Source organism: Salvelinus fontinalis, chromosome 13 (assembly GCF_029448725.1).
Source record: "Salvelinus fontinalis isolate EN_2023a chromosome 13, ASM2944872v1, whole genome shotgun sequence".
NCBI classification, from domain to species: domain Eukaryota; kingdom Metazoa; phylum Chordata; class Actinopteri; order Salmoniformes; family Salmonidae; genus Salvelinus; species Salvelinus fontinalis.
The window spans coordinates 43,633,783-43,705,148 of record NC_074677.1 but is presented as its reverse complement, the minus strand read 5'-3'; the positions used below and the strand labels follow the sequence as shown (position 1 = coordinate 43,705,148).

The 71,366-nt window shown below is 42.0% G+C and overlaps 4 protein-coding genes and 1 long non-coding RNA gene across 7 annotated transcripts; 2 read left to right on the top strand and 3 right to left on the bottom strand.

The window, feature by feature from the left end:
- Positions 1 to 15,952: 15,952 nt before the first annotated feature.
- On the bottom strand, positions 15,953 to 28,369 carry ftr83 (finTRIM family, member 83). The gene is made up of 7 exons (XM_055942971.1): positions 27,128 to 28,369; positions 26,435 to 26,530; positions 25,921 to 26,154; positions 24,888 to 25,047; positions 24,638 to 24,694; positions 23,965 to 24,033; positions 15,953 to 19,276 (listed from the first exon to the last, which is right to left on the bottom strand). The coding sequence occupies exons 1-7, from the start codon at positions 27,716 to 27,718 to the stop codon at positions 18,747 to 18,749; spliced, it is 1,737 nt and encodes a 578-aa protein (XP_055798946.1). The 5' UTR covers positions 27,719 to 28,369; the 3' UTR covers positions 15,953 to 18,746.
- Positions 28,370 to 35,692: 7,323 nt separating this feature from the next.
- Positions 35,693 to 42,825, top strand: ftr82 (finTRIM family, member 82). Its single transcript, XM_055942966.1, has 7 exons — positions 35,693 to 36,544; positions 38,731 to 38,826; positions 39,111 to 39,344; positions 39,634 to 39,793; positions 40,005 to 40,055; positions 40,230 to 40,298; positions 40,537 to 42,825. Exons 1-7 carry the CDS (start codon positions 35,951 to 35,953, stop codon positions 41,055 to 41,057), a joined length of 1,725 nt encoding a protein of 574 aa, XP_055798941.1. The 5' UTR covers positions 35,693 to 35,950; the 3' UTR covers positions 41,058 to 42,825.
- Positions 42,826 to 43,210: 385 nt separating this feature from the next.
- LOC129868751 (uncharacterized) lies at positions 43,211 to 44,714 on the bottom strand. The gene is made up of 4 exons (XR_008761805.1): positions 44,378 to 44,714; positions 44,183 to 44,283; positions 43,887 to 43,930; positions 43,211 to 43,714 (listed from the first exon to the last, which is right to left on the bottom strand). It is a non-coding gene; the product is annotated as an uncharacterized LOC129868751 (long non-coding RNA).
- A 5,426-nt stretch (positions 44,715 to 50,140) lies between these two features.
- ift22 (intraflagellar transport 22 homolog (Chlamydomonas)) lies at positions 50,141 to 52,899 on the top strand. Of its 3 annotated transcripts, none has more exons than XM_055942968.1 (5): positions 50,141 to 50,161; positions 51,065 to 51,147; positions 51,273 to 51,362; positions 51,572 to 51,774; positions 52,384 to 52,899. In XM_055942968.1, the coding sequence occupies exons 4-5, from the start codon at positions 51,597 to 51,599 to the stop codon at positions 52,530 to 52,532; spliced, it is 327 nt and encodes a 108-aa protein (XP_055798943.1). In that variant the 5' UTR covers positions 50,141 to 50,161; positions 51,065 to 51,147; positions 51,273 to 51,362; positions 51,572 to 51,596; the 3' UTR covers positions 52,533 to 52,899. The 3 variants fall into 3 exon arrangements, with proteins under 3 accessions (XP_055798943.1, XP_055798944.1, XP_055798942.1); XM_055942967.1 differs by lacking the exon at positions 50,141 to 50,161 and adding an exon at positions 50,417 to 50,760; XM_055942969.1 differs by lacking the exon at positions 50,141 to 50,161 and adding an exon at positions 50,416 to 50,789 and having other exon boundaries at positions 51,065 to 51,362.
- Positions 52,900 to 53,995: 1,096 nt separating this feature from the next.
- On the bottom strand, positions 53,996 to 56,736 carry atp5l (ATP synthase, H+ transporting, mitochondrial F0 complex, subunit g). Its single transcript, XM_055942970.1, has 3 exons — positions 56,586 to 56,736; positions 54,450 to 54,610; positions 53,996 to 54,175 (listed from the first exon to the last, which is right to left on the bottom strand). The coding sequence occupies exons 1-3, from the start codon at positions 56,635 to 56,637 to the stop codon at positions 54,077 to 54,079; spliced, it is 312 nt and encodes a 103-aa protein (XP_055798945.1). The 5' UTR covers positions 56,638 to 56,736; the 3' UTR covers positions 53,996 to 54,076.
- Between the last annotated feature and the right edge of the window lie 14,630 nt (positions 56,737 to 71,366).

Below are 71,366 nucleotides of genomic sequence, written 5' to 3'. Positions count from 1 at the left end.
AGTTCTCATTTACAATTGATACAGGACTGATGGTAGCGCTCACCTTGTCTTCTCCGGACAAGCTTTTTTCAGGATGCCCCAAACAATCGGAAAGGGGATTCATCAGAGAAAATTACTTTACCCCAGTCCTCAGCAGTCCAATCCCATGTACCTTTTGCAGAATATCAGTCTGTTCATGATGTTTTTCCTGGAGAGAATTGGCTTCTTTGCTGCCCTTCTTGACACCAGGCCATCCTCCAAAAGTCTTCGCCTCACTGTGCATGCAGATGCACTCACACCTGCCTGCTGTCATTCCTGAGCAAGCTCTGTACTGGTGGTGCCCCGAGCCCGCAGCTGAATCAACTTTAGGAGACGGTCCTGGCGCTTGCTGGACTTTCTTGGGCGCCCTGAAGCCTTCTTCACAACAATTGAACCGCTCTCCTTGAAGTTCTTGATGATCCGATAAATGGTTTATTTAGGTGCAATCTTACTGGCAGCAATATCCCTACCTGTGAAGCCCTTTTTGTGCAAAGCAATGATGACGGCACGTGTTTGACCATGTTTGACAGAGGAAGAACAATGATTCCAAGCACCACCCTCCTTTTGAAGCTTCCAGTCGGTTATTCGAACTCAATGACAGAGTGATCTCCAGCCTTGTCCTCGTCAACACTCACACCTGTGTTAACGAGAGAATCACTGACATGATGTCAGCTGGTCCTTTTGTGGCAGGGCTGAAATGCAGTGGAAATGTTTTTTGGGGATTCAGTTCACTTGCATGGCAAAGAGGGATTTTGCAATTAATTGCAATTCATCTGATCCCTCTTCATAACATTCTGGAGTCTATGCAAATTGCCATCATACAAACTGAGGCAGCAGACTTTGTGAAAATTAATATTTGTGTCATTCTCAAAACTTTTGGCCACGACTGTACTTGGGCACGTGATTAAAACTTGAAACTGAAACATAGACCATTTGGTACAGATTCCACTACAGGCTGAAGTTGATTTATTCAAATGATTTATATATACACTAGATGACTCATCGGGCGCTGTTTTGATGCCCCCGTGCCTTCCACTTGGCGCTCCCCCACCGTTGTAAAAAATATTTTAGAAACAATAGAAATGCATCTGTTAATCTCCACACTTTGTTTTTGCCACATGTATTCCACTACAGACAGCTTAATGCATATGTTTTAATTATATTATGTGAGCTGCACAAAAATAAAAATAAAAACATTTTCCTTTCATTTTTTTATTTCACCTATATTTTACCACGGAAGACTTCTGATTTAAATTCAATTTTCACAGAACTGCTTGTTGCAATTTCGATGAGGCTCTCTTTTTCATATATCGGTAAGTGGACTTGAGGCAGGGCATGAAAAGGATAACAAATCCAGTTGTTTGTGTCATCCGTTTTGGAAAAGTATCTGCGTAATTGCGCACCCAACTCATTCAGGTGCTTCACTATAACACATTTGACATTGTCCGTAAGCTTGTGTTAATTTACACACAAACAATTATACAATGATGGAAAGACCTGTGTGTTGTCCTTGTTAACTTCTACTGCCTCAGAAACCCGGATCCGGGAGCACCCCCCACCCCCCACACACTGTTTAGCATAGCTAGCATAGCTTCACAAGTAGATAGTAGCATCTAAATATCATTAAATCACAAGTCCAAGACACCAGATGAAAGATACAGATCTTGTGAATAAAGCCACCATTTCCGATTTTTAAAATGTTTTACAGGGAAGACACAATATGTAAAGATGTACATCTATTACCTAAAAACACATTAGCATAATCCACCATCTTTTATTTGTCCACCAACACCAGTAGCCATCACCAATTCGGCTAAACTAAGATATTTATAGCCCCTAACCAACAAAAAAACTCATTAGATGACAGTCTGATAACATATTTATGGTATGGGATAGGTTTTGTTAGAAAAAAGTGCATATTTCAGGTAGCTGCCATAGGTTACAATTGCACCCACCGTCACAAATGGACTAGAATAATTACAATGAGCAACGTGTTTACCTAACTACTAATCATCAAACATTTCGTAAAAATACACAGCATACACGAATCGAAAGACACAGATCCTGTGAATACAGACAATATTTCAGATTTTCTAAGTGTCTTACAGCGAAAACACAATAAATCGTTATATTAGCGTAGCACATAGCACATAGCAGCCCAGCATTGATTCTAGCCAAAGTGAGCGATAAAAGTCAACATCGCCAAAAGATATTAATTTTTTCACTAACCTTCTCAGAATTCTTCCGATGACACTCCTGTAACATCATTTTACAATATACATATACAGTTTGTTCGAAAAGGTGCATATTTAGCCATACAAAACCGTGGTTACACAATGAAAATAGTAGCAAAACAAGCCTGAAAATGTCGGTCGCCATCTTTCAGAGTGATCTGGTTTAATTAATAGCTAATCATATACTTGACTAAAAAATACAGGGTTTACAGGAATCGAAAGACAAATTAGTTCTTAATGCAACCGCTGATTTACATTTTTAAAATTATCCTTACTTTTCAATACAGGGTTCGCCAAGTGAAGCTATACCAAACAAAATGGCGAAATGTGCGTTTAAAATATTTCGACAGAAACACGATTTATCATATTAAATATTGCTTACTTTGAGGTGTTCTTCCATCAGATTCTTGGGCAATGTATCCTTTCTATGTTATAAACGTCTTTTGGTCGATAGATGTCCTCTGTCCTTCGAAATGTCCACCACCAACGACCGACACCCCAAAACGTGTCCAAAGTTTCAGAGTGCACAACAAATAAATTCCTCTAAAATCGCACTAAACGGATATAAATTGCTATAAAACGGTTCAAATTAACTACATTTTGATGTTTTTAACACCTAAAACGAGTGAAAACATGACCGGAGAAATATTGCTGGTTAGAAAACGATTTGGAACGAGGCAGGTCCGATGCCCTTCACGCTTCAGGCGCACGACGAGAAAGGGCGGTCTCTATACATTTTGGTCTTTTATACTGGCTGTGAATATCCCATCGATTCCATTGAAAGCGTGATGACGTACAGACACCCAGAGGAAGACGTAGGCAGTGTCGGTTTCTTCATAGCATTCACTGTCGCCTTAAAAACAGACCCCAGATCAGAGGTAAAAAAAATTGAAATCTGAACCCTGTCATGAAAAGTGCTGTAGAAATTGTTCTGTACAACTCAGAGACAAAATTTCAACTTCTATAGAAACTAGAAGGTGTTTTCTATCCAATAATAACAATAATATGCATATTGTACGATCAAGAATTTAGCACGAGGCAGTTTAATTTGGAGACACAAATATGCTAATGCGGAACAGCACCCCCTATAGTTCCAAGAGGTTAATGCAGACAGAGAAGAGCTCCAACTTCTTAACCTCTCTATGGTATGTGGGACGGTAGCGTCTCACCTCGTCAACAGCCAGTGAAACTGCAGGGTGCCAAATTCAAAACAACAGAAATCCCATAATTAAATTTCCTCAAACATACATGTATTTTACACCATTTTAAAGATACACTTGTTGTAAATCCAGCCACAGTGTCCGAATTCAAAAAGTCACAGAAAAACACAGCCATTTTTCCAGCCAAAGAGAGGAGTCACAAAAAACAGAAATATAGATAAAATGAATCTGAATCTTCATCAGATGACACTCCTAGGACTTCATGTTACACAATACATGTATGTTTTGTTCAGTAAAGTTCATATTTATATCCAAAAATCTGAGTTTCCATTGGCGCGTTATGTTCAGTAGTTCCAAAACATCCGGTGATTTTGCAGAGAGCCACAACAATTTACAGAAATACTCATCATAAATGTTGATGAAAATACAAGTGTTATACATGGAATTTTAGATCCACTTCTCCTTAATGCAACCGCTGTGTCAGATTTAAAAAAAACTTTACGGAAAAAGCAAACCATGCAATAATCTGAGTACGACGCTCAGACAACAAATCAACCCAAAGAGATATCCGTCATGTTGGAGTCAACAGAAGTCAGAAATAGCATTATAAATATTCACTTACCTTTGATGATCTTCATCAGAATGCACTCCCAGGAATCCCAGTTCCACAATAAATGTTTGTTTTGTTCGATAATGTCCATCATTTATGTCCAAATTCCTCCTTGTTGATCGCGCGTTCAGTACACAATCTAAACTCACAACGCGCGGGCAGGTCCAGGCAAAAGTTCAGACGAAAATCATGTTACAGTCCGTAGAAACATGTCAAACGAAGTATAGAATCAATCTTCAGGATGTTTTTAACATCAATCTTCAAAAATGTTCCAACCGGAGAGTTCCTTTTTCTTCAGAAATGCAATGGAACTCAAGCTAACTTGCACATGAACGCGCATGATCAGCGCATGGTCAGCTCATGGCAGACCTTACTCAATCCCCTCTCATTCGCCCCCACTTCACAGTAGAAGCGTCATACAAGGTTCTAAAGAATGTTGACATCTAGTGGAAGCCTTAGGAAGTGCAACATGACCTCATTTCCACTGTATCTTGGATAAGCAAAGAGTTGAAAAACTAAAAACCTCAGATTTCACACTTCCTGGTTGGATTTTTTCTCACGTTTTTGCCTGCCATATGAGTTCTGTTATACTCACAGACATCATTCAAACAGTTTTAGAAACTTCAGAGTGTTTTCTATCCAAATCAAACTCATAATATGCATACCTTAGCTTCTGGGCCTGAGTAGCAGGCAGTTTACACTGGGCACACTTTTCATCCGGACGTGAAAATACTGCCCCCTACCCCAAAGAAGTTAATCATAGCCTCAATTTTGTCCAGCACATTGAATTGCGGAGAGTCCCTGTAATCCTAGATTCAGATCATTCAGACGAGAAAAAACATCACCCATATAGGCCAGTCGTGTGAGAAACTCGTCATCATGCAAGCAGTCAGACAAGTGAAAATGATGGTCAGTAAAGAAAACTTTTAGCTCGTCTCTCAATTTAAAAATACGTGTCAATAGTTTGCCCCTTGATAACCGGGCGCACTTCTGTATGTTGTAAAAGCGTTACATGGTCACTGCCCATATCATTGCATTGTGCAGAAAATACACGAGAGTTCAGGGGCCTTGTTTTAACAAAGTTAACCATTTTCACTGTAGTGTCCAAAACATCTTTCAAGTCAGGCATTCCCTTGGCAGCAAGAGCCTCACGGTGGATGCTGCAGTGTACCTAAGTGGCGTCGGGAGCAACTGTTTGCATGCACGTTACCACTCCACTATGTCTCCCTGTCATGGTTTTTGCGCCATCAGTACAGATACAAACATGAGCAGCAGCTACGTTTGGCTACATTACGGCCCATTAGTGGAATTCCCACGAGAGAGTAATGGTTAATGTGATTGGATGTTAATTATTTGACTACGCTACCTGTATTTGACATTGTGTTGTTATTTCGCTGAATATTAGATGGTTTAATTTTATTTTTGGCAGTGAAACGAGGCTACTCAGGCGAGAAAAAAACCTCATCCAAAATTATAGCCCTGTTGTAAAATGTGAAGAAAAAATGTGAATCACATTATTTTTTGCCGTACCCCCGATGGCATTGCGCGTACCCCAGTTGGGAATACCTGGCTTAGATCATTGGAATGACTGTGCTGACATATTTATAGACCTATCCAAGGCCTTTGATACTGTTGACTATTCCCTTACTCATTCAAAGGTTGTCTGAAATGGGCCTCGCCCAGCGGTGTAAAGTACTTAAGTAAAAATACTTTCAAGTACTACTTAAGTATATTTTTGGGGTATCTGTACTTTACTATTTCTATTTTTGACAACTTTTACTTTTACTCCAATACATTCCTAAAAGATAATGTACTTTTTACTCCATACATTTTCCCTTTCCCCAAAAGTACTTATTACATTTCGAATGCTTAGCAGGACAGATTTTTTTTCTATCCAATTCACACACTTATCAAGAGAACATCCCTTGTAACGGTCCTGACCTGTTTTATGTTGTTTTTGTATGTGTTTAGGTCAGGGCATGTGTTTTGGGTGGGCAGTCTATGTTTTCTGTTTCTATGTTGGTTTTGGTTGCCTGGTATGGCTCTTAATTAGAGGCAGGTGTTTTGCGTTCTTTTGTTTTTCGTGTTGCCATCGTCGTATTGAAATAAAAGATGGCTTATTTCCCAAATGCTGCATTTTGGTCTGATGATCCTTCTCTCCTCTCCTCGTCCGAGGATGAGGAGGAAGACAGCCGTTACAGAATCACCCACCACGCTAAGACCAAGCGGCAAGGGAATGCTCAACAGAGCAACAAGGACTCCTGGACTTGGGAGGAGATCCTGGATGGTAGAGGACCTTGGGCTCAGCCAGGGGAATATCGCTGTCCCAAGGAGGAGTTGGAAGCAGCGAAGGCTGAGAGGCGCTGGTATGAGGAGGCAGCGCGGCGACGCGGTTGGGAGCCCGTGAGTCAGACCCAAAAATTTCTTGGGGGGGGGGGCACACGAGGAGTGTGGCAAAGCCGGGTAGGATACCCGAGCCAACTCCCCGTGCTTACCGTGGAGGTAGAAGGCGTCGTACTGGTAAGACACCGTGTTATGCGGTAAAGCGCACGGTGTCCCCAGTACGCGTGCTTAGCCCAGTGCGGGCTATTCCACCTTGCCGCACTGGGAGGGCTAGGTTGGGCATCGAGCCGGATGTCATGAAGCCGGCCCAACGTATCTGGCCTCCAGTACGTCTCCTCGGGCCGGCGTACATGGCACCAGCCTTACAGGTGGTGTCCCCGGTTCGCCTGCATAGCCCAGTGCGGGCTATTCCACCTCGCCGCACTGGCAGGGCTACGGGGACCATTCAACCTGGTAGGGTTGGGGAGGCTCGGTGCTCAAGAGCACGTGTCCTCCTTCACGGTCCGGTAGACCCGGTGCCACCTCCATGTACCAGTCCTCCGGTGGCAGCCCCCCGTACCAGGCTGTCTCTCCGGGTTCTCTCTCCTGCTGTTTCCTCCTCTCCAGCGCAGCCAGTGCCTAGACCACGCACCAGGCTGTCTCTCCTTCTCCTCCCTACAGAGCCGTCCTGCCGTGACCAGCCAGAGCCGTCCTGCCATGACCAGCCAGAGCCGTCCTGCCATGACCAGCCAGAGCCGTCCTGCCATGACCAGCCAGAGCCGTCCTGCCATGACCAGCCAGAGCCGTCCTGCCATGACCAGCCAGAGCCGTCCTGCCATGACCAGCCAGAGCCGTCCTGCCATGACCAGCCAGAGCCATCCTGCTATGACCTGCCAGAGCCGTCCTGCTATGGACCTGCCAGAGCCCCTCAGCCGGGACATGCCAGAGCCCCTCAGCCGGGACCTGCCAGAGCCCCTCAGCCGGGACCTGCCAGAGCCCCTCAGCCGGGACCTGCCAGAGCCCCTCAGCCGGGACCTGCCAGAGCCCCTCAGCCGGGATCTGCCAGAGCCCCTCAGCCGGGATCTGCCAGAGCCCCTCAGCCGGGATCTGCCAGAGCCCCTCAGCCGGGATCTGCCAGAGCCCCTCAGCCGGGATCTGCCAGAGTCCCTCAGCCGGGACCTGCCCCTTATCCCGGTGCTGCCCCTTGTCCCGGTGCTGCCCCTTATCCCGGTGCTGCCCCTTATCCCGGTGCTGCCCCTTATCCCGGTGCTGCCCCTTATCCCGGTGCTGCCCCTTGTCCCGGTGCTGCCCCTTGTCCCGGTGCTGCCCCTTGTCCCGGTGCTGCCCCTTGTCCCGGTGCTGCCCCTTGTCCCGGTGCTGCCCCTTGTCCCGGTGCTGCCCCTTGTCCCGGTGCTGCCCCTTGTCCCGGTGCTGCCCCTTGTCCCGGTGCTGCCCCTTGTCCCGGTGCTGCCCCTTCTCCCGGTGCTGCCCCTTCTCCCGGTGCTGGCCGTTTATTTAGGGGATGTTAGTTTTAGGGTGGTCATTGGGAGGGGAAGACAGAAACGGGGAGTGACTATGGTGGTGTGGGGACAGCGTCCAGAGCCGGAGCCACCACCGTGGTCAACTGCCCACCCAGACCCTCCCCTGGACTTTGTGCTGGTGCGCCCGGCGTTCGCACCTTGAGGGGGGGGGGGGTTCTGTAACGGTCCTGACCTGTTTTATGTTGTTTTTGTATGTGTTTAGGTCAGGGCATGTGTTTTGGGTGGGCAGTCTATGTTTTCTGTTTCTATGTTGGTTTTGGTTGCCTGGTATGGCTCTTAATTAGAGGCAGGTGTTTTGCGTTCTCCTCTAATTAAGAGTCATATTTAGGTAGGGTGTTCTCACTGTTTGTTTGTGGGTGATTGTCTCCTGTTTCGTCGAATGTATGTACCATACGGTTTGGCTGTTCGTTTATTTTGATGTCGTCTGTTTCCTGTCCGTGAGTTTACGTGTAGTTATGTAAGTTTATGTTCAGGTTTCGTCGACGTCGTTTTCTTGTTTTGTAAATTTTGAAAGTGTTTTGTTTTTCGTGTTGCCATCGTCGTATTGAAATAAAAGATGGCTTATTTCCCAAATGCTGCATTTTGGTCTGATGATCCTTCTCTCCTCTCCTCGTCCGAGGATGAGGAGGAAGACAGCCCTTACATCCCTGGTCATCCCTACTGCCACAAATGCTTTATTTGTCAATTATGTCATCAATGTGTCCTTGGCTATCCATAAAATAATAAAACAAGAAAATCATGCCGTCTGGTTTGCTTAATATAAGGAATGTTAAATGATTTATACATTTAACTTTTGATACTTAAGTATATTGTATTTAATCAATTACATTTGTTTTGATACTTAACTATATTTAACACCAAATACTTTTAGACTTTTACTCAAGTAATATTTTACAGGTTGACTAACTTTTATTTTATTCATTTTCTATTAAGGTATCTTTACTTTTACTCAAGTATGACAATTGGGTACTTTTTCCACCACTGGCCTCGACCAGGCGTCTTGCAACTGGTTTGGGAACTATCTGTGAGACAGGACACAATGTGTGCTTTCTGATGGTGTCAAGTTACTACAATATTACTAAAAGTGTAGGGGTCAATTTTGGGACCTGTCCTCTTTACCATTTCTATAAGTTATATTGGTCTATCTGCAAAAACCTTATGTACACTATTGCCCCTATCGCTGACCATGCTATGTTGGAGCTGCAATCAGATTGTGTTGCCTTGCAGAAAGTCCTTGTTGATGTAAAATTGGTACTTAATGCAGGAATAACTAAATGTATGCTATTTTCTAATTCTCTTCGAGCAGGTTACCAGCTATAAATATCGGGGCTTTTGTATTGACAATAGTTTGACATTTAAAAAACATATGGTTGAGCTAGTTAAGAAGCTGATATTTAAAGTAGGCTTATTTTATAGAAATAGATCATGCCTCTCCTTTAGCAGCAGGAAGCAGATTGCAAAGTCAATCAACTTTCCTGCCAGTTCTTGACTATGGTGACACCATTTATCGGAATGCAGCAGCCATTGCTCTTAAACCTTTGGATGCTGTCTACCATAGCGCCCTTCGCTTTATCAAAGTGACAGTTTTAATATGCATCATTGCATCCTATATTGCCTGGTCCTCATTAATCCCGTAGGTCACTTCATTACTCCGTTTTTGTTTACAAAGCTTTATTACACAAGCTTCTGACCTACCTCACTTCACTGTTAAACATTTTAAATATGAGACAACAAACCTGTTCACAGGGATGGTTAACTCTTGAGGTTCCACTAGTACATTCCAATCTAGGTAAACCTGCCTTTCGTTTTAGTGCCCCCATTTTTGGAATAGCCTACAAAACTCCCTACATCTTGAAGTTTAGGACTTTCTTGTTGAATGAATTTAATGAGAATTGCAACTGTTTGGATTGAATAATAATTGTATTTGTGATGTTTGAAGCTGTAGTGTTGATTCTGTTATTTGTAGTTTATTTTATTTTTATTGATCATTTTGATTTTGTTGTTGTAAAGGCTGTTGTCCTCCTCTTCCTCGGACGAGGAGAGGAGAGAAGGATCAGTGGACCAATACGCAGCAGTAGGGAAATATGCCATCTCTTTATTTGAAACGACGGCACACGAAAACAAAACACTTACAAAATTACAAAACAAGAAAACGACGTAGACGAAACCTGAACATGAACTTAACTAACTAAACGTAGAACTCACGGACAGGAAACAGACTACATCAAAACGAACGAACAGCCAAACAGTCCCGTATGGTACATACATCGACGAAACAGGAGACAATCACCCACAAACAAACAGTGAGAACACCCTACCTAAATATGACTCTCAATTAGAGGAAAACGCAAAACACCTGCCTCTAATTAAGAGCCATACCAGGCAACCCAAAACCAACATAGAAACAGAAAACATAGACTGCCCACCCAAAACACACGCCCTGACCATAAACACATACAAAAACAACATAAAACAGGTCAGGAACGTTACAGAACCCCCCCCCCCCTCAAGGTGCGAACGCCGGGCGCACCAGCACAAAGTCCAGGGGAGGGTCTGGGTGGGCAGTTGACCACGGTGGTGGCTCAGGCTCCGGACGCTGTCCCCACACCACCATAGTCACTCCCCGCTTCTGTCTACCCCTACCAATGACCACCCTCCAACTAAAACCCCCTAAATGAACGGCCAGCACCGGGAGAAGGGGCAGCACCGGGAGAAGGGGCAGCACCGGGACAAGGGGCAGCACCGGGACAAGGGGCAGCACCGGGACAAGGGGCAGCACCGGGACAAGGGACAGCACCGGGACAAGGGGCAGCACCGGGACAAGGGGCAGCACCGGGACAAGGGGCAGGTCCCGGCTGAGATACTCTGGCAGATCCTGGCTGAGGGACTCTGGCAGGTCCTGGCTGGACGGCTCTCGACGCTCATGGCTGGCTGACGGCTCTCGACGCTCATGGCTGGCTGACGGCTCTCGACGCTCATGGCTGGCTGACGGCTCTCGACGCTCATGGCTGGCTGACGGCTCTCGACGCTCATGGCTGGCTGACGGCTCTCGACGCTCATGGCTGGCTGACGGCTCTCGACGCTCATGGCTGGCTGACGGCTCTCGACGCTCATGGCAGGCTGACGGCTCTCGACGCTCATGGCAGGCTGACGGCTCGACGCTCATGGCAGGCTGACGGCTCTCGACGCTCATGGCTGGCTGACGGCTCTGGCAGATCCTGTCTGGTTGGCGGCTCTGGCAGATCCTGTCTGGTTGGCGGCTCTGGCAGATCCTGTCTGGTTGGCGGCTCTGGCAGATCCTGTCTGGTTGGCGGCTCTGGCAGATCCTGTCTGACGGGCGGCTCTAGCGGCTCCTGTCTGGCGGGCGGCTCTGGCGGATCCTGTCTGGTTGGCGGCTCTGGCAGATCCTGTCTGGTTGGCGGCTCTGGCAGATCCTGTCTGGTTGGCGGCTCTGGCAGATCCTGTCTGGTTGGCGGCTCTGGCAGATCCTGTCTGGTTGGCGGCTCTGGCAGATCCTGTCTGACGAACGGCTCTAGCGGCTCCTGCCTGACGAACGGCTCTGACGGCTCGGGACAGACGGGCGGATCTAATGGCTCGGGGCAGACGGATGGCTCAGATGGCGCTGGGTAGACGGATTGCTCAGATGGCGCTGGGTAGACGGATGGCTCAGATGGCGCTGGGTAGACGGATGGCTCAGATGGCGCTTGGCAGACGGGCAGTTCAGGCATCGCTGTGCAGACGACAGACTCTTGCCGGCTGAGGCGCACTGTAGGCCTGGTGCGTGGTGCCGGAACTGGTGGTACCGGGCTGGGGACACGCATCTCAGGGCTAGTGCGGGGAGCAGGAACAGGGCATACTGGACCCTGGGAGCGCACATTAGGCCTAGTGCGTGGTGCCGGAACTGGTGGTACCGGACTGGGGACACGCATCTCAGGGCTAGTGCGGGGAGCAGCAACAGGACGCACAGGACTCTGGGGACACACAGGAGGCTTGGTGCGTGGTTTATGCACTGGTGGTAAAGGGCTGGAGACACGCACCATAGGGCTAGTGGGTGGAGGAGGCACTGGTGGTACTGGGTAGGGGCGGGGAGGTGGCGCCGGAAATACCGGACCGTGCATGCGTACTGGCTCCCTTGAGCGCCGAGCCTGCCCAACCTTACCTGGTTGTATGCTCCCCGTCGCCTGACCAGTGCGGGGAGGTGGAATAACCCGCACCGGCCTATGTAGGCGAACCGGGGACACCATGCGCAAGGCTGGTGTCATGTACGCCGGCCCGAGGAGACGCACTGGTGACCAGATGCGTTGGGCCGGCTTCATGACATACGGCTCAACGCTCAGTCTAGCCCGGCCGATACGTGGAGCTGGAATGTACCGAACCGGGCTATGCACGCGTACAGGAGACACCGTGCGCTCTACTGCGTAACACGATGTCTGCCCGTACTCTCGCTCTCCACGGTAAGTACAGGGAGTAGGCGCAGGTTTCCTACCTGACTTCGCCACACTCCCTTTAAGGCCCCCCCCAAGAAATTTTTGGGTTGTACTCACGGGCTTCCAGCCTTGTCTCCGTGCTGCCTCTTCATATCGCCTCCTCTCGGCTTTAGCTGCCTCCAGCTCTTCACGAGGAAGGCGATATTCTCCCGGTTGTGCCCACGGCCCCTTACCATCCAGTATCTCCTCCCATGTCCAAGAATCCTGTGTAGGTGGGTCCTGTTGCCGCTTTACATGCCGCTTGGTCCTGTATTGGTGGGTAATTCTGTCACGATCGTGTGGAGGATTGACGGACCAAAACGCAGCAGTAGGAAAATAAGCCATATTCCTTTTAATGAATACGAAGACAAAAACGAAACAAAAACACTTACACACTAACAAAACAAGAAAACGATCGTGAAGCTATGAACGAAGTGCACATACAGGCTACAAACGTATAACATAGACCAGAAAAACGCACGAATAGGAACATAGGCTACACAAACCGAACAAACCGTAAACAGTCCCGCGTGGTGTACAGACACAGACACGGAAGACAATCACCCACAACGAACACTGTGACAACGCCTACCTAAATATGACTCTTAATTAGAGGAACGCTAAACACCTGCCTCTAATTAAGAGCCATACCAGGCAACCCAAAACCAACACAGAAACAGAAAACATAGAATGCCCACCCAACCTCACGTCCTGACCAACTAACACACATAACAAACTAACATAAATAGGTCAGGAACGTGACAGGCGATCTATAGAACACCAATGTAATTTTGTTTGTTATTTTGTGATGTCATTAAGAAAGTTGTAAAGGAAATACTGTAACTTGGAAAGTATACCCACTACATGTCTGAAGTGTCCATCCTATGCGTTGTGCATGTAATGTGAAAAATTATGAAAGTGTTTTGTTAAGAGAGGGGTGTGATTTTAGGAGCCATAAGTTATTTTACATATTTTTATTATTAACCCCCTCCTACATAAACTTTGCACAGTGACAAGTCATGCCCCTAAGTGAGGTCAGAGAGCGTGTCAGCCTGATGGAACCACCCTTTCAAACAAACTGCATAAAGAAATTAACATACCAGATCAGAGAAACGTAGAGCTGCAGCTTATGTTTAAAGTGGTCTGAACTCTGAATCTCAACACGAGGTAGAGACGATAAACTCACCACCCGGACAATCACTGGTACAGCTGATTAGCTGGCCTAAGTAAAGTATATTCGAAAGTGAATTTAAGTGGGACCATTTGACTACTCTGTTCAAACCATCGTATTACGCTACTCTCATTACCCTACAAGGAACCATCGACACGACTGGCTAGCCTATCTTCAAAGAAGCATCTTCCAGAGCGAATGGAAGGAAAATAAACTGTAGTTGTGTTTAGGACTACATGACAAGTCACCGGATACCGGACAACTGCAGAGGAGAACAACAGTAGAAGACTTGTTGGAACCCTTTTGGACAATCAGAGCCTTATAAGCGTGCTGCGAAAAGGCCCAACCCCCTTTCCAAGGCAGCCCGGTTCCGAGGGAAATACACGGTGAACCAAGGCATTTCACATCAATACATTCATGATTTCTTAGTCCAAGCGGGCGATGGTTCATGTGTATAGGATTACTATAAGTGAGAGTAGTTTCTAAATGTACCAACGTTAAGTGACTGTCCCTCTCTCTCTCTCGCCCTCTCCATGTCTTTTGTAACGAGCAGCCATATTGTTGTCAGTCCGTGAGGGTCCTGTTTTTTAAGTGTGTGTATTTATCCTGTGTTACCTTTTAATTAGCTAGTAACTAAATAATAAAAAAATAAAATAATAAAATAACCAATTTGTGTAGTAAGGTTCTGGTTTTTGCAGATACAAGGAGGTTACGACTTTTGATACGAGGTTATGATTAATAAATTGACTGTTTATAGATGTAATAGGTAAAGACCTTTAGAGTTTAATTCGGGAGATGGTAACTCTTTAAAGAACTGCACTCATGGTGCCCCAGATCCTAATGAGTTAATTGTTACATGAAATTTAATCGGGTAACAATTAAACATATTTAGGTAATTAGATAAATAACAGTCTTCAGATGAATGTTAAAGTCAAGATAATATTTTTAAATTTTACCTTTATTTAACTAGGCAAGTCAGTTAAGAACAAATTCTTATTTTTTATTTTATTTTTTTATTTTTTAATCCCATTTTCTCCCCAATTTTCGTGGTATCCAATCGCTAGTAATTACTACCTTGTCTCATCGCTACAACTCCCGTACGGGCTCGGGAGAGACGAAGGTCGAAAGCCATGCGTCCTCCGAAGCACAACCCAACCAGCCGTACTGCTTCTTAACACAGCGCGCCTCCAACCCGGAAGCCAGCCGCACCAATGTGTCGGAGGAAACACCGTGTACCTGGCCCCCTTGGCTGGCGCGCACTGCGCCCGGCCCGCCACAGGAGTCGCTGGAGCGCGATGAGACAAGGATATTCCTACCGGCCAAACCCTCCCTACTCCGGACGACGCTATGTCAATTGTGCGTCGCCCCACTTACCTCCCGGTCGCGGCCGGCTGCGACAGAGCCTGGGCGCGAACCCAGAGACTCTGGTGGCGCAGTTAGCACTGCGATGCAGTGCCCTAGACCACTGCACCACCCGGGAGGCCCTCAAATTCTTATTTTCAATGACAGCCTAAGAACAGTGGGTTAACTGCCTTGTTCAGGGACAGAACGACAGATTTTTACCTTGGCAGCTCGGGGATTCGATCTTGCAACCTTTCAGTTACTAGTCCAATGCTCTAACCACTAGGCTACCTGTCACCCCATTAGGAGGGATCTTAGACCATTCCTCCATACAGAATATTTCCAAGAAACCACATTTGTTTAAGCAAGTCAGCCATATCAGCTATGTTTTTTTAAAGTCAGTAAATGAGGCTGAATGAACTGTTTTGCTGCCAGACAAGGCTCCGCTGATAGCCAGTGGTAAACTGTTGGGACTGCTGTTGGGACTCTGCTGTTGGGACAACTTTAAGTAGATCCTGACAGTTTGTGGGCACGGTTTGTCACCATTATAGTGCAATTAATGTATAGTTTAGTGTTGTGTTGTGTAGTGGCTTTGCTGGCATGTATCCCACTTTATTTTCTTTTTGCCCCACCAAGATTTACATGATAAAATTGCCACTGCTCACACTGCCAGAGAGTGAGATAGGGTATGAGTGAATGACATAGTGTGAATGAGAGAGAATGAGAGAAAGTGAGTGAGTGAGAGATTGAGTGAGAGTGGGAGTCTCTATCACTCACGTTCACTCACTCTCCCCCTCTCTCTGTCACTCCTTCACATGCACTCTCTCTCTCACTTACTTGTTATGACCTGCTGTTCTCTCTCTCGTCATATGTTTTTATTGCACTGTCTACCATAAATACAATATCATTACACTTATTAAAAGTGTACTTTATATTCATAATTTTTCCAGTCTTTTAACATACTATAAATAAACTATCATCAACCTTCAGTATACTTATTAAAAGTGTACTTTAAATTCATTAAAGTATACTATATGCTCACTATCATTCAACTTAAACACACTCATTAAAACTATACTTCAATTTCAATCGCTTTAATTGTAATTTATTATATTCATTCAAATGACACAGTTTTGTTTTATGAAACTGCTTGTGAGTGATCAAGTACACTATAAGTATACAGTGCCTGGCAAAGGTATTCATACCCTTTGTATTTCTTCAAATGTTATTGTGTTAAAAAGGGGGGTTAAAATGGATTTAATTGTAATTTGTTGTCAACAATGAACTCAAAGTACTCTGTAATGTCAAAGTAAAAAATTTATAATAGAAATTAGATAACTAAAATATAGCCATTGCATACGAATTCAGCCCCTTTGTTACGGCAAACCTAAATTAGTCAAATGTGGGTTAACAAATCACATAATATGCTACATGGACTATGTGTGAAGTAATAGGGGTTGACATGATTTTTTAAATGATTAACACATTCTCTGTCCCCCATACAACATTTGTAAGGTCCCTCAGTCAAGTATTGATTTTCAAGCACAGATTCAACGACAAAGAGCAGAGAGCCTTTTGAATGCCTCATAAAAGGTGATGGTAACAATATCAAATCAGACATTGAAAATCTCTGTAAGCATGGTCAAGCGAATAATTATGCTGTGTTTTATGTATTACACCACCCAGACATATCAAAGATACAGTCATCCTTCTGAAATGAGCTGCAGGACAGGAATGAAACTGCATAGGGATGTTACCATGAAGCCATTGGTGATTGTAAAACAGTGACAGAGTTAAATGGCTGTGATAGGAGAAAACTGAGGATGGATCAACAACATTGTAGTGACTCCACAATAATGATTTAAATGACTGAGTGAAAAGAATAATACAAAGTTAACATTGGCTGAGAAGATTATTATTACAATAGCTAATGTGGTTAATGAGAAGAAGTGTATTTGCTAAGTCTTGTAGTGAGGAGACTATAAATACAATTTTAGTATATTTCTAATTTTTGACAAATATACATACAATGTATTTCAGGTGTATTCAAAGTATATTTGTTTTGCTCATTGTCTAATATAGTAAGAATATATAAAAGTACAAAAAAAGTTCAAATTCTAATCATTTTAAATGTATTTAATATACTTTAAAATGCTAATAAAATACAAATAAAATGTACAATTAATTCTTCCAATTTAGATAATTTTAAATATAATTAAAATGTTAATGAAGCATGATTTAAGTATATTTAAATATTTTTTTCTCCCCCAAAACTTTGTTTATGCATTTATTAATGTACTAATGGTAAGCAAATTGACTTGTCCCAGTAGTGATGTATTCAGTTGTAGTGACATGTTTTGGGGATTTAGACAAAGATACAGTGGCTGCGTTTCAAACTCAAAATAGACATCCCTCGGCCCTAAACCCTCAGCCCTTGAATGACGTTTTACATCGTCACATCCGAGTGTACCTTAATATGTCCCTTGCCCAAGCGAGGGAGAGTGATGATTGGAGAGGCAATGTCCTGAAGTTGAGCTTAAAAAAAAGTCTACTAAGCTAACATATCTAGCTAGCACTCCTGTCAGGTAGCTAGCTACAGTTACCCATACATAGCTGGCTAGCTAGTTTTATAGTTTAGTCATTTATTCCAATAAATTTCAGAATTCCAAAAAATATGTTTATGAATCTAGCTATGTTTTATAGGCTCCTCACTACAAGACTAAGCCAATTTGCCAACGCTAATTTCAATGTGTATATTTTCTAGCAAGCTAGCTTCATATTTTTTCCTGACATGCCGAAGATGCCACATTGTTGATTAAATTTGACACTTCGCGGCCACAGTTTGCATTGAATTGTGTGTCATAACCCTGCAAGTGACCAAAGTTGTTCACCTGCTCCCTCAAGCTAAATTGAGGGCCGAGGTGGCAACGTTAGTGAATTGGACTTCTACTTAAGATGGCAATCAAACTGCATCCGGTTTAGACGGGGATTCCCCAGAGGGTAAGTGGCTAGCGCAAGGACTGAGGGGTTAAAATGACGTGTTTGGACTGCAGCCAGTATCTATTATTTTGAATGCTAGAAAGTGAACAAAAGTATGTAATATATTAGACCAATAAAAGCAAAGGCAATTAAAATACCTATTTTTATTTTTCGCTTTGTGACGGACAAGTCATCTTATCACTAGAAGATGCATATTGTTCATTTTAGCGGAAGAAGGCTATACTGACTATAGAATTGAAACTTAAATGAACAGTTATATGAAGCGGAAAAAGTAGCCGGTTTACAGTGAGTCGGCTATTTCACCAATGGCCGACCCTTGTGGAAAACATTTTATATAAAGACCTTTCTTCCAGGTCTTCCATTATGGCAGTAAGGGTCATCCTAGCTTTATAGTGCTTATTACAATTATTCCAAATCAATTATTGTGTTGAATGCACACGCGACAGAAATACTATATTAATATAAAATAAACTTGTATTACACATTCCAGTTTCTCTGTGTGATACATTTATATACAACTTCAGGTGTATTTTATTCATCTGATCCATAGAGTATATTTGTTTATCAAATATATTAGTTGACACATCAGTCTGTTCTAAAGTAGATCCTTCATGATTATGAAAACATTATAGATATCATGTTTATTCCTTTACTCACCAAACCCAAATTGTTCAGAGATATCTATCTCTATTTGATGATTTATATACAGTATAAAACATTCATTCAAACCTCAATAGAACAAAGTAAAACATCATTGCCAATTTAAATAGTACAATTTGAAAAAAGGGGATAGTAAACGAGTCAAATTACAAGTGCAGTTATATTACTTGAATCACAATACGTATGATGATCAATACATAATTTAATCATAGGTAATATATTATTATGACAGCTGACGGATGGTGACCGCTGACTCATACCAGACCCAAAAGCCTGGGTAGACAGGCTCAGCAAAGGAGGCCTTGAAGCGGTGTATGAGAGACATGGTGTCCCCTACAGTGTAGAATGAGAGGGTGCCTGCTGAGTGGTCCAGGAAGACCCCTATCCTGGAGGAGTAGGGTGCATTGATTTCCACCTGGTCTTTACCATATCGGGCGGAATAGCTGGAATCGGAGCAGAAGAGGCTCCAGGACTTGCGGTTGTAGCCGATGCGGCTGCTGTCCCCGTAGCCTACTCTCTTGATGCCCTTGTAGGTGACGCCCACGGAGGCCCCCTCTCCACTCCACTCCACCTCCCAGTAGTAGGCCCCTCCAGACAGGGACTCTTTGCAGAGGACCTGGGGCAGGCAGTCGAACCTGGAGGCACTGTCAGCGTAGTCCTGTGGTTCTCTCTTCAGGGCTGCCTTCCTGTTGCCTCTAGACAGGTATAGCTGGCGGTAGGCTGTGTTGGGGTCCAGGGTGAGAACGCAGGCATCTGAGAGAGGAGAGAGAGAAAGCAAGTCATGAGTGAGGGCCACTGTGTGAACTGAATGCTCTTCTTTCCTATGGGCTTGATCGTTTAACCCAGGGGTGTCAAACTCATTCCACGGAGGGCCTAGTGTCTGCAGGTTTTTGGTTTTTCCTTTCAATAAAGCCCTAGACAACCAGGTGTGGGGAGTTCCTAACTAATTAGTGATGTTAATTCATCAATCAAGTACAAGGGAGGAGCGAAAACCCGCAGACACTCGGCCCCCCGTGGAATGAGTTTGACACCTGTGGTTTAACCCTTATACCCATACAATACTGGAAATGACAAGGTTAGTTATGGAATAAAAAGGTTGTTGTAAAAGGTTGTTTAAAACAAATATTATACACAATCATACAAAACAATGGCTGCATTTAGACAGGCAGACCAATTCTGATATGTTTTTCAGTAACTGGTCTTTTGACCAATCAGATCAGCTCTAAAAAATATTTGATGTGATTGGTCAAAAGACCAATTAGTGAGAATTTTTTAATAGATTTGGGCTGCCTGTCTAAACATAGCCCAAGTCCCAGATTTAAGTACCCTATCGCCTAGCACATCCCCAATCTGAAATGTCAAAAAGGTCAGACGTAGTTAGTTGAATTACCACAAACATAATATTGCAAATGCTACCAGTCATTCAAGTCAGCAAAGTGACCTTGAGTTTCACCAGGCAAACTAAGGGCGAGTAACGTAGCCTGGTCCCAGATCAGTCTCTGCTGTTTTGCTAACTCCTCTGGTAATTCTCATGCATTGGCAAGGCTGGACAAACAGATCTGGGACCAGGACACCAGGCTATGATTAATGTGACCCTGCAAGATTGTAGTTGGTCTTATTAGATTTGTCCTGCATGTCCAGAATGGGATTCATGTCTGTCCCAATAACTATTTGGAATTCAATGAATTCAGACAATATGCTGTTCAGAGAATAAATAAATAAATATTTGGATCAAAGACATTGACAAAAGCAATATTCTTTCAATGGATGTAATAAAAGTAATTTTCTTTCAATTATGGATACATTTAAGGAAAGTGATTCTGCCTTCTTGATCTTTGCCTTTACCAAGAATGGTAATTGAGGTTCTTATAAATCAGTATGATTACACATTAGTTTTGTTTGGGGCTTTGTACAAGTGGTTCTCTATTTTATGTGTGTCCTTTTGAACAGGTGTGTTTCTTGGAGCATTGCTATATAAATATGGTTTCTTGCTAGGATATCAACACAGCTGGAACATTTGATAGGACTATTAAGGCTTTTCAAATGCCCCCCCCCCCCCCCCCCCCACACACACACACAGCACTGGTCGCTCCCCACCCAGAAGACCCTCTGTAAAACCATTCCCCTGTCCCTGACCCCCCTCCTCCCTAGGCCCACTCACTATAATTACAGAGTTGTAGCCGCAGCCTTTTATATCGAATCTCTTCAGCAGCATATTTTGTCTTAAGGTATAAAAAAAATAAGTTAACAATTCTGACCATTACAATTAAGTTAGCAGACTTGATGAATAAGGGTGGGTAATGAAGAAAATGGTTTAATGAAAACAAGATATGACATACAGTGCATTCGGAAAGTATTCAGACCCCGTGACTTTTCCCACATTTTGTTACGTTACAGCCTTATTCTAAAATGGATTAAATTGTTTCCCCCCCTCAAGCTACACACAATACCCCATGTTTGCAAATGTATTTAAAATTAATACTGAAATATCACATTAACATAAATATTCAGACCCTTTACTCAGTACTTTGTTGAAGCACCGTTGGCAGCGATTACAGCCTTGAGTCTTCTTGGGTATGGCGCTACAAGCTTGACACACCTGTATTTGGGGAGTTTCTCCCACTCTTCTCTGCAGATCCTCTCAAGCTCTGTCAGGTTGGATAGGGAGCGTCGCTGCACAGCTATTTTCAGGTCTCTCCAGAGATGTTCGATCAGGTTCAAGTCCAGGCTCTGGCTGGGCCACTCAAGGACATTCAGAGACTTGTCCCGAAGCCACTTCTGCGTTGTCATGACTGTGTGATTAGGGTCGTTGTCCTGTTGGAAGTTGAACCTTTGCCCAAGCCTGAGGTTCTGAGCGCTCGGAAGGAGGTTTTCATCAAGGATCTCTCTGTACTTGGCTGCATTCATCTTTCCATTGATCCTGACTAGTCTCTCAGTTCCTGCTGCTGAAAAACAGCCACAGCATGATGCTGCCAACACCATGCTTCACCGTAGGGATGGTGCCAGGTATCCTCCAGACGTGACACTTGGCATTCAGGCCAAAAAGTTCAATCGTGGTTTGATCAGACCAGAGAATCTTGTTTGTTATCGTCTGAAAGTCCTTTAGGTTCCTTTTGACAAACTCCAAACTCCATGTGCCTTTTACTGAGGAGTGGCTTCCGTCTGGCTACTACCATAAAGGCCTGATTGGTGGAGTGCTGCAGAGATGGTTGTCCTTCTGGAAGGTTCTTCTATCTCCACAGAGGAACTCTGGAGCTCTGTCAGAGTGACCATCGGGTTCTTGGTCCCCTCCCTGAACAAGGCCCTTCTCCCCCGATTGCTCAGTTTGGCCGGGCGTCCAGCTCTAGGAAGAGTCTTGGTGGTTCCAAACTTCTTCCATTTAAGAATGATGGAGGCCACTGTGTTCTTGGGGACCGTCAATGCTGCAGACATTTTTTGGTACCCTTACCCAGATCTGTGCTTCAACAAAACCCTGTCTCGGAGCTCTACGGACAATTCCTTTGACCTCATGGCTTGGTTTTAGCTGACATGCACTGTCAACTGTGGAACCTTATGTAGACAGGTTTGTGCCTTTCAAAGTCATGTTCAATCAATTGAATTTACCAAAGGTGGACTCCAATCAGGATGTAGAAACATCTCAAGGATGATCAATGGAAACAGGATGCACCTGAGCTCAATTTCGAGTCTCATATCAAAGCGTCTGAATACTTATGTAAATAAGTTTTTTTTTTTTTTTTTTGTAATACATTTGCAAACATTTCTAAAAACCTGTTTTCGCTTTGTTATTGTGGGGTATTGTGTGTAGATAGATGAGGAACAAATTGTATTTAATACATTTTAGAATAAGACTGTAACGTAACAAAATGTGGAAAAAGAGAAGAGGTCTGGACACTTTCTGGATGCACTGCATATAAACAACTTTTAGAAAGCTCATGTTCTGAGCTAGCCATTAAAAGTATGGTCCACAGATCTAAGTGAATCTGAACAACCCTTTAACTGGAACAGAGTATGGAAAAATATGACCTTGACATCCCATAATCTGAGCCATCAATTTATACTTTATTTGAACTGTATTTAACACCAAGGAAAGTTATATGATGAAATTGGCCCCATGCCAAACTGTTCACCGTGTCCCCTAAATCAGGTAGGCACAGTCCTTCATATAATGTGGGTGTGAACTGCAGTTAAATGCTTCTGGGACAAAGTCACACTTTTTTTTTTTCAAAGTAAATGTTGTAAATGTTCAATCTGCTATGTTATATTACTTCACGGTGATAGCTCCTTGAATCTCTCAGATGATTACTGCTGGCAGGGGGAAGGCATGGTATGGGGAGGGTTCTCTGGTCTCTGGGAGGAAATGGGAAGGGGGGGAGGATGTAAAAGCATCCTCAGTTGACAAGGAACCTTGGATGTTTAGGGGAGTGGGCACTGACAACTAACCTGTGTTGCTAGACGGGGTGGAAAACATGGTTACGTACCAATTGTACGATTACAAAATCCTTTTTGATCAAAATAATTATTTCTGTATGTATTTCTTACTTTAAAAAAAAAAAGTTGTGGTGCCCATAGCTACATGTTATATAAACTGAATATATGAATTGATATTGTACCTGTAAACCACCCAACCAAAAAATTTACAAAATAAAAACTTGTGACCCTGCAGGACAGATGTGCACCAGCATGCAGGTAGAGTAGAACAGCCACAGTAGCTCATGTTCTATAGACTTGGTTCACCTGGCTGTGCTGCTGTGTGTGCGCCTGCACCCCCTCAGCCAGGTCAGAACTGGTGGTACTCTCTGTAGCCACGGCTAGGACGAGATGACCGACCACTTGGCCCATCTGGTCTGGAAGAACGACCACTTGGCCTATCATCTGGAATACCACCGGAGGCAGAGCCATTTATTTACATGTATAGCTCGGACCACAGTTATTCAAATCTGCTTGTGACCGATGTTTCCCTTTCCGCATGCTCAGTTCGCACTTCTATTCTATATCTTGGTTGTCCTATTCAGAGCAGGTTTTAAACTTGCTGAAGCTGTAGTGTCCAATAGTTGTAGTAGTCAAGTAACGTAGCTTAGAAAGATTTGCCAACACAGTGATGTCATTCTGTATAACCCTTTTACAAACCTATACTCCCACTCACCGCAGTAAACCGGTATAAAGTTCATTGAGCATGCCCACTTACACACCTAGTATCTAAGGAATGTGGTAAGACTACTCCCATCACAGCACTAGCCTGTTTCCATGTGGGCTGGGCGCCAGGTAGTATTTTACACTAACTCCTGTCTTAATACTGGTTTTGACGCAATTTATGAACAGTAGTTCACACTTAAATGATCAAATAGTATGAATAATTAAATGGCACTAGAATGAGCCCTCAGTCCTATAGTAGTTGATTTGGTAAGTATAGTCTCAGAAGGAGAATCATTAAATAGACATACATTTCAGGAAGTCCTCTCTGTACTGGGGCTCCTGGCTTGGAGTCTTGTACACGGCAACAACTGCATCGGCTACAAAGAGCAGGAAATGCAAAAAATTAAAACATACATACATAACATTGTATTTGGATTGTACAATATAGTCTGATACTGCATGCATGGAAATTTACTTTACAATCTTTGGATTTATTAGTGTTTCGGATATCCCCAGAAAATCCAACTTTTATAAGTGTGTGTTTGTGTAGAGTTGCTTGATGCATGTGTGGCGTTCTAAGAGAGTTAACTTATCAGCCAATGTAAATATTCAGGTCCACCTGACCATTGAGTGCCCTCTAATAAAGATCAAGGTGTTCAGACCACTTTACTATTCCAACGATACTAGAGGAGCCATTTTGTTTTCTTACGCAGAGCCGAGCAAGAAGGAAATCATAATCACTCAAGGAGCCATTCGAAATTCAGATTACGCTGCGATCGCCCTTTGAAAATGTTATTATTGGAATTTAGCTACAACACAAGGCAAGCCCATATTTCCTCAGCAACCACCTAACAATGTTGTTTGTGGGTTTGGTGGAGGTCTGGGGGAGTGGTGGGGTCGATATTCTTGTTTTTGAACTAATACCATTCCAAGTATCTTCCAGAATGAGATCAGTGGGGAGTGTCATGTTGATTGACTCACCTTTCACAGTATTTCTCCTTTTGCCTTCATCCAGTTGGCAGAAAGGCATTTTGTTCACTGAAAGAGGAAAAATTCTGGTTGAGTAAATATTCTCCATAAGAATATACTGTCAATTACTGAAGCATTTCCAAGTCTACGGTTTTAAAAAAGGACAAAAGCCTGGGGTTTAATTTAGGTCTCGGCTCTACATCATTCATTCAGCAATGGCAGTAACCAACTGAAGTTACAGTGCATCATCTCACTGCCTCACCAATCGTGGCCACTTTGACCAGCTCCTCATTGCTGATGTCATGGAGATGGACCTTCATCTCAGAGACAGCCTTGGTGACGGGTCCGAAGGAGAAGTAGGGGTTCACCGAGACTGTGGGCAGCTCCTCAGCCTCCGTCTGAGCGATTAGCATGTGGTAGCTCTGCGACAGAGAGGATAAGAGACGGTTAGATGTGTGAATGGATGAGGATAGACACGCCCTCTTTTCAAATGACACATTCATCATTTGAATTGGCTTGTGTCATTTCCTGGCTTCAATTATTATAGACAGGTTGGTTGTTTAACAACAAAACTGACGCGGGCGCAACTATGGGTCAAAACAGACTGCGTTGGCTTAGATTGTTGACATGTAACTATTTAAAACAAATGCATTTGCACAATTGTTGTCTCAAATACATCATTGCGGTTGTTGGTTAGCTAGCTAGTGAATTTTTGCCATATTAGCATAGACGTGACATCAAAACAAGACATGGTATCAAGAATAAAGATTAAACTAGCCAGCTACAAGTCTCCACATTGCAGCTTCTTGTCATTGTTACTTGCCATCTGGCCATCCAGAATCACAACAACACACGGCCTTCTGCCCCATTGAAGCGGCAGTAGCATTAGGCCAGGAACCGAAAGGTTGCCAGTTCGAATCCTGAGCCAACTAGGTGACAAATCTGTCAATGTGCCCTTGAGCAAGGCACTTAACCCAAATTGTGCAAAGAGTTCTGGTTCTTTTGGGGTGATGAGCTTGGCGGGCCACTCAAATATGAGATATATAGTGTTAGGGGGAAGGCAATGTTTAAAATTGCTTGTGTCATTCCTTGGCTTGAGCCCAAATATTATAGTATTTGTTTTAGGGTGAGGGGTGTTAGACTTTAAAGCCCGAGAGTACTTAGCACCTCTGAACATCATTTGTGAACTGAGTGCTCACAGATTTTACGGTGGTTCCTAAAACAAAGCGCACTGAACGATCGGAAGACAAACGCTAGATCCACGTTCGGTGCGATGTGTGCAAGCCTTTAGTCACCTGGATAAAGTGGATGTGGTCCTCTGTGCGTGACAGCTGTGTGATCTCGTTGTCTCGCTTCTTGAGATCAGCGATCTCGTGGGTCAGACGCTCTAGGTGACCCTCAGCGTTGTTCAGTGCTGCCCTCTTATTGGAGGAGATGAGCTTGGTCATTTCCTGTTGCATCCTCTCGATGGAACGCATCATGTCGCCAAACAACTTCTCACACTCCTGCATAGCCCTCTGAGCTGAGCTCTGGAGAGGAAAGGGGCACTCTTAATGGGCATGCTGTTAAAATCTCTAAAGCATTTTGGGTTGTACCAGGAGGTTAGTCATAATGGAACTCTATTGGTGATGTATTGATATTTGTGATTATGAAATCTCTTGGTGGGAAAATATCATTTTTCTCTCCAGGACACACATTAGAAATATACACTGTGAGTACATCTACAGTATGTTTAGTATGACTTAACAGTATATTGTAATTGTGTAATTTCACAACCTACTGTATTTTATGTGCTGTGGAGACGTGTACCTTGAGTGAATCCACAGCTTGTTTCAGCTCCTCCATCTGCTTAAGCCTCTCATGGATCCTCTCCTGGATCTCTGCCTGGGTGGCCCCCAGACGTTGCTATGGACGGAGGACACAGGACGTCAGTGACATAGCCCCACAAGTCAGACAATCGTTTCCAAAATATTCCAAATAGTGAGCAACACAAATGCTACCGACAAAAAATTGTGGCTGAGTGAAGTGGCATCTTTTTGCTCGCCATTCATGTAACTTGAAATGGCCTTCAAAATGCATTATTATAATGTGCATTAGGTTCAGACAATGCAGTAATAAAATCTAGCCAGTAGTAGTTCTTGGAATAGAGGTTAGGTTACAACACCCCAGCCCACACACATTTACAGTAACTGCTTTCACTCATGTGGGTGGGTCTAACTGATTGCCTGAAGTATTTGTTTTAGGGGCTTGGCTGATACTAGCTACTCTACTCCAACAATAAACCTGTCGCCCTCAGTCACACAACTGCAGTCAATTGGCTACAGAAACCTTATGGTTTTGAATAGGCAAACTACTGAAAAGCCTAGAAAAAAGTTGCCGTTTTTTTTCTCCTGTTACACTAATGGCTTTGTCATTTTAACAGTACAGAAAGGCAACTACTTCAAAGAGATAAATCATCATAATATAAAAGTTTGGATCAAAAATCATGCAAAGCCGTTATACCTGTTCTTCTGACCTCTCCTGTTCGGCAGATACCATGTCGTGACCTTTGTGCTCCTTCACGGTGCACAGAACACAGATACACATCTGGTCCGTCTTGCAGAAGAGCTCCAGACCCTTCTGATGCTGGGGGCAAATCTGTCTGTCCAGATGGCCGATCTCATCCACCAGCTTGTGCCTCTTGAAGGCAGGGTTCTCATAGTGGGGCTTTAGATGCCTCTCACAGTAGGACGCCAGACACATCAGGCATGTCTTGATGGCTTTGTGCTTCTTCCCAATACAGATATCACATCCCACGTCTTGTGGTCCGGCGTAGTTGTAGTCTGGGTCTGGAGGTGGAGGAGGGTAGGTCTCAGACATCCTGGGTTGGGAGTGGGTTGAGTATGAGGAGGAGCGGGAGGTCTGGAGGCGGCGTGGGGTGGGTCTCTTGTTGTAGGCGACCCGACAACGTGGGCAGTTGTAGGAACCGGTGTGGTCAGCGTGGTCCCAGTAGGTCTTCAGGCAGATGGAGCAGAAGATGTGGCCGCACGGGATGGAAACTGGGTCCCTCAGGTCTTCCTTACACAGATGGCAGCTCTCCTGGTCAGTAGACATGGGGATTGACTGATGCACCCTGGTGCTGTTAGGTTCTAGGTAGTAGTAGGCTAAAAACGAAGTGAGACTGTTAAATATTCTGTCTGTCCTGTCCGTCAGGTCTGAGCAAAGTGAGCCACAGGTGCTTCCGCAGCATGCTATATAGAGTAAACAGTCAGGGAGGGAAGGAGGCTAAACTGGTTGAGCAGAAACTAGTAAAACGTGGGTGGGGCCAGGTGAGGACAGAGTGTCAATGGAACCATTCAACAGCCGTCAATCAGGAAGAGGAGTGTGAAAACAGAAAGTGAGAGGAATGATTGAATTGTGTGATCTCAGGATTTAACTTTGTTTTGACAGTACTGGAAATAGATAGTGTAGTTAGAAATATGGGTAACTGTTGGTTTCCATCCTTTCCAACAGAGACTCTACCCCAGACACAGCTCACATTTTGACCCTCGTGTTTGTTTTTGTGCAGTGCAATATTTATATTTAACATGTGACATAAAACATGGTTCACTGCACACAGTTAAGATCAATTTCACATTGGATTTCCCTGCACATCTAATAATGTAAGATACGTGTCGCACTGGACTTCACTGCACATCTAATGAAGTACCAACATCAGTTGTACACAAGTGATACGTTTCTTTGATAAGTCACCCTACAAAAGGGTAAACTATTGGTCTAACCCACTAAATGACAAGATCATCTCAGGCTATGGGAAGTGGTTTGTCCAATGTTTTAAAAGTCAGCCATGTTTCAATACTAAAAACAAAGGACAAAAAAAATGGTTGGAGTTGCCTTTTTATCAACACCACAGTTACAAAATATTCCATTAGAATCTTTACCATTAAATCACAATACAGTTTGCAGAGGTCACTTGATCATTTTTTGGAAGCAAACTTACAAATAGGGCATCTTTTACACTAGTTCTAAAGTCTGGCCCAAAGCATCCATCAACACCTCGACAATGACAAAACATGTTGGATGTTGTATACCACCATTCCATCATACAAGTAGATTTGCAGATCAGTCAAGGTCTATCTTTAACGTGGACAAACAAACACATGGCCAACAGAATCTCAGGTAAGATGGCTGATTCCATTTCCCTCATTACTGCCACTTATTGGTGGACCTGTAACAATGCCCTACCTATTACAATATTTTAAACATGAAACACATTCTTCTAAAATGCATTCTATTTTTAAATGTACTTTCTGTCAGTTCATGGAGAAAAAAAAAGATCAATGACCATATATCTCAAATGCCATAGGGAATAAAATATATTTTTTCTCAGGAGGCATAAGGAGGGGGCGTGTTTTTGCATGTAAGAATTGTCCATAGGGAGATGAATCTGAATCTGTCAACATCGTCACTGATAAATGTGGCCCCTAGTTCAAGAGTTTGGCTTCAGAGTATAGTTGCTGGTTGATAGCGTCCAGCTTGTAGTGAGGGCATGGCTGTGGGGAAGAGTGATATGATGGATGCCCCACTCAGGTCCAGATACACACTGACCTTTTGGCACAGAGCGGTAAAGCCTGGCTGCAAATCAAAGAGGGGAGGGTAAAGAAGACATTTTTTGTGAACTTTTCTTTAGAGTGACTAATGACATAACTAATCCTCGCCCTGCCGCTATAAATTAAGTTGGCTGGTTGGAATCTGGCTTGAGCAACAGGAAGTGACTTGCAATAGGTATTCATCGCCCTGCTATGCGATTGAGAGCAGTTGGGAAATAATGGGAAAGAAGAGCAAATGGGAAATAATCAACTGTTTATTTCCCATTTCTCTTCCACTCATTTCCTCTCAATCCAAATCATGATTCTAATTGGATTTGATTTTTTCTCCACATTTCTCCTCTTCACATCAGCCTAAACACTCCTCCGTCCATTCCAAGATGGCTGTCAGCTTGTTAGCTCTGTGGAGTTTCAAGGTTGTTAAAAATGAAGAATGTAAAGTGACCAGGCTAGATGGCCCAGATAACACCAGGGTAAAGAAAACTGCTTAAAAAAAGTACATTGTGTTAGTCAGAGCATAGTGGCTATATTCTACACACCGAATGTCATTGTTATAGGGTCTGCAAGTCATCCTGAACAAGTACTGTAGCCGACATGCTACTCACAAAATGTCCAGTGTCATGTTTGACGAGATGGTTGCAAGAGATTATTGCACATGAGGTAATCTGGTCAGTTTTTTGTGTTGTAGAATGTAGGTAGAGGTTGAAATCTAGATTTAACCTGAAATTACCCCAGGGCCAGGGAAATTACAACATGATCAATATTTGCCAAGCAAATCATCGTATTAGTTGTAGATATTTAAAAAGCAGTTTCTGTCAGTGTCTGACAGTTTTAGGAGATGCCTTGATGTTTTTATAGCTGGCTCACAGCAGTAGTGCTGTTACAATTATCCAGTTTGTAAATCTGTGAATCTTGCACACACAAAAACAGGAACACCCCCTCCCCCCCTTTTGCCCTCAGGACAGTCTCAATTCGTCGGGGCATAGACTCTACTACAAGGTGTCGAAAGCGTTCCACAGGGATGCTGGCCCATGTTGACGCCAATGCTTCCCACAGTTGTGTTAAGTTGGTTGGATGTCCTTTGGGTGGTGGACCATTCTTGATACACACGGGAAACTGTTGAGCGTGAAACAAAACAGCAGCATTGCAGTTCTTGACACAAACCGGCGCACTTGGCACCTATTACCATACCCTGTTCAAAGGCATCTTTTGTCTTGCTCATTCACCCTCTGAATGGCACACATACACAATCCATGTCTTAAATTGTCTCAAGGCTTAAAAATCCTTATTTAACCTGTCTCCTCCTCCCCTTCATCTACACTGATGGGAGTGGATTTTTATTTTTTTTATTTTTTATTTTTTCACCTTTATTTAACCAGGTAGGCTAGTTGAGAACAAGTTCTCATTTGCAACTGCGACCTGGCCAAGATAGAGCATAGCAGTGTGAACAGACAACAACACAGAGTTACACATGGAGTAAACAATAAACAAGTCAATAACATGGTAGGAAAAAGAGAATCTATATACAATGTGTGCAAAAGGCATGAGATAAATCGAATAATTACAATTTAGCAGATTAACACTGGAGTGATAAATCATCAGATGATCATGTGCAAGAAGAGATACTGGTGTGCAAAAGAGCAGAAAAGTAAATAAATAAAAGCAGTATGGGGGTGAGGTAGGTAAATTGGGTGGGTGGTTTACAGATGGACTATGTACAGCTGCAGCGATCGGTTAGCTGCTCGGATAGCAGATTTTTAAAGTTGTTGAGGGAGATAAAAGTCTCCAACTTCAGAGATTTTTGCAATTCGTTCCAGTCGCAGGCAGCAGAGAACTGGAAGGAAAGGCGTCCAAATGAGGTTTTGGCTTTAGGGATGATCAGTGAGATACACCTGCTGGAGCGCGTGCTACGGGTGGGTGTAGCCATCGTGACCAGTGAACTGAGATAAGGCGGCACTTTACCTAGCATAGCCTTGTAGATGACCTGGAGCCAGTGGGTCTGACGACGAACATGTAGCGAGGGCCAGCCGACTAGGGCATACAGGTCGCAGTGGTGGTTCGTATAAGGTGCTTTAGTAACAAAACGGATGGCACTGTGATAAACTGCATCCAGTTTGCTGAGTAGAGTATTGGAAGCTATTTTGTAGATGACATCGCCGAAGTCGAGGATCGGTAGGATAGTCAGTTTTACTAGGGTAAGTTTGGCGGCGTGAGTGAAGGAGGCTTTGTTGCGGAATAGAAAGCCGACTCTAGATTTGATTTTGGATTGGAGATGTTTGATATGAGTCTGCAAGGAGAGTTTGCAGTCTAGCCAGACACCTAGGTACTTATAGATGTCCACATATTCTAGGTCGGAACCGTCCAGATTTAACAAGGGACATCAATAAGGGATCATAGCGTTCACCTGAATCCACCTGGTCAGTCTATGTCATGGAAAGAGCAGGTGTTCTTAATGTTTTGGATACTCCGTGTAAATGTAGATTTATGATGAGCTTCAGAGGACATACAATTCCATTGCCAATGACAATACAGAGCCAGCTAACATAACTGGGCGGCGCACAATTGGCCCGGTGTCGTCCAGGTTTGGCCGGGGTAGGCCGTCATTGTGAATAATAATTTGTTCTTAACTGACTTGCCTAGTTAAATAAAGGTTAAATATATTTTTTTAATAAAAGCATAGGGCTACCCAAAATACAAGCCTCTGAAAGGAGCTCATGACAGCTCCACATCAGAAGGGCCTGAGTTCAGTTCAGTTGAGGACAGTCTCCAATAAGACAATCAGGTGTTGTGATTCAATATCATATCACTCCCTTTATAATTGACAGACATCCTGGTGGTCTTTCAAATGAATGTGACTGTGAAGTCAAAGTTAGTTTGTTCCGTTGCCCTTAAAGTGAACCTTCAATAAAGATCTGTTTATGGGGAGGCGGTTATGTTGGCCCTTTTTTCTTCTGAGGTTTATTTCCACATCAGCTACCCACAGGTAGCTGTGATGTGCGGTAACTGTAGTGACATAACCAGGATGACTACTGAAATAGTTAGTGATGTATTTCAGCAGCATCCTATCTGGCTTACCTGACTCATTCTGGTTGTTGTTCAACGTGCTGAGCTGATGATGACAATGGAAACATGTGATTAACATCACATGATTGCTTATCTTACAGAGAGCCATGCTAATATGGATTCACTGGTTGCTTTCATACATTTACATGCAGAGCCAATGTTAAATCTACAACCTACATTTGCATAAGACATTTGTGTCTCTGTTTTCCAGGTACTTTTCCAAGTGAACTGTCCAAAGTACCACACAAATGTCATAAAACATTTTTTTTTAATCCTCATCAACAATTGTCCCTTTTTGCCCCTATTTGTTGTGGAGGTCTGTTCTGCAGTGTGCAGCAACAACCTGTTCCCTGTGATCTGGCCCCTGTCCAGACTCCTCCTCTCCAGCCCTGTGTATCTGCCAGCCAGCACTAACAAAGGTAACCATTGTTCCAAGGCAACACTTGTAAATACTTTGTCTCTCTCCATATTCTGACCAATCACACACAGACACAGCTGGGTCCTTGACTTCTGGGCTGCGTCTCAAATGGCACCCTATTCCCTACATAGTTCACTACTTTTGACCAGCAACGTATGAGCCCTGGTGCATTATATAGGGTATAGGGAGCCATTTAGGAAGTAATCCTACACTCACACAGCCATTTTGTATTTTCTTATTCACTGACTCTCTACAACAACATCCCCTGACTGAAATCTCCTGGTTACCCCTGGTTACCCATCACTACACCTGATGCGAGAGAATGTTTGGTTTAATGAATGTTGACCTTTCACCTTGTAAACCGTAGGGTTTTATGCCTGACTGATCAAAAGACATAACTAGGACATGTTTATGCATTTATGACAACTGAACTGCTTCCTCACCCAATAACTTTGAGTGATGGGCATTAGTCTCTGAGTTTATTAAGTACATTGCCAGACATTGCATCAGGCCTTGTGCATTGCTTTTCATAAAAATGGGAAGTGTCTGTACCTACTCAGATGAGCCTAACTTGTATTACCTGTGTGTTGATTTTTTTCCACATAAATCAAGACCATGCATTTGGCAGTGTATGACCCTTCCCATCATAGTCTCTCTCGTTAATCAATAACAAAAACAGAGGGCTGCTTTTACTCTGGATTGGACTGCTTTCCTGGTATCTGATCCACACAAAAAAAAGAGTTAGAGAAACTGGCTTATCAGAAACCTGACCAAATACGGAGAGGCGAAACTCTCTCTAAAGTGCAATGATGTAAGATATGCAATGAGGGAGGAGTTGCGTACACGGCCTTGCGCAACCGGTTGGTAAAAATGTTTCGGTGGCCCTGTAATTTAAATTATTGTAACGTACTGTAAACTTAGTATGCCTATCAACTCTTCTGGAATAAGACAATTCAACCATTTTATCCCTAAGGTCCACTACCTCACACATTACCTTGTGGCTACAGGGTAATGAGTTTCTCATTTAGGCCCTCTTTAGTGAACTAGTGAGAGAGAGGGCACTACAGTATGACCACATCCTTGGCCCAAGAGGAAATCAAGGTGTAAATTGAAATGCAAATGAGCTAATTAGTTCATGATGTCAGAATTGATCCAGAATTCTAGGGTGAGAATGGGCCATCCCACTGGGCACAGATGTTAATTCAATGTCTATTCCTTGTTGGTTTCATTGAAACAACGTTTATTCAACCAGTGTGTGCCCACTGGGATGGGTCTTTAGAGCGAAACCAGCAATTGAAACATTAACAAAGCACCATCCCGGTCCCTGTTTCCATAAAAAGCTGAGGGATGGGCCTGGAGAAATGTATCACAGAAATGTCAGAAACTCTGGTATGCTCCCATGGTGATTTAAATCAGACACACAAAAAAGAGACAACGTTCTGATCTGAGTTTGACCTTCGTCAGGTCATAGACAAATGAATAAACAGAGCTATGGATGCAAGGACTGACCATCCATGATATCAAAACTAGTTTTGCCGTGTTTTGAGGCTATATAGTGTCAGTATACATTTACTTTGTTTACAGACATTGTAGTACAACAAGCTTATATTTGGGGTTCTGATTGGGTATGACAGTTGAAATAAGCTCACGCGGTATTTATAAGTTATATTCTTCAAGTATCAACGGGTACATATAATTCATTTGCAATTCCAAAAATGTATGTAGCAACTGCAGGCTTACTCTTTAAAGCCTTTGCAATATTACTCAATAAGCCTGTCATGGGAGAAAGAGGATAGGAGGACACTTGGCAATATCGAAACCACGGTGTGTTTCTTGAAAGATGGACTCTTTCAAGAAACAACACTAATAAAGACACAGGATATGTTTATACTGTACATACCAAATACTAAAGTCACAAGGGGACTTAAGTCATGGGCTAGATGTGCATTTTTACATGGCACAATATCTTCAAAAATATGTGAAGCATTCAGATCGACATCAGACAGATACACCTGAAAGAGATAGGAATGTTTTGTCAAACATGTTTCTGTGATTGCAATGTTCCCTTTCGGCTGCCTCTAATGAGCATTTTCTCTTTCTCTCTGTTTGACACACACCATATCTACTTTTACTACGCCATGCACCACTGGTGGAGGCTGCTGAGGAGAGGATGGCTCACAATAACAGCTGGAACGGAGCGAATGGAATGGCATCCAACACATTGGAACCATGTGCTTGCTGTATTTGAAACCATTATACTCATTCTGCTCCAGCTATTACCACGAGCCCTTCCTCCCCAATTAAGGTGTCACCAACCTCCTGGGATGCATCTGTAAAGGCAGTTAGACTCGTTCAACAGGCTGCAGTTTAAATATATACAAGAACTTCTGTCCTGAACTCTAACTGCTCTTTGTCAAAACACCTGTGGCAGGCAGTTCAAACAGTGACAGGTACCGCTGTTTGTTTTGGGTAACAAAAGATAGAAAAAGATTCCCTCTGAAATTCAAAATGTATCCTATCATATCCTGTTTGTGGTGGGAGCAGGTTTATTTGTTCAGTGGGTGGACTCCAGCCCCTTCAAAACCTGATCTTCCACAAAATGTGCATTTGTGTCTATTCAACTGCATCTAATGTAGGGCCTATGACATCTGTTCACTGTTCCAGTTGAGTTTGAGGGTGAAAATGGGAAAACAATACCGTATCGTAGTCTCTGATCAGCACACAAAACTTCTGAGCTAATAAAAAACAATGATTAACTGATCCAGCCTGCAGTGTAGTTTGTACACTATCAAGTCAAATACAGTTAAAAAAAATAGAATCAAACAACACTGAAACCCCCCAAAAATACAGGCATATTTAGCAGCAGTTAGTGCCTCCCTGTGTGATACAATTCATTCATTCTCCCTGCCTCAGCCTATCCCCTATTTTTTTTAATCTCCTTTCAGCCCGCCCCCTCGCTCTCTCCCCCTCCCTTTAAGTCTCCTACAGCCTTTGCTCAACCTGTTTATCTGAACTGGGCTGAGCTCTACATACTCTCTCTCAGGCAGCACAGGGGTAGAGCCTGCTTTCAATCAATAACCTCTGGAATTCAGAAATACAAGTAGGTCCCGTCTCTGGCAGGCTCTGCCACACTCTTGTGGACGGCGGACTCCCTAGTGCACCGGTTAGATCCCTCTGTGTATTCCTCCGTCTGTCTGTCTGCCTTTCTCTCTCCCTACAGTTCTGAGGAGTGTTTGTGTCGTGTAGTGAGTGGCGACGATGGCTGATCCCACGTCTTCGGATTACTTCAGCTGCCCACTGTGTGTGGGGCTGCTGAGGGACCCCGTGGCTATCCCCTGCGGACACAGTTTCTGCATGGACTGCATCAGTGGCTACTGGAACGAGGCAGACTACACAGGGATCTACATCTGCCCCCAGTGTAAGATCACCTTCACCCAGAGGCCTGTGCTCAGGCCCAACACTATGCTCACCAAGGTGGCAGAGAAGATCAAGAAGACTGGTGCCAACCTCAACCTGAACCTCACGCCTCCAGGGAACACCTTTGCTGGGCCTGCCGACGTGCCCTGTGACTACTGCTCTGGTAAGAAGCTCAAGGCTGTTAAGTCCTGCCTGAACTGCCTGGCCTCATACTGTGAGAAGCACCTGAAGCCCCACTATGAGTCAGCCACATTCAAAAGGCACAAGCTGGTGGACGAGCTGGGGAACCTGGACAGAAAGATCTGCCCCCAGCACCAGAAGTCCCTGGAGCTGTTTTGCCGGACCGACCAGATGTGTATCTGTGCCATCTGTACTGTCAGCGAACACAAGGGACATGACATCGTCTCAGCCGAGGCAGAGAGGAGTGAGAAACAGGTAAGGAGCGGAGACATGTTTCTTTCTATCCGAGTGTCAGGCTTAACTGTGAGTTTTATGGGAGTAGCCCAGACCTTGACTTGTAGGTTTACAATTTTTCACAGAATGATTTGTATTTTGAAATCAAAATATGAATAATTTAAACTGAAATCAAAAAGTGTGATGTGAGGATATCTGGATACTTGACACACAATGTAAATAACTTGTTCAGCCGGTCATATGGCAGAAATCAGTACACCCTGAAGGTACAAGGCACAGTCACTTTAAGGGGAGTGTTCTAGAACTGACTCAAAGGTTAACTGACTACTGATTTATTCAGCAACACCTCCTTCCCTCCTTAAGAATCACATTTCTCTCAGTGAGCGAACAGAACTAGGTAGTTAGTCAGAGGGTAAATACGGGACAGGGATGTGAGTGAGTGGCCAGTGGATTATGGTGGTGCGTGTTGATGATACAGGAATGTGGGGTTAGGCAGACGTGCAGTATTCCCAACCCCCACCCTCACTGCCACCACCTCTGCAACGTTCGTACTTTGACCCAGCTGGCTCACCAACCAGCCAGCGTCACCACCCACTCCTGCAGGTCAGGCAAGCACACTCACACATCCAAAACAAGTACAACTCTATGACTAGCTGCGAGTTTGATCGAGGAATGTGTTCTTGATATGTGGTTAGGGTTTGTGGTGTTCCAGCTATGCTTGATGAGACAGTGTTCCCAATCCGATAGCCATGTTCCCGGCTTACAAACAGGGGGTCTCAAGTCCCAGGAAGACCCAAATACACCAAAGGCAGACCCAGGGTTTCTAGCCTGGTGTATTCGGGGCTATATTATTACAGAAACTAGAGACTCCAGTTTCCTGGGGTGAACTTTGAAACCCACCTGTGGGAAGGGGCTGGGTTTAGGCCTGGTAGTGGGAGTGGGGATGGTGATAATGGAATGCAGTTGTACCAGAATGCAGAGACTGAATTGAGTCCTTGTCTAACCGCATGTCCTATGATCAACAAACCATTGACCTGACCATGACCAGCCCAGCCACTGCATCCAAACCAGTCTGCATTCGAATGAACTGCCAGAATTGGCAGTCGAAATGCTACAGTTTTTAAAACAGCCACAGTTGGGCCACATCAAATGAATATACAGTATGTTACTTTTACATTATTATCACCAATATCTATGACATGAATGTATATCAGGGACATTTGTAATGACATCATCGTAATACTGTGAAGCAAAGCTTTTTTACAAAGGCCATAATTCTGCCTTTCTGTTTGCTAAATGGGGAGACTGGTTCCTCTCATCCCCAGATTTACAACCTGACTCTCCTCTCCCATGGCTTCACTCCTTCTTTTTCACACTCCCCTCCCTCTCGTCCCCCAATCCCCTCTCCCCAGATTCCCCACATTCCTTGAGCTTATCTTGAAGAATGGGCTGGTAGGTTTTGAGTAAAGGCTGAATTAGCTCTCACTCTCCTCTCTATACTGTATAGGCCAGTATGTGTGCACCTTAAAACATCTTTTTTTAGAAGTCAGGCTAAGGCATACAGCAGTAGTTTCACATTCCTGGCATGGTCAGGATTCCATGAGGCTCTTTTTTCCCCCCTCCTTCGGAGATAAAGCCGCCCATTCTAAGTAGATCTTTAGAGCTAAGCAGGTTCTGGGAAAAAGGCACTATTACTCTCATAGTATAATCGCATCTTTATCACATAAGATACGTTTTTTAACTTCATAAAGAGACACAAACAACCTATTAACTAATAACAGTATGAGAAATAAACATTCGATCTTAATTGCAGAGTATAACATAAACCCATGCAATGCCCCTCAAGATAACGCTGTACACTGTCACTGTTAACCACAAATAAACCATTCAGTGACATTACATAATCAAGCCCAAGTTGGAAGGCATGACAAAGCCAATGATACTAATCGTGAACTGAATGACATGCAAGGCCCTTAAATATTCACTCACAGGATGCTGCTGAATGGAGGATGGCTCATGATGATGCCTGGAATGGAGTAAATGGAATGGTAACAAACGCTTGAAAAACGTGTCTGATGTTGTCGATATCATTCCATTGATTCCGTTCCAGCCATTACTATGAGCCCGTCCTCCCCAATTAAGGTGCCGCCTGTGACTCACTTGTAAGAGGCTATTGTGTTGATGATTCTGTGGTGTCACCTCAACAGAAACTCCTGGGAGTTGCTCAAGCTGAGATCAGACAGAAATGTCAGGACAGGGTGAAGGAGCTGGAGGAACTGAGAACAGCAGTGGACTCACTAAAGGTACGGAGAAAATGTCTTGAAAACATTGTCTGATGAAACACTTCTATTTCATACACCAACTCATAACTGCTCTGTCATGTTCAATGTTAAAAAAAAACGTTAGATATCATTTTCTTGTTAAACTTACATTCCTGATTCCCAATTAAAGCAGAGAAATGTAGATCAACTTAAATGTGTGATGACCTTCTGCATGGCAGCCTGTAACTCGTCTAGAAATGTACATCTAGCTTATGTGTGTAGGCCTCTTGACCTGAGATAAATTAATCATTAACTGTGTTGTCCAGAGCTCAGCCCGGAGGGCCATGGCGGAGAGTGAGAAGATGTTTGAGGATATGATCCGCTCCATCGAGAGAATGAGGTCAGAGGTGACAAAGATGATTGGCATCAACGAGAAGGCTGCGTTCAACCAGGCTGAGGGGCTGGTGGAAAGGCTGGAGCAGGAGATAGATGAGCTGAAGAAGAAGGAGACGGGACTCAAACAGCTGTACAGCACTGAGGACCACATCCACTTCCTACAGGTGAGACTGAGAGGACTACATACAATTACATACTGTATGCTCTGAATATTCTGTAGTACATTCACTTATAGTGGTCAGTGGATGTCCAGTAAATTGTAAAGTGCAAGAAAATTGGATCTGTAAAAGGTTCAATATTGCAATTTATGTTTGGTTCATCCTTTAAAAAGGACTATGATATTAAGCAGCAATCAAAGTCATGGATCTCTACAATATGTTCCTCTGCTGCTCGTTCATTGTTGGTCCTTGAACATGCTTATTTGATGACACTCATGATTATTTTTTGATACAGAACTTCAACTATCTGTGTACTCCCACGGATGATGGCTTTATCCCCAGAGTGTCGGTGAACCCAGACTTCTCGTTCAGCGCAGCCAGGAAAGCCGTGGCAGAGATCAAGGATCGTCTGGAAGAGCTGGGTAGAGAGGAACTTGTGAAGATCTCCAAGTCAGGTCAAAACAACATACATAGCCTCCGTTTCCAGTCTTTCACGTGTCATATTTCAGAAGAAATTGTATGACCTGTGATACTAGAACATATACAACCCAGTGTCTAACTGACCACCATGTGTTTTATTTCTAAAAACAATACGCCCGAAATTCTGTTAACAGTAGCCAAGACACTCAATGTTTTGCTGACTACCTTTTATATTGCCTCTCACAGTGAACGAAGTCCCTGTTTATACGACAGAAAAGAGAGAGAAAAGCAGCAGAGGTGAGTCTTGTGATCAGTGTACTGTATACATGATGTTTGTTCATTGTGTAAAGTTAGATAACACACTAGCAAACTAAAAAATGTAATGGTTTGGGAGGTGAAGGCCTATGAATAAATTCAGTGCTGTGGTTTTGAATAGACGTCGAGACATTGTCTTCTATTTTCACCTTCTAGTCATAGAAGTCATGACAGTGGACAGCCCTCCTCCACCAGAGCCCAAGACCAGATCAGAGTTTCTGAAATGTAAGTACATATCTGTTCAATTAGCAACTACTCTCAAACCTGGTTCCAGATCTGTTTGTGCTTTCTTACCAACTCCTATGGTCATTGTCGTGCCAAACAATGACCATAGGAGTTGGCAAGATAGTACAAACCAGATCTGAGACCAGGCTTATTATCTCTTCATAAACCTGTTGACTCATAAACCTGTATCACAGAAAAACACTAATGTTGACCCATTTTACTTTCATCCCTCCCCCAGACTTCTGCCAGCTGAGACTGGACCCCAGCACAGCCTACAAGGAGCTACACCTGTCAGACAGCAGCAGAAAGGTGATCCGAACCAGGGACCTCCAGCCCTACTCTGACACCCCGGAAAGGTTTGACAGCTTCGCGCAAGTGCTGTGCCGCGAGGCCCTGTCTGGTGGCCGCTTCTACTGGGAGATCGAGTGGAGCGGGGAGTTCTCCATGGGGGTGGCCTATAAGGGAATCAGCCGCAAGGGGAAAGGATCACTGTGTCTGCTGGGATATAATGATAAGTCCTGGAGCCTGCTGTGTTCTGATACAGGGTACTCAGCCTGGCACAACAGGGCAGATAAATCCATCAATGCGCCCCATTCACCGAGGATAGGAGTCTACCTAGACCACTCGGCAGGGGTCCTGGCCTTCTTCAGTATAGGCAACCACATGACTCTCCTGCACAGGTTTGAAACCATGTTTGTGGAGCCCCTCTATCCCGGCTTTGGAGTTGGAACCTCGGTCAAGATCTGTCAACTCAAATGAACACGAACATGTGCCTCTTGTTCCTTGATGAAAAATATACTCATTTTTTTTTAAAGAACGTTTCGGAATATTTTTCACACGGTGCCCCCTATGCATCATTTGTCATTTGTTTTGTTTTTCTTTGAGACTGACTGTGCCACATTGCTCCATCCAAGAGTTCTATTTTATGAATGTTCTAAACATTTGAATGAGCAGAGGTCCTAATAATAACATTGTATGTAAACATATAACCTTTATTTGACAGCAAGTATTCTTTATCTAATGGTATTTTGAAAAACTAGTATCTACATGGTCAACTAAATGTGTTTGTACTTTATGTAACAGTTAGCTTTGTATGACTAGAATAACTATTTTCAATAAAGATGAAATGACAACTCATATATATATATATACACACACGTTTGTGGACACCTTTCAAATGTGTGGATTTGGCTATTTCAGCCACACTTGTTGCTGACAGGTGTATAAAATTGAGCACACAGCCATGCATTCTCCATAAACAAACATTAGCAGTAGAATAGAACTGAAGCGCTCAGTGACTTTCAACGTGGCACCGTCAAAGGATGCCACCTTTCTAACAAGTCAGTTCGTCAAATTTATGCCCTGCTAGAGCTGCCCCGGTCAACACTAAGTGCTGCTGTTGTGAAGTGGAAACATCTAGGAGCAACAAGGGCTCAGCCGCAAAGTGGTAGGGCACACAAGCTCACAGAATGGGACCGAGTGCTGAAAATCGTCTGTTCTCGGTTGCAACACTCAATTACTGAAGTTCCAAACTGCCTCTGGAAGCAACGTCAGCACAATAACTGTTTGTCGTGAGCTTCATGAAATGGGTTTCCACGGCCAAGCAGCCGCACACAAGCCTAAAATCACGATGCGCAATGCCAAGCATCAGCTGGAGTGGTGTAAAGCTCGCCATTGGACTTTGTAGCAGTGGAAACGCGTTCTCTGGAGTGATGAATCACGCTTCACCATCTGGCAGTCCGACAGACGAATTTTGGTTTGGCGGATTCCAGGAGAACAGTACCTGCCAAGTCATAGTGCCAGCTGTAAAGTTTGGTGGAGGAGGAATAATGGTCTGGGGCTGTTTTTCATGGTTGGGGCTAGGCCCTTTAGTTCCAGTGAAGGGAAATCTTAACGCTACAGCAGACAATGACATTCTAGACAATTTTGTGCTTCCAACTTTGTGGCAACAGTTTGAAGAAGGCCCTTTCCTGTTTCAGGATGACAATCCCCTCCGTGCACAAAGTGAGGTCCATACAGAAATGGTTTGTCAAAATCTGTGTGGAAGAACTTCACTAGCCTGTACAGAGCCCTGACCTCAACCCCATCGAACACCTTTGGGATGAATTGGAACGCAGCAATATTCCAACATCTGGTGGAAAGCCTTCCCAGAAGAGTGGAGGCTGTTAAAGCAGCAATGGGGGGACCAACTACATATTAATGCCCTTGATTTTGGAATGAGATGTTCGACGAGCAGGTGTCCACATGCAATTGGTCATGTAGTGTGTGTGTGTGTGTGTGTGTGTGTGTATGTATATATATATATATATATATATATATATACTGCATGCAGTATATTCCAGTGTCTGACATTGCTCATTCTGATATTTCTTAATTTTTATATTTTTCTTCGTGATTATGTGTGTATTGGGTTTAAAAAATTGTATTGATGTGGGTATTACTGCACTGTTAGAGCTAGAAACATTTCGCTGTACCTGCGATAATATCTGTAAATGTGTGTAGGTGACCAATAAACTTTGACATGATATTTGTGTGCCTTTGACCTAATCTGTCTGACATGTAATCAACTTGCAATTTATTGTCAAGGCAAATCCAAGGCTGAGTGTACCCTTATTTTTTTATTTAATAGAATAATTGTATTTTTTTCCCCAAAGGGAACTTCAGTTGTGGCTAATTATAGTAAAAAATTGTTTATATTATCATCATCATTATTTTACATTAAATGACTGATTAGTTTGTGAGCTGTCAAATCAAATGAGGCATTTTTCTTGAGGAGAATCTGTTTGATGTTAAAGTTACATAAGCTGTTTAAGGAATTAATGCTAACATGGCCTGTTTAAGTCAACTAGGAGATTAATATTTGCTTCATTCCAGTGACTGTTTGATGCTGAATATCAGTGAAGGCAAGCCCCGCGGATTTTTATAATGGCCTCAATAGTGTTTAGTATGAGACATTAACAGCCTAAATAAATCACAACAATTACTTATTTGGGCCTTGTGCTGTGAACAGTCCTGCATGACAAAACACTGTGATTATGAGTGAGTATTAGTGATACTAATATTAATTATTTAGTCTAGCATAATAAAAACATGTTTGAAAGGATTGCCGTTACAGTAGTCTTGCATGTCTTTTTGCTAAATGAATTTATATCCCTGTGTATTTATCAACTCAAGCATATGTTTTATCCATATAGACAACATACCCAATGAAGCAGCTTCAAGTTTATTTAACGCCACAATGATACAGTATTTCTGTAATTCTACTTCAAGACAAATGTTTGTCTAGTGTTCTCTTCTCATAGGCTTCTTCTTCTTCTTTAAAGTTTTATGGCTGACAACACCTATTTGTGTCTTCTTCCCATCCCCATCCAGCATGACAACCTCTGACAGACTCCTATTTCTCCTCCTGTCAGTACCTGTTTAATTGGTCCAAACATATTCCACATAGTTCATATACACACACTAGGCTCACAGAATAGGTTATATTACATACACATTTTGCTCAAAGCAGCCAACTAAAGTAATGTAGTTAACTTGATCATGGGCACAGTGGACATTTATATCTGTGATGTTCAAATTATTTCTTACCCCGTGTCTTACTTGCTTAAGGACCCAGTCACCCCTGTCTGTACCTGACATTGTTGCAAAACAAGTCAATAATGAATGAAGATCATTCAAACAATAGGCTCCTAGAATAGGTTATATAACATACAAGTGTTACTCAAAGCAGCCAACTAAATAAATGTAGTTAACGTAAGTTCAATCACAAAATCTGGTTTGAGTGCATCGCCTCAGTTTCATTCAGTAGTACAACACGATTCACATTGCATTTTATCATGGGCACAGTGGAAATGTATATCTGTGATGCTTAAATGTTGTCTTACCCCCAGTGAGAGTACCCTCAGATCTCCTTGCTGAGGGTGGAATTGATCACGCACAGCTTCTCGTGGGGTGAGCCTGATGTTCTGCATGTCACGCCTCATGTCTAAAACAGGGGAAAAGGACAAAGTCAAAATGTCGACGCATCTACAAATTCAATGTTTTACACAATACTGTATCATATGTGATGAGTTACTGACCTGCCCATCACCAGGCTCGATCTGCTAGTCTCTACAACTGGACGTGTGCGCTCAGATCACACTGGCACAGGATGTCCATGCACCAGATGGCCTGAGGGATGCACTCCTGTTGGACTGAAAAACAAAGAGACATTTAGTCAGTGGTGGGTCTTTTTCAATGCTGTATCAATCTGGACAGAAAATGCCTTATCATAACACAAACCCATCTTGGACAATGTGACAAGTGGTCCCTCAACACTCAACTTTCATTGTCTGTTCTTGTTTTCCCAATCGACAGTCTGGATCTTCCTCTTCTGCCATGGTGGATGAGCTACGTTGTCACTGGGTTTCCGGTCTTCCCATCTGAAAGACAAAAAAGAAAAGAATCTTTGCTAGCAAAAGTTGATTACATAAACGGTAACATCTATATTAAAATACCATAACCCACAGACTTGACTATAATAAGGGTAAAATAGACTGGTCTTTTGTCTGTCTGCAGATCTAAAATCCTACTATGTGGATGGGACATTTCTACTGGGATGGAGGAATTATCTGGAATGATCAACTAGATCAGGACAGTCTAGGGTACTATTTGTGAAGAGGCAAAGTATTGTGATGAGCTATATGACTGTACTTCTGATTCTAATTCTCAAGACGAAAATTAAAACCCTCAGCCGTATGGTCATTGAGGAGGATCAACAGTGATGGGGGATCGTCTGAAAGCAATCGACATGCAGGGATGTAATAAGGATTTTGGGCACTGGCCAGCAGACCACGATTTCTACATTTAGGTCCTAATCTGTGGTTTGTAAAGGCAAAATGTCACTGCTGTGTCAGGCTAGTTTGGCACATTGTCTACTAGCAGCAGTCTGAAAAGTACTAGCCTTGGGCTAGCTTAATTTCCATCCCTGCTGACATTTCTAACTGACTTCACAGGCTATTTGATTAGTCACGTACAACCGTTTCTGTTTTGTAAGGGGAAAACATTAAGTAGTTTTGTAAGCTAGCTAGCCAACTTTAGCTAATGTAGCTAACTAGCCAACAAAGGTTCCTAACTACAAGGCGATATTTAGCCAGGCAGTTAACATTACCTCACTGTTTGTGTAGTCAGACTTTTCTAAGTGGTGACATGCTAGCTAACCAACTATCCTTGCCATGGTGCTGGCCTAATGTTAGCTAGCAAGTCTGACTACACGAAGTGAGTTATGTAGCTAGCTAAATATAGCTTGCCTGGTGGGCTAAAGCTAGCTAGCTAGCTGTCACCACGTGAAACAGGAGCTGGCTAGCTCACTAAAGACTATTGTTATAGGCAAATATGTTGACAAGTTCACTTGTCCGAGATAGATTTGCGCGGTTATCAAAACGCCACACTAGGGTAAGTCTACACGAAACACAGACCTTATATGGGAAGATATGGCCTATTTCAGTCATGGATCAAATCATTCTGCTGGTGTTTTGATACTTATTCACAAGTTTAAAGGTGACGTTCTAGAATCATCTTCACAAGACGGGAGATGGGTCATAGTAACTGTTAAACTTGACAATACTATTTTCATCATTTGTAATGTATACGGACATAACTCACATGCTCCTAATAAGACCCCTTTTACCAGGAAAGTACAGGATTTAGGCAACAAATACTCAAGAGGCGTTTCTAATTATTTCAGGTGATTTTTAATGAAACACCTGATGCATCTGCTGATCGTTTTCCTCCTTATCCTCGAGTACCTTTTGATTTTTTAGTATCTTGTAAATTCTAGGAAATCAAGTGATGATCAGAAAAGGAAGCAACTGATGAGCTACATCTATAACAAATTGTTACAAAAAAGGGGAAATTAGGAAAAAATCTATTCTAGATTTACGTGACATAGTTTTGTTGGTCCAGGTATAACCCTTTGCATCCGGATTGAAATAACGGCAGGCATCCTCAACACAGAGATCCTTGCATGATGTAGTGATACTATTGTTATTTTGAGGGCTTTGACTCGTTTTTTGTAACAATTTGTTATAGATGTAGCTCATCAGTTGCTTCCTTTTCTGATCATCACTTGATTTCCTAGAATTTACAAGATACTAAAAAATCAAAAGGTACTCGAGGATATTGGAAATTAAACAACACACTTCTTAAAGATACTACTCTCATTAAAAACATCAAATCGTTAGCTAAAGATATTTTTGCAAGAAAAGACTTGGGTCATGGAAGTAGATGGGAATTTTTCATATATAAAGTCAGAGTGGTAGCCATTTAAAGCGCCAAAGAGCTGATGCAATTAAAGAACCTTAGAGAAAAGGAGATGATGAGCAAGCTTGACAGTTTTCTAAATAAAGATAATCTATCTGAAGAAGAGGAGTCTGTATTCAAGTCTTTACAACTAGAATTAGATCAGCTTTACACGGATCTGGCAAAGGACGCCTTTGTAAGGTCAAGAGCTAAATGGACTGAAGAGGGGGAAAGAAACACTAGTTACTTTTTGCACTTGTAAAGAGAAACTACAAAAGAAAATCTATAACTGCACTCAAAATTAACGATGTTTTATGCAAAGATCCCGTTAAAATATCATAATTTGTCAAATTGTTTTATGAAAACCTTTACAGCTCTCAATTTCAGGAAGATGGTTGTGAAAGCTACATTTGCCACATTCAGAATTATGTCACTGTAATTGAGGATGATTTCCAATCAGTTTGCGATTCACCTGTGTCAATTGAAGAAATTAGAGAGGCTCTGAATTCTATAGACAGTTTTGGGAGTTCTATTGCATCTTATCCTACCTCATTTGCACATGCTCTATATAGATTTTTCTACTGTATTATTGATTGTATGTTTGTTTATTCCATGTGTAACTCTGTATTGTTGTATGTGTCGAACTGCTTTGCTTTATCTTGGGCAGGTCGCAGTTGCAAATGAGAACTTGTTCTCAACTATCCTACCTGGTTAAATAAAGGTAAAAAAAATGTTTTAAGTTACTAGAAGACCCGATTTTTTATACGTTTCAAGATTGCAGTAAAAGTGGGAAAATTGTCTCCACTATGAAAGAGGGCCTTATTTCATTGATTCCGAAGACCGATGAAGACCCTTCTCTCATTGACAATTGGAGACCAATTACTTTATTAAATATTGATTACACATTTATTGCTCTGATTTGTGACAAAAGATTAAAGAAAGGAATAGATACCATTATAAATGACCCTCAAACATGATTTATGAAGGGCCGTCACATAAGCTCAAACATTCGTTTAGTCTTGAACCTTATAGATTATTCAGATGCAATTGACTCAGATGTGGTTGTCTTATTTTTGGACTTCTGTAAAGCCTTTGACACAATTGAACATGAATTTCTCTTCAGGTCTCTTAAACTTTTGGGATTTGGTGAAAATGATATCAAAGTAATTTGCATGTTTTACAAAGATATAAATAGTTCTGTGTTACTAAACCTTAATACTTCCAAAAGAATCAGTATCCACAGAAGTGTACAACAGGGATGCCCAATTTCGCCATTTTTATTCATTTTGGTTGTGGAACTTCTATCTCTAGATATTCTGAATAATGCAAATTTGTATGGCTTAACCATTTTTAACAAAGAAATCAAAATGTCCCAACTGGCTGATGATACTACTCTTTTCTTAAGAGACAAAGACCAGGTCGCCCATGCCCTTAATGTGATAACTGCATTTTCTATTGCATCAGGATTAAAACTGAATGTTTCTAAATGTGAAATCTTATGTTTATTTCTAACTCTGATGATAAAGAAATAGAACATTTTCCTGTAAAGGACTGTATTAAATATTTAGAAATACATCTTTCAAAAAAACACTTAGTCAGACAAAATTTGAATTTCTCTCCTAAAATTAAGAAAATCAAAAATATATTCAATAATTGGCTACAAAGATATATTTCTATACTTGGGAGGGTACTTCTGTCCAAGGCAGAGGGACTGTCTCGTTTTGTGTACCCCTCATTATCATTATGTGTAAATCCTGCTACTTGTAAAAAGATCAATAAGACCTTTCTTGACTTCATTTGGAAAAATAAGTCTCACAAACTGAAAAAGTCCGTCCTTTCTAAAAAAAGAGCAGAAGAAGGTCTAGAAGTGTTGGATTTTGTTGACATAAATAACACTTTCAAGATAAACTGGTTGAAAAGATGTTTGATCAATACTGATTCAATATGGTATTTCATTCCAAATAATGTGTTTAATAAGTTGGGAGGTCTCCAATTTTTACTGAAATGTAATTATATTCCTGAAAGATTACCTGCTAAATTGGCTAGGTTTTACCAACAAGCTTTAATGGCCTGGAAAATATGTTTCCTGCACAATTTTCCCCTCTTTTGTGGAATAATTCAGACATAACTGTAAGGAATAAGTTAATGTTCTACCCCAGCTGGCATGAGAGGAATATTGACTTTGTTCTTGATGTTTGACAACAAGGGTAATATACTCACATATGAACAATTTATAACATTGAAAGAGTTTCCAATACCTTTCCGAGAGTTTATTTCTGTGATCAAAGCCGTTCCCAGTGGTCTAACTACACTAATGAAAACTCTTCTTAGCTTTGGTAATGATCACAAAGTTTATCCAGAACTCAGATCGGAAGGCGTAGGCTTACTTGAGAAATCTTGTAATAAATATATAAGACAAATTCTTCATTCACAAAACCAACTTACACCGAGAGGAAAGTTTTTCTGGAACATGCTTATGCATGACACTGTCTGGAAAAATGCATGGTTAAGGCCTTAACAAAGTAATGGAAGCGCACTTCAAAAGTTTACATAAGATATATCCATGTAATTCTATGATATCCAAATTTGTGGCTATTGATGATATCTGCGTTTTCTGTGAAAAAGAAGGTGAGAATCTGTCTTACTTGTTCTTTGAATGTAAATGTATGTCAGAATTTTGGGGAAACCTTGAAAAATACTTATTTACCATTATGAACACTACCTATGTTTTTGATATCAAATCAAAAATCAAATCAAATTTTATTTGTCACATACACACAGTTAGCAGATGTTAATGCGAGTGTAGCGAAATGCTTGTAAGATGTAAAAATATATAATATGTTACTATTGCAATGATAACAAGACCACTGAAATTATTGTGAATTTTTTTATTCTTGATGCCAAATAATTCATACACAAACAAAATGTACAATTTTTTTTGATTGAATTTAACTATTTTTTTAAAACATTAACCCAATGTTAGAACAATAACAAGAATAACATTTTTCCTAAATCATTACAATAAGATTTTTTCAGAGTGATTATAATTGCACTAGAATTGTTTATTTCTTTATATTTTTTGTTTGTTCCAGTATTTTCTCGTTAATACCTGTGTTCTGTTTTGTATGATGTAAGAATGTAAACTGTTGATCTGTATTTAGATTATTTTTTTTACGAGAAAAAAAACATGAATATGAAGTGGTTCTAAAATAGAATACGTAATTCCCAAACATTCTATTTTCTTCTTTTAAATTGTATTTATTTATTGTTTACTTCAGTTTATTTAGTAAATACTTTCTTAATACTTTTTTTTCCTTAAAACTGCATTGTTGGTTATTGGCTTGTAAGTAAGCATTTCACTGTAAAGTATACCTGTTGTATTCGGCGCATTAGAAAAATACAATTTGACATGATTCAATTAATTTATGACAATAAAAAAGACCAAGTGCTCACTTGTCAGAAAAATAGAAAAAGAAAAGTAGCATATTATTCCCGGGGGTGTACATGGTCAGATTTGCTGAAACGCTGTCAATTCCACTTTAAATCGACATCCATTAATGGAAAATGGTCTGGGGAGTAATAAGGTTGAATGATCTTTTCTCTTGTGGCATAGACAAATTCCTTTAATTTAACGTTAAACTGGCAATAATAATTATTTGATGGAGACGTCGTTACAAATTATGTCGATAATACGTCGCTCGATAACGTTATGGAAAAGGGTTTATTGGATAAATGTGGCATCTACTCTTGCTTCAGAAAAAAAGTGCTAGTTCACAGGATTTGTTTGCTGGTTTTGAGTGATCCATGCTTTTATTACATGACAACCCTGGGGCCACCCGTCTGCCTTGGAAACCATAGAGATGACGAACATGTTTACACACGTCATCACTAGCTATTTAGCAAGGGATGTTTTACGTTGCGTGTGTTAGCAATATTTTGTGCTAGAACTATAAAGTATTGCAATCAGAAGAAAGTTTGCATATTGTTTTAAAAGATAGTTATCTACCTTTTTCATTGTTGAGTAGCTTGCATTTAGCAGCTTGGTACTGATAATTAGCTAACGTTAGCAGATTTGTTCAGCCAGCAACGCCTAGCAGCTAGCTAACGTTAATCTGTACAAGTTATCAACACAAGAGAAGCGGAGATGTTCAAGGCAAAAATACTTTTAATTGGACCAAGTGAGGTAAAACGAAAGAGCTATTTACACATAAGGTATATATTTTGCGGCTGGCTTGAGCTGGCTAGCAATGATGAATTGTTTGGATTCATTGGGTACGATGTAGCATGGGTGCCAGTCTGTTTCTGCTCTCTTTGACTACTTATGGAATTGGCATTCCAAACACTCACTTGACAATTACAGCAAGAGAGTTGGCAAGAGTACAGACAGATGTGAGACCAGGCTAGGTTAGATGGGTTGTAAAATGAAAGATATTGCCAGCGATCTCTCCAGTGAAAATTGATGAAACAGATCTTCCATTGTGTTTCAGTCTGGAAAAACAGTTCTAGCCAACTTTCTCTCTGACACCGTGGAGACAGCAGGAGGGGAATACTGTCCTACTCAAGGTGTCAGGTACATTGAGGACTCATATCTCCCAGTTCCAGCATCAGATTTGTCAATCAGCAAAAGCTTGGTAGCCGATGTTTACAACTCCAAATGATGGCTTGTACACCATTTAACCATTGTGTTGTTCCAAGGATACTGGAGTTTGAATCTCAGAATGAGGGAAGTGGGGACAAATCCTCAACATGTGAAGTGGAACTTTGGGACTGTGCTGGAGATTTCAAGTAAGGACCAATAGGGCTATTTCAAACCCATTTCACAGCTGAACTGTACACCTAACACAGAAACTCGCTCGACAGAATTAGTCAAATAACCGTTTCAGTCTTATAATTTATCATTCTGTCCATCACTATTCACAGTAAAGAGTACTGCGTTGCAGTTCTGTCAATCTAATCAAAGCTACAATTCTACCAACTTGTCGCTTCCGATGCAGGTTTGAGTCGTGCTGGCCAGCATTGATGAAAGACTCCAATGGTGTAGTGATCGTGTTCAACCCAGACATGCCACGCCACCTAACAGAAGTAGAGACATGGTACTCCATGTTCATCTCCTCACAGGGGCTACAGGACAGCCAGTGTCTACTGATGGCCCACCACAAGCCTGGCAGTGGAGTAGATAACGGACGACCCAACCTAGGTAGGACTAATTATCAACGAGCTTGTTACATTGTATCTTTCCTTTGAATGACATTTCAATATTTCCAATGCCCCCGATGCTAAAGCAACTGTCATCATGCCACTTAAGGACCAATGTAGCAGTTCTCTATCAAATCATGTATAGGTAACAATTAAGTACCTTACTGTTATTTTCCCCAAATAAAATTGTAAAAGTAGCTTCTTAACAAATGGCTATTTCTCAAGCAAGAAATTTGCTAGGGCTGTGTAGGAGTGGTCTGAGTGAGGGACCTAATTGCATGAGCCTAATGGGAGTGATATGTAACCTGAACTAACTGTTATTGAGAGGTTTGAAACTCCTATTGGTATATTAACTTATACCACCTGGTGATGTCACCAGGAAGGCCAAAACTCCATCCCACCAAAACATGTGAACATTTCAGGAAGTCTTTTCAAACAGCCCTTATACTAAAACTACATTTCAGTTTTTCCAACCTGTGTAGAAAAATAACACAGAATCACATTTGACTGCACTGGGCCTTCAGACAGGCCATACACCACTGCTTTTCAATTCATACCAATGAGGACAATTATCAGTTGGATTTCTTTGACATGTTTTGTGTGTGTGTAGCTTCGCATTTGAACAGGTTACCATTGAGTCACTCTAACCTGGAGGAAGATCCTGAGGATGTGCGGCAGGGGTTCCGCAGGTACTTGGAGAACATTGTGCAAACACTGTCAGAGAGCCGGGAGCGAGAGGAGATGTCTATCATTACTTAATATCATCCCGAACCCAAGCTTCATCTATCGAAGGTTGGATTTAGACTCCACTAGATACTCTGCAGTCAAAGGCTCTGCAACCACTTTGACTTCCACGCACCTCAGTCTCTTTTGACACGCACAGGAATGTCTAACTTTAATCAATCAGCTGCACTTGTGCTTTTCCAAAACATAATTCCACCCTATTTCCAGAGTTGGTGGCAAAAGTAACCAGAAATGAAATCTTTCAACCAACTGCACTTGGATATTTTGTTGTGTGCATACAAATGCTTAAATTGTCTACTTTTATACATTCTGAAAAATAAATGCAACATGTAAAGTGTTGGTCATGTTTCATGAGCTGAAATAAAATATCCCAGAAATGTTCCATATGCACATAGCTTATTGCTCTCATGTTTATATCCCTGTTATTGAGCATTTCTCCTTTGCCAAGAAAATCCATCCACCATCCAGGTGTGGCATATAAAGAAGCTGATCATTACATTACACCTGGGCCAGCAGGTAGCCTAGTGGTTAGAGCGTTGGGCCAGTAACCGAAAGGTTACTTGATCAAATCCCCAAGCTGACAAGGTAAAAATCTGTTGTTCTGCCCCTGAACAAGGCAGTTAACCCACTGTTCCTAGGCCATCATTAAGTAAGAACAAATTCTTAAGACTTGGCTAGTTAAAAAAACAGGTTGCTAGGCCATCATTGTGCTGGGGACAATAAGGCCACTCCAATGTGCAGTTGTCATAATGCCACAGATGTTGAGGGAACATGCAATTGGCATGCTGACTGCAGAAATGTCCACGAGCTGTTGGCAGAGAACTGAATGTTCATTTCCCTGCCATAAGTTGGCGGAAACTCGTTTTAGAATATGGCAGTCCATCCAACCGCAGACGGTTGAGCAGTTTGCTGTCAACTTATTAAAAAGTGGCCCGTGGTGGGGCAGGCATAAGTTACGGACAACGAACAGTTGCATTTTATCCATTGGCAACTTGAATACACAAATAACATGACAAGATCGTGAGGCCCATTTTAAGGTATCTGAACATTACATTACATTACATTTAAGTCATTTAGCAGACGCTCTTATCCAGAGCGACTTACAAATTGGAAAGTTCATACATATTCATCCTGGTCCCCCCCGTGGGAATTGAACCCTGGTCCCCCCGTGGGAATTGAACCCACAACCCTGGCGTTGCAAGCGCCATGCTCTACCAACTGAGCCACACGGGACCACGTGTGAACAGACGCATACCTGTATTCCCAGTCATGTGAAATCCATAGATTAGGGCCTAACACATTTATTTAAATTAACTGATTTCCTTGAACTGTAACTCAGTAAAATCTTGAGTTGCTAATTTTGTTCAGTATATTTCCCACTAAATTTGTTTCAGAAGAAAGTTGGCAACTTCAATATATTTGATAGCAGTCCTATAGTGTCATGATAGTTGTAAATGTTCCAAGTTACAGTGCTAAAGTTCTTTAAACAATATACATTTATTAATTGGATCTCCACAGTTGAGGTGGAAGTTAAGAGCAGAGCAACAAGACAGTCAGATTTAAACGGCGTATCCAACAATGCCTCCTTTCCCGATGCACTCTCCAATGTAGAACCACATCAACACTTCAGTGCACACCAATCCATTTCTGAACGCATCCTGTAACAAAAGCATATTGAGATGAATGCCACACAAATACCAGCAAGTCACACCTTAAAACAACGTGAATCTATTCAGAGACCTAATGTCTGCTCTAGTGGATTGTGGCTTACGTCAATCTTAAGAAGCACTTATTTTGTTTATGAAGGGACTACTTGTTACACTTTGGATAGGTCACAACACCCACAGTCAGAGTCCAATGGGTAAAATAAAGAATTAGCTAGCTACTTATACAATATTGCATTAATTCAAAAGCAATCTTCCCAGTTTTCACCTTCACTGTGGTCTGTCCAAGGCGCCCACTGTTGACACCGGTGACAATGTTTTTGATTCCAACAATGGCCTGGGGAATCTCGGCAGGGGAAGGGGGCACGAGCTCGACTTTAGCGTAGTGCCAGAAGGTCGCTAGACGGGGCTTGGAGTAGGTAGCAGCGGCTGAAAGCACATAATGTACATGTCATGAAATGTGTCCTCTGCTGAACACTGTTGGGTCAAGCTAGACAAGAAACATAGCTAGCATAAGAGTTTACAGGTGAGATACACAAATTGGTATACACAACCTGAAGCTAATGCCTGCAAAAATGTGTAAATATGCCCTACAAGACAGAATGTTGGATAAAATTACATGTATACATTTTTTTTATTTTTTTTTTAAGTACTCTACTGGTTGTGCAGTTTGTCCTTTAGCTGCTGGACAAAATATCCACAGGAAAGTATCGTTTACCCAACTTTTTAGAGAGCCGGTAGGTATATGGTTCGGTTCTACATGGGTTGGCACAGAGGTAAAGTACGTTTTATTGGACATTTGGTTCTCGTCAACAGTTATTGAACCAAGTATGCCATGACAATTGTATATTCTGAATCAGTGGAGAACAATCCACATTTCAAAAACATTTTAGATTGAGGATTGAAATCAGAATTTAAAAAAGGTAACAAAAAGTGTTGATTGTTCACCATCCTCCCGATTTGGAATACCATTTCATGGCATGCTTTGTTCAATAGCTATTGACAAGATTGACAACCAAATATTAAACTTTACCTCAGCTATTGACAACCAAATATTAAACTTTACCTCAGCTATTGACAACCAAATATTAAACTTTACCTCAGCTATTGACAACCAAATATTAAACTTTACCTCAGCTATTGACAACCAAATATTAAACTTTACCTCAGCTATTGACAACCAAAAATTTAACTTTACCTCAGTGCCAAACCATACCATATTTCGAGCTGTTGAAGGACAAACCTCACAGACAACCTGTAGAGTAAGTTTAAATGTAATTTAACATTCTGGCTTGTAAGGAATAGTTGAGAATTTATTTGGGCTACTCATGCAAGGGTTTTATTTAGAATTCCAGGCACTCTAAACCAGCATGGCATTCTGCAGTGATACGCCATCCCACCTGGTTTGCTCTTAGTGGGACTATCATTTGTTTTTCAACAGGACAATGACCCAACACATCTCCAGGCTGTGTAAGGGCTACTTGACCAAGAAGGAGAGTGATGGAGTGCTGCATCAGGTGACCTGGCCTACACAATCACCAGACCTCAACCCAATTGAGATAGTTTGTGATGAGTTGGACCGCAGAGTGAAGGAAATGCAGCCAACAAGTACTCAGCATATGTGGGAACTCCTTCAAGACTGTTGGAAAAACATTCCAGGTGAAGCTGGTTGAGAGAATGCCAAGAATGAACCAAGCTGTCAAGGTGAAGGAGGCTACTTTGAAGAATATAAAATATATTTTGATTTGTTGTACACTTTTGGTTACTACATGAGCCCATGTGTTATGTCAATTGAGGTCTTCACTATTATTCTACAAAGTAGAAAATAGTAAAAAAATAAATTAAAACCCTGGTATAAGTAGGTGTCCAAACTTTTAACTGGTACTATATATTATCACATACACCATCCAGTAAAATGTGTTCTTTTACAGGGTCAGCCATAGTAGTATGGCGCCCCTGGAGCACATTAGGGTCAGGGTCAGCCATAGTAGTATGGCGCCCCTGGAGCACATTAGGGTTACGTGCCTTGCTGAAGGGCATAGCAACATCTTTTTTACCTTGTCGGTTAGGGTGTTCGAACCGGCGACCTTTCAGATACAGGCCCAACACTAACTACAGTACTAAAATGAGTAACCTCATATAGTTAACGTTCATTTGGAGACACATTTTTATTCATGATTAAGGGGGGGGGGGGGGGGGGGGGGGCGGCTTGTTAGTTGTCAATCGTTAGTTCGCTAGTTATCAAGTTTGAGTAGTTAGTTGCAGTCGGAAGAATGTACTAACGTAGTTAACATTGACAGCAGAACCAGGCCATGCAAGCTTGACTGTCAGTTGGACTGCAATAACATGCATGTTTATAAGCGTCAAGGTTTAGCTAATGTCCAAACAAAATCATTAGACTTACCTCCAATCAAACTAGGTACTTTGGCCACCAGTTTCTGGACTGCCTGTGCCATGATGCTTTATTTTGAGTAATTTTCACGACTTCTCTTACCGGCTTGTCTGCTGCAACTGCGAATGTCACCTCCACCTAGAAGGACCCTTCAAGTGGGGCTACCTTATGAATTGCCTGAACAGAAATAGCTGCAGCGCTGTCTCATGTAACGCTGAACGGATGTAAACTACTGTGTGCTTATTTCCCCCCACGTAATCCTTCTCAAAGGTGAACAATCTGTTTTTCATGGCAACAACAGACTGTAACAAATTGAACCAAATGTCGGTAAATCTCCACACTTTCTTTCCACTATATCTGATCTGAAAAAGCACTGGATAGGTACACACACATCACTATAGCAGACTTCTGCCATATTGCTTTCACCGATTTAATTTGTTATATCAGAGCAGCTGGGGGAAAGGATGCACCCAGGGCTTGGGGAGCTGTAATATTAATCAATTGTGAGGCATATTGGCCTTATATTATTTGTATGTCCAAATGTAATTTTTTTAATGCTTATTGTTTTTTTGGTTGCATTTATATACAGGCCTATGTATTATTTTACAGTTCCTTCAGAAAGTATTCATAGACCTGGACTTATTCCACATTTAGTTGTTGTAGACTGAATTAAAAATGGATTACATTTTTTTTTTTACACACAATACCCCTTAATGACAAAGTGAACACATGTTTTTAGAAAGGTTTGCACATTTATTGAAATAGAAATACAGAAATATGTCATTTACATAAGTATTCACACCCCTGTGTCAATACTTACTGGGAAATTGTGAAGGTTAGAATCACCTTTGGCAGCGATTACAGCTGTGAGTCTTTCCGGGTAAGTCTCTAAGAGCTTTACACACCTGGAATGTACAATATTTGCCCATTGTTCTTTTCAAAATTCTTCAAGCTCTGTCAAATGTGTTGGTGATCATGGCTAGATAACAATTTTCAAGTCTTGCCATAGATTTTCAAGCAGATTTAAGTCAAAACTGTAACTCTGGTTTTGAACCAGGTTTTCCTCTAGGAAAACCGCCTGTGCTTAGCTCCATTCCGTTTATTTTTTATCCTGAAAAACTCCCCAGTCCTTAACGATTACAAGCATAACCATAACATGATGCAGCCACCACTATGCTTGAAAATATGTAGAGTAGTACTCAGTAATGTGTTGTATTTGATTTGCCCCAAACATTACACTTTGTCTTCATGAGAAAACATTTTTTGCAATATTACTTTAGTGCCTTGTTGGAAACGGGATGCATGTTTTGGAATATTTTTATTCTGTAAAGGCTTCCTTATTTTCACTCTCAATTAGGTTAGTATTGTGGAGTAACTACAACGTTGTTGATCCATCCTCAGTTTTCTCCTATCACAGCCGTTAAATTCTGTACATTTTACATTTTTTAGTCATTTACTGTAACTGTTTTAAAGTCACAAATTGGCCTCATGATGAAATCCCTAAGTGGTTTCCTTCCTTTTCGGCAACTAATTTACGAAGGACGCATGCATCTTTGCAGTGATTGGGTGTATTGATACAACATCCAAAGTGTAATGAATAACTTCATCATGCTCAAAAGGGACATTCAATGTCTGCTTTTTTATTTACCAATAGGAGCCCTTCTTTGCGAGGCTTTGGAAAATCTCCCAGGTCTTTGTGGTTAAATATGTGTTTGAAATCCACTGCTCAACTGAAGGACCTTACATGTGTGGAGTACAGAGATGAGGAAGTCATTCAAAAATTATGTTAAGCACTGTTATTGCACACAGACTGAGTCCATGCAACTTGTTAAGTTAAGGGGTTGAATACTTATTTACTCAAGACATTTCATCCTTTCATGTTTAATTCATTTGTAAAATGTAAAAAAAATATAATTCCACTTTGACATTATGGGGAATTGTGTGTAGGCCAGTGACAAAAAAAATACATTTAATTCAGGCTGTAACACAACAAAATGTGGAAAAAGTCAAGGGGTATGAATATTTTCCATTCTTGGTGAGAAATAGAAATAATAGCGGAGGATAAAAGCATCACTTCCAATTTTGCAGTCATTATTAATTTGCAGTTTCAAGTAGCATCATAGAACATTCATGTTCAATGTTTTAAAATACAGAAGTTCCAAGTTGAGGTCAAATTGCATCAACATATCCCAGTTTAAATGCATTCATCAAACAACGATAATCTAATAGGATAACAATCTACCGTCAAACTACATGGATAGAGGTTACAATACTGATGTCTAACATTTTATTTAGGACCTTGTGAAGATGCTGGAGGAAACAGGTACAAAAGTATCTATATCCACAGAATAACGAGTCCTATATCGACATAACCTGAAAGGCCGCTCAGCAAGGAAGAAGCCACTGCTCCAAAATCGCCACAAAAAAGCCAGACTACGGTTTGCAACTGCACATGGGGGCAAAGGTCGTACTTTTTGGAGAAATGTCCTCTGGTCTGATGAAACAAAAATAGAACTGTTTGGCCATAAAGACCATCGGTATGTTTGGAGGAAAAAGGGAGAGGCTTGCAAGCCGAAGAACACCATCCCAACCGTGAAGCACGGGGGTGGCAGCATCATGTTGTGGGGTTGCTTTGCTGCAGGAGGGACTGGGGCACTTCACAAAATAGATGGCATCATGAGACAGGAAAATTATGTGGATATATTGAAGCAACATCTCAAGACATCAGTCAGGAAGATAAATCTTGGTCGCAAATAGGTCTTCCAAATGGACAATGACCCCAAGCATACTTCCAAAGTTGTGGCAAAATGGCTTAAAGACAACAAAGTCAAGGTATTGGAGTGGCCATCACAAAGCCCTGATCTCAATCCTATAAAAAATGTGTTGGCAGAACTGAAAAAGCATGTGCGAGCAAGGAGGCCTACACTCAGTTACACCAGCTCTGTAAGGAGGAATGGGCCAAAGTATATATTATATATATATATATATATACTGTATATATATACTGTATATTCAACTGTGTATATACAGTATATATATATATACACACAAAAAAAAAATATAGATATATATCGATATATCTGTGTGTGTGTGTGTGTATACATATATATATATATACACTGCTCAAAAAAATAAAGGGAACACTTAAACAACACAATGTAACTCCAAGTCAATCACACTTCTGTGAAATCAAACTGTCCGATTAGGAAGCAACACTGATTGACAATAAATTTCACATGCTGTTGTGCAAATGGAAAAGACAACAGATGGAAGTTATAGGCATTAAGCAAGACACCCCCAATAAAGGAGTGGTTCTACAGGTGGTGACCACAGACCACTTCTCAGTTCCTATGCTTCCTGGCTGATGTTTTGGTCACTTTTGAATGCTGGCGGTGCTTTCACTCTAGTGGTAGCATGAGACGGAGTCTACAACCCACACAAGTGGCTCAGGTAGTGCAGCTCATCCAGGATGGCACATCAATGCGAGCTGTGGCAAGAAGGTTTGCTGTGTCTGTCAGCGTAATGTCCAGAGCATGGAGGCGCTACCAGGAGACAGGCCAGTACATCAGGAGACGTGGAGGAGGCCGTAGGAGGGCAACAATCCAGCAGCAGGACCGCTATCTCCGCCATTGTGCAAGGAGGAGCACTGCCAGAGCCCTGCAAAATGACCTCCAGCAGGCCACAAATGTGCATGTGTCTGCTCAAACAGTCAGAAACAGACTCCATGAGGGTGGTATGAGGGCCCGACGTCCACAGGTGGGGGTTGTGCTTACAACCCAACACCGTGCAGGACGTTTGGCATTTGCCAGAGAACACCAAGATTGGCAAATTCGCCACTGGCGCCCTGTGCTCTTCACGGATGAAAGCAGGTTCACACTGAGCACATGAGCACATGTGACAGACGTGACAGAGTCTGGAGACGCCGTGGAGAACGTTCTGCTGCCTGCAACATCCTCCAGCATGACCGGTTTGGCGGTGGGTCAGTCATGGTGTGGGGTGGCATTTCTTTGTGGGGCCGCACAGCCCTCCATGTGCTCGCCAGAGGTAGCCTGACTGCCATTAGGTACCGAGATGAGATCCTCAGACCCCTTGTGAGACCATATGCTGACACATGCACATTTGTGGCCTCCTGGAGGTCATTTTGCAGGGCTCTGGCAATGCTCCTCCTTGCACAAAGGCGGAGGTAGCGGTCCTGCTGCTGGGTTGTTGCCCTCCTATGGCCTCCTCCACGTCTCCTGATGTACTGGCCTGTCTCCTGGTAGCGCCTCCATGCTCTGGACACTACGCTGACAGACACTGCAAACCTTCTTGCCACAGCTCGTATTGATGTGCCATCCTGTGTTCCAAGGGCACGTTGTGTTAGCTAATCCAAGTTTATCATTTTAAAAGGCTAAGTGATCATCAGAAAACCCTTTTGCAATTATGTTAGCACAGCTGAAAACTGTTGTCTTGATTAAAGAAGCAATAAAACTGGCCTTCGTTAGACTAATTGAGTATCTGGAGCATCAGCATTTGTGGGTTCGATTACAGGCTCAAAATGGCCAGAAACAAATAACTTTCTTCTGAAACTCGTCAGTCTATTCTTGTTCTGAGAAATGAAGGATATTCCATGCGAGAAATTGCCAAGAAACTGAAGATCTCGTACAACGATGTGTACTACTCCCTTCACAGAACAGCACAAACAAAATTAAATAGTCCCGGCAAAACACCAGTTTCAACGTCAACAGTGAGGAGGCGACTCCGGGATGCTGGCCTTCTAGGCAGAGTTGCTCTGTCCAGTCAGTGTCTGTGTTCTTTTGCCCATCTTAATATTTTATTTCTATTGGCCAGTCTGAGATATGGCTTTTTCTTTGCAACTCTGACTTGAAGGCCAGCATCCCGGAGTCACCTCTTCACTGTTGACGTTGAGACTGGTGTTTTGTGGGTACTATTTAATGAAGCTGCCGGTTGAGGACTTGTGAGGCATCTGTTTCTCAAACTTCACACTCTAATGTACTTGTCTTCTTGCTCAGCTGTGCACCGGGGCCTCCCACTCCTCTTTCTATTCTGGTTAGACCCAGTTTGTGCTGTTCTGTGAAGGGAGTAGTACACAGCGTTGTACGCAGTTTCTTATGTTTACATACCCTACATTACTCATCTCATATGTATATACTGTACTCTATACCATCTACTGCATCTTGCCTATGCCGTTCGGCCATCACTCATTCATATATTTTTTATGTACATATTCTTATTCCTTTACACTTGTGTGTATAAGGTAGTTGTGAAATTGTTAGGTTAGATTACTCGTTGGATATTACTGCATTGTCGGAACTAGAAGCACAAGCATTTCACTACACTCGCATTAGCATCTGCTAACCATGTGTATGTGACAAATAAAATTTGATTTGGATTTGATTTGATTTGGATTTGGAGTAGTACACAGCGTTGTAGTACACAGCGTTGTACGAGATATATCTGATATATATATATATATATATATACAGTGGGGCAAAAAAATATTTAGTCAGCCACCAATTGTGCAAGTTCTCCCACTTAAAACGATGAGAGAGGCCTGTAATTTTCATCATAGGTACACTTCAACTATGACAGACAATATGAGAAAAAAAATCCAGAAAATCACATTGTAGGATTTTTAATGAATTTATTTGCAAATTATGGTGGAAAATAAGTATTTGGTCAATAACAAAAGTTTATCTCAATACTTTGTTATATACCCTTTGTTGGCAATGACAGAGGTCAAACGTTTTCTGTAAGTCTTTACAAGGTTTTCACACACTGTTGCTGGTATTTTGGCCCATTCCTCCATGCAGATCTCCTCTAGAGCAGTGATGTTTTGGGGCTGTTGCTGGGCAACATGGACTTTCAACTCCCTCCAAAGATTTTCTATGGGGTTGAAATCTGGAGACTGGCTAGGCCACTCCAGGACCTTGAAATGCTTCTTATGAAGCCACTCCTTCGTTGCCCGGGTGGTGTGTTTGGGATCATTGTCATGCTGAAAGACCCAGCCACACTTCATCTTCACTGCCCTTGCTGATGGAAGGAGGTTTTCACTCAAAATCTCACGATACATGGCCCCATTCATTCTTTCCTTTACACGGATCAGTCGTCCTGGTCCCTTTGCAGAAAAACAGCCCCAAAGCATGATGTTTCCACCCCCATGCTTCACAGTAGGTATGGTGTTCTTTGGATGCAACTCAGCATTCTTTGTCCTCTAAGCACGACGAGTTGAGTTTTTACCAAAAAGTGCTATTTTGGTTTCATCTGACCATATGACATTCTCCCAATCTTCTTCTGGATCATCCAAATGCTCTCTAGCAAACTTCAGACGGGCCTGGACATGTACTGGCTTAAGCAGGGGTACACGTCTGGCACTGCAGGATCTGAGTCCCTGGCGACGTAGTGTGTTACTGATGGTAGGCTTTATTACTTTGGACCCAGCTCTCTGCAGGTCATTCACTAGGTCCCCCCATGTGGTTCTGGGATTTTTGCTCACCGTTCTTGTGATCATTTTGACCCCACGGGGTGAGATCTTGCATGGAGCCCCAGATCGAGGGAGATTATTAGTGGTCTTGTATGTATTTAATTTCCTAATAATTGCTCCCACATTTGATTTCTTCAAACCAAGCTGCTTACCTATTGCAGATTCAGTCTTCCCAGCCTGGTGCAGGTCTACAATTTTGTTTCTGGTGTCCTTTGACAGCTCTTTGGTCTTGGCCATAGTGGAGTTTGGAGTGTGACTGTTTGAGGTTGTGGACAGGTGTCTTTTATACTGATAACAAGTTCAAACAGGTGCCATTAATACAGGTAACGAGTGGAGGACAGAGGAGCCTCTTAAAGAAGAAGTTACAGGTCTGTGAGAGCCAGAAATCTTGCTTGTTTGTAGGTGACCAAATACTTATTTTCCACCATAATTTGCAAATAAATAAATTAAAAATCCTACAATGTGATTTTCTGGATTTTTTCCCCTCATTTTGTCTGTCATAGTTGAAGTGTACCTATGATGAAAATTACAGGCCTCTCTCATCTTTTTAAGTGGGAGAACTTGCACAATTGGTGGCTGACTAAATACTTTTTTGCCCCACTGTATATATATATGTGTGTCTCAACCAGCTTCATGAGGTAGTCACCTGGAATGCATTTCAGAGAGCAGCCAACAAGTGCTCAGCATATGTGGGAACTCCTTCAAGACTGTTGGAGAGGCATTCCACATGAAGCCGGTTGAGAGAATGCCAAGAGTGTGCAAAGCTGTCATCAAGGCAAAGGGTGGCTATTTGAAGAATCTCAAATATAAAATATATTTTGATTTGTTTAACACTTTTTTTGTTCCTACATAATTCCATATGTGTTATTTCATCATTTTGATATCTTCACTATTATTATACAATGTATAACATTGTAAAAATAAAGAAATAACCTTGAATGAGTAGGTATTCTAAAACTTTTGACCGGTAGAGTAAATATATATATATATATATATATATATATATCAATGCTTTCGGAAAGTATTCAGACCCTTTGACGTTTTGCACACTTTGTTAGGTTACAGCCTTATTCTAAAGTGGATGGAATTATTTTTGCCAACCTCATCAATCTACACACAATACCCCATAATGACAAAGCAAAAACAGGTTTTTAGAAATTTTAGACCCTTTACTCAGTACCTTTTTGAAGCACCTTTGGCAGCGATTACAGCCTCAGGTCTTCTCGGGTATGACTACAAGCTTGATACACGTGTATTTGGGGAGTTTCTCCCATTCTTCTCTACAGATCCTCTCAAGCTCTGTCAGGTTGGATGGGGAGCGTTGAAGCACAGCTATTTTCAAGTCTCTCCAGAGATGTTCGATCTGGGCCACTCAAGTACATTCAGAGACTTGTCCCGAAGCCACTCCTGCGTTGTCTTGGCTGTGTGCTTAGGGTTGTTTTCCTGTTGGAAGGTGAACCTTCTCCCCAGTCTGAGGTCCTGAGCGCTATGGAGCAGGTTTTCATCAAGGATCTCTCTGTACCTGACTAGTCTCCCAGTCCCTGCCACTTAAAACATCCCCACAGCATGATGGCAGATTTCCTCCAGACATGACACTTGGCTTTCAGGTCAAAGAGTTCAATCTTGATTTCATCAGACGAGATAATCTTGCTTCTCATGGTATGAGAGTCTTGAGGTGCATCTTGGCAAAGTGGGCTGTCATGTGCCTTTTACTGAGAGTGGCTTCTGTCTGTTCACTTTACTATAAAGGCCTGATTGGTGGAGTACTGCAGAGATGGTTGTCCTTCTGGAAGGTTTTCCCATCTCCACAGAGGAACTCTAGAGCTCTGTCAGAGTGACCATAAGGTTCTTTGTCACCTCCCTGACCAAGACCTTTCTCCCCCGATTGCTCAGTTTGGCTGGACGGCCAGCTCTAGCAAGAGTCTTGGTGGTTCCAAACTTCTTCCATTTAAGAATGATGGAGGCCAATGTGTTCTTGGGGACCTACAATGCTGCAGAATTCTTTTTGTTCTCATCCCAAGGTCTGTGCCTCGACACAATCCTGTCTCGGAGCTCTACGGACAATTCCTTCGACCTCATGGTTTGTTTTTTTCTCTGACATGTACTGTCAACTGTGGAACCTTATATAGACAGGTGTGTGCCTTTCCAAATCATGTCCAATCAATTGAATTTACCACAGGTGGACTCCAATCAAGTTGTAGAAACATCTCAAGGATGATCAATGGAAACAGGATGCACCCGAGCTCAATTTCGAGTCTCATAGCAAAGGGTCTGAATACTTATGTAAATAAGTATTGCTGAGGAATTGTTTTTATTTAATACATTTTTAGAAAAAGGCTGTAACGTAACAAAATTTGGAAAAAGTCAAGCGGTCTGAGCAAATGCCTTTCACTGAGCTGTGTATAGACAGACTGACAGGGGTTAGACAATACATTTTAATTTATCTTAATGTTATTTTTGTTGTTGTTTGCAGGTGTATTATCCTTCTTACCCTATGCAGCCAGGTCCTGCTGTGAAGGATTAGCACAAGAAGTCAACTACTTGATTGATGAAGGCACGTCATCCAGCAAAGTCAGCAGCGTACGGTAGTCATCATCTAAAAGCACCAGCACTTCAGTTTAATATAATTTTCACTGCATTGTATTCGGTTATTCTTATCTAAACTTGGGAGGTCAATTGGTGTTATGCAAGGTTTTAATGTCTTCTAAAAATGTTTTGTTACTTCCTGTTCTACAGCTTCGATGCTCTGGAGCCTGGTGTTGTTGTCGCCAAGGAGCGTTTGTACTCAGTCAGGACCAGGTTTCAGCTGCTGCACAACGCTGACATCCTTCCTCCCATAGATGGTCTGTCTGTACAAGCACCACCTGGACTGGACACAGCTAGACAAACGTATCTTTTAGAGAAGATCAGGGAGTTTTGTGACAAAGATGCTGTGGACATCACATGCCCTGCACCAAAGTCAAGGGCAGGACAGAAACAGGCTCTCTGAATATAGATTCCCTTGTTCATGCGTGGTTCGGACGGAGCAGTCATCAGCACTATCTGCAGTGCCTCTATTCACATTACTCTCTCCCAACACATACGTTGCTGCTGCTATTTTTGTAAATCTTGCTGTTCAGCCACTTTACCCCTGATTGTATGCGTATAACTATCTAATCTACCACCAGTATCACTGATATGGTTATTGATATTGTTCTTGTACATTTGTATATTATTTGGTTATTTTTCTACTGGCATTAACACTTGTTCTTTGTATTGACACTATCTATTTTTGATATTGCTACGATGCAAGTAAACCTTTTGCTGTACCATTTATACCTTCTGTAAAGACCCATCCACTTAGCAAGATATGGCTGGGTGTTAAAGCATTTCTTTCACATGACCCATCAATTTAGACAAGTGTGTCTGGGTAAGCGTCATCTAATATTTATGAAATATTTTTATCTGGACACTTTGTTTACCTGGAATTGTTCGTTATTGTAGGCTATTACTTTTACAACTTTTAGTCTTAACCTTTACTACACTACTCACTGTTTAGCACATGACCTCATGTGAATCCTTGAAGAGATGGGTGGGGCTGGTTTAAGAGGTTGTGAACAATGCTGAGTAGGTATAGACAAATAGGAGCTCTCCAGTAGGTGTACCAAATATTCAAGGGCCATTTTCTCAAAAGTGGGGTTACAAGTTTATCAACTTTCAAAGCAGAATTACATCTACATTATAAACGTTCATTTGTAGGCTAGGTTGTAGTTGTATTTATTATGGATCCCCATTACTGTTCCTGGGGTCCGGCAAAATTAAGGCAATTATACCATTTTAAAAACATTACAATACATTCATAACAGATTTCACAACACACTAAATGTGTGACCTTGGGCCCTTACTTCAGTACCACATATCTACAACACAAAATCCATGTGTATGTGTGTGTATAGTGCGTGTGTGTATGCATGTGTCTGTGCCTATGTTTGTGTTGCTTCACAGTCCCCACTGCTCCATAAAGTGTACATTTATCTGTTGTTGTTTTTTAAATCTACTGCTTACATCAGTTACCTGATGTGGAATAGAGTTCCATGTAGTCATGTCTCTATGTAGTACTCTGTGCCTCCCATAGTCTGTTCTGGACATGGGGACTGTGAAGAGACCTCTGGTGGCATGTCTTGTGGGGTATGCATGGGTGTCTGAGCTGTGTGTTAGTCATTTAAACAGACAGCTCTGTGCTTTCAACATGGCAATACCTCTCACAAATACAAGTAGTGATGAAGTCAATCTCTCCTCCACTTTGAGCCATGAGAGATTGACATGCATATCATTAATGTTTGCTCTCTGTGTACATCCAAGGGACAGCCATGCTGCCCTGTTCTGAGCCAATTGGAATTTTCCTAAGTCAATCTTTGTGGCACCTGACCACACAACAGAACAGTAGTCCAGGTGTGACAAAACTAGAGCCTGTAGGACCTGCCTTGTTGATAGTGCTGTTAAGAAGGTAGAGCAGCACTTTATTATGGACAGACTTCTCCCCATCTTAGCTACTGTTGTATCAATATGTTTGGACCATGTCAGTTTACAATCTACAGTAGGGTTAAACCAAGTAGTTTAGTTTCCTCAACTTGCTCAATTTCCAAATGATTTATTACACGATTTAGTTGAGGTTCAGGGTTTGGTGAATGATTTGTCCCAAATACAATGCTTTTAGTTTTTGAAATATTTGGGACTAACTTATTCCTTGTCACCCATTCTGTAACTAATTGCAGCTCTTTGTTAAGTGTTGCAGTCATTTCAGTTGTTGTAGTAGCTGACGTGTATAGTGTTGAGTCATCCGCATACATAGACACACTGGCTTTACGCATGTCGTTAGTAAAGATTGAACAAAAGTAAGGGGCCTAGACAGCTGCCCTGGGGAATTCCTGATTCTACCTGGATTATGTTAGACAGGTAACTCTTTATCCACAATATAGCAGGGGATAGCCAGCAGCAGATTATGATCGATAATGTCAAAAGCCACACTGAGGTCTAACAAAACATCCCCCACAATATTTTTGTCATCAGTTTCTCTCAGCCAGTCATCAGTCATTTGTGTAAGTGCTGTGCTTGTAGAATGTCCTTCCCTATAAGTGTGCTGAATGTCTGTTGTTAATTGGTTTACTGTGAAATAGCATTGTATCTGGTCAAACACAATTTAAAAAAATTGACTTAGGGTCGGTAGCAATCTGATTGGACTGCTTTTTAAACCAGTAAAGGGAGCTTTGCTATTCTTGGGTAGCGGAATTACTTTTGCTTCCCTCTAGGCCTGGTGGCACATGCACATTCCTGTAGGCTTAGATTGAAGAGATGGCAAATAGAAGTCGCAATATAGTTTGCTACCATCCACATTTTCCATCCAAATTGTCAGTACCAGGTGGTTTGTCATTATTGATAGACAAATATATGTTTTTTAACTATTCCACATAGGGCTGTGGCGGTCACGAAACTGGTGATTGTCAAGCAAATAACTGTCAGTCTCACGGTAAATTACCGTTAATTAACATAAACACATTTAGCATCTCCTGTCTTCCACGCATAGCCTACAAGCCACTGGTGCAGACCTTTGGAACATCTACATTTTAAAAAAGTGTAAAAAATCCATGTAATGTAGCTTACACCTTCACAATAGATCCATTATTTATTTTAGACAGGTCTAAACAAACATGATATGAAGAAAATGTAGTCTATTTCAGAAGAATAGAATAACATAATCTAAGTTGTTTTATGTTAGGTCCTGATCTGGCTGTGGGCTACACTAGTTAATTTAGCAGACAAAATTTGGTTAGAATTCCGTGGCATTATTTTGTATTATTTGATAGTAGGAAGAATACAATTGAACAAAGCTGAATAAAATAGAAAGGATTTTTTTCTCCAAATAATTTGAGGGAGTGCGCACATGCGGCTATTCTGTGTTGAGCGGTTAACAAAGAAATAGGTACACCTATACGCTTAATTTGAGTTATTAATGGAACTTTAGTTGTTCTACCAACGTTGGGCTATATGTTTTGATTTTTAATATATTGTAAGGCTGCATGATGTGACTAATGATGATTTGAAAAAAGTTGCTTGAAAGGCTTGAGCTCTGCTTTGTTTTTTGCACAGGCTGTACACACTTCATCAGCCTCTCATTCACAATTTGACAAGCACTTGATAATGCCTCAAATTCCCTGGTGGCATCCCCTTTGTGTGGCTGTAATACACCCTAAAAAATACATGCCTTTTGTGTCCAGTGGCCGCTGTTCCCTTTCCCTGAGTGCTGCATGCTCCGAAGCACCTCCTCACCACATGGCTCTCCATCGCGTGATTGGGTCTTCTCATAGGCTACAAGTGAAGACACTTCGGGGATGCAACTGCTCGAGTCCTTATCCAATTCCGAGGTGCATATTTAAGATATTGGAAAAACTGTCCACATTTACTTTTCTTCAGACAACAAGATGAGTAGGCCTAACGAACAGCAAAATCACTAGCCTATGTCAATCTACTATCCCCCATAGTACAAAAGTTGACCTATTCGGTGTGAGAAAAATGTTTTCCAAACATAGTCTGGGACAGTTGTGGAATGCGATAGATCCCAAATGAATACAACCACTAGCATCCCAAAACTTTTTTACGCAATGAGGCTGACGGAATAGGTCAGAACGTTTAGCTTAAAATGTGATAAACTATTTGGCTATTTCTTCACATTATAAGAGCAGCAATGTGCACACCGCAGTAGGCTATAAGCGCAAATGTTCCATTAACGGGAAAACACCATTATCAAAATTGACCGCAATTGTGATTATGTATATAATGCTTTTATTATAAAGGTGCATGTTTATGGTAAAAATGAACTTCCCCAAACTTGAAACTCACGCACTGCTTGTTAGGCTCTACACCCTTTGTAAAGCAGATTAATATGCTTAATTTTAAGAAGTTATTAGGCCCCTTTAGTTGTGATACAAACCTTATCAAAACATGTAGACCCATTGGCTAGGCTACATGAGGTATGTGACTACGCTGGGCATCATTCACAAGTGATAATGTATAATTCACAAGTGATAGGCTAATATTGTCACCCATCAGACTATTTTTGATTCAATATTGTCTTTACATATACTAAATAATATATGTGTAGAATTTGTTTTGAGTTAGAATGGACCATTTTTATGCACCTGTCTCGAAACAGGGGGGGGGGGATACAGGTCATCTATGCACTTCAATAACAAATGGAGGATGCTTTTCCCGTGGTTCATTTTCATGCAAGCCAGGTAGGCTATACTCCTGTTGTAAAGATAAGCTGAAGATAAGTTGAGAAATAAATACAGTAGGCCTAGCCTATAGAAAGCTGATGGGATCCTCCTCTTTTTAATAGAGGCCATCACTGTTTTCTCTCGCAATTGCATAGCCTGTAGAACTGTTGCGCAACAACAGCTCATGGATTCTCATTAAGTGTTTGATTGGATTTTCGATTACATTTGTATTGAGTGATTAGAGGGAAAATAGAGTACTGAGTACCAGGCAGTTAGCAAGTTTTGTAGGCTACTAATAAAAATCAGCAGCATCAGAACTTGGAGAAGCCCAATTGCCGTGCCTTCATGACTCGTGACCGCCGGTGTGGTGGTAATACAGTCACCACAACAGCCCTACTTCCACACTCAATTTTAGAATTCAAAATTACATTGCTTGTCTTTCATTATTTGGTCAGTTATGCAAGGATATGAAGGTTCAGAGTTTGTTTTTGGCATGTCATGCTTAAGTTTTTCTAATATTGTAAATGAAAAAGTATTTAAAGTAGTTGGCAAAATCAGAGGGTTTTGTGATGATTGAGCCATCTGATCTCAATGAAGGATGGAGCTGAGGTTGCCTTTTTGCCCAAAATTTCATTCAAGGTACTCCAAAGCTTTTTACTATCATCCTTTATATCATTTATCTTTGTTTTGTAGCAGAGTTTCTTCTTCTTTTTGTTTAGTCACAAGATTTCTCAATTTACAGTTTATTTGCTAATCGGCTGTGCGGCTAAACCTATTTGTCATTCCTTTTGCCTCTTTCCTCTCAACCATATAGTTTTTCAATAACTCATCAATCCACGTGGACTTTCTTAATTGGTGCATGCTTATCAGTAACTGGAAGAAGCAATTTCATAAATGTGTCAAGTGCGGCATCTGGTTGCTCCTCATTACACACAACAGACCAGCAAATATTCTTTACATCTTCAACATAGGAATCACTGCAAAACCTCTTGTATGATCTCTTATACATTATTTTAGGCCCAGCCTTTGGAACTTTGGTTTTTCTGTATATGGTCA

Coding starts and splice junctions, on each gene's coding strand:
- atp5l (XM_055942970.1), bottom strand. CDS start 56,637: ATGGCACAGGCAGTCCAGAAACTGGTGGCCAAAGTACCTAGTTTGATT. Junction 54,611..56,585: donor AGTACCTAGTTTGATTGGAG/GTAAGTCTAATG, acceptor ATGTGCTTTCAG/CCGCTGCTACCTACTCCAAG. Junction 54,176..54,449: donor TTGGACAGACCACAGTGAAG/GTGAAAACTGGG, acceptor CTTTTGTTACAG/GATGCGTTCAGAAATGGATT.
- ftr83 (XM_055942971.1), bottom strand. CDS start 27,718: ATGTCTACTGACCAGGAGAGCTGCCATCTGTGTAAGGAAGACCTGAGG. Junction 25,048..25,920: donor ACCACATCCACTTTATCCAG/GTGACTAAAGGC, acceptor TCTCTGTCGCAG/AGCTACCACATGCTAATCGC. Junction 24,695..24,887: donor GGTCAAAGTGGCCACGATTG/GTGAGGCAGTGA, acceptor TTCCTCTTTCAG/TGAACAAAATGCCTTTCTGC.
- ftr82 (XM_055942966.1), top strand. CDS start 35,951: ATGGCTGATCCCACGTCTTCGGATTACTTCAGCTGCCCACTGTGTGTG. Junction 39,345..39,633: donor ACCACATCCACTTCCTACAG/GTGAGACTGAGA, acceptor TTTTTGATACAG/AACTTCAACTATCTGTGTAC. Junction 40,056..40,229: donor GAGAGAGAAAAGCAGCAGAG/GTGAGTCTTGTG, acceptor TTCACCTTCTAG/TCATAGAAGTCATGACAGTG.
- ift22 (XM_055942967.1), top strand. CDS start 50,722: ATGTTCAAGGCAAAAATACTTTTAATTGGACCAAGTGAG. Junction 50,761..51,064: donor TTTTAATTGGACCAAGTGAG/GTAAAACGAAAG, acceptor ATTGTGTTTCAG/TCTGGAAAAACAGTTCTAGC. Junction 51,363..51,571: donor GACTGTGCTGGAGATTTCAA/GTAAGGACCAAT, acceptor CTTCCGATGCAG/GTTTGAGTCGTGCTGGCCAG.